This window comes from Thamnophis elegans, chromosome Z (assembly GCF_009769535.1).
Source record: "Thamnophis elegans isolate rThaEle1 chromosome Z, rThaEle1.pri, whole genome shotgun sequence".
Lineage (NCBI taxonomy): Eukaryota > Metazoa > Chordata > Lepidosauria > Squamata > Colubridae > Thamnophis > Thamnophis elegans.
In genome coordinates this window covers 120,302,947-120,375,035 of record NC_045558.1, presented here as the reverse complement: position 1 = coordinate 120,375,035, position 72,089 = coordinate 120,302,947, and the positions used below count along the sequence as shown (strand labels likewise).

The window sequence follows — 72,089 nt, the reverse complement described above, 5'->3', positions numbered from 1 at the left end:
TCGTATCTTCCGTTTTTCCTCCACATGGCTTTCCTGGAGAAGATCACACGGCTTTCTTTCCGGGCTTGTTGTGGCTCATCCTTATTACGTTAAATGAAGCTTTCGCAATGTGAAATTCAGCTGTCATGGAGCACATGAGGCGAAGGGAAATGGACAAGGCATTTCCTGATGAGGGGGGTTTCCTGGGAAGTGTCTTTTAAAGGTAGCAGGAGCTCACACGCAGGGTTCTGCACACGCTTATCTAGCAGACCGCCTCCACAGAATTACATTCCCCAAAGCTCTCAGGCTCCCCCACCCAAGACGCCTGCAATAAACTTCCATTGAGTTTCACAGGCAGGTACAGTGATTTAAGATTTAAGATTTAATTTATTTGTATGCCGCCCTTCTCCGGAGGATAGGTGTAACGTGGGTGTACCGAGGTGCACCCACAATCGCTCACGCGGCTGCATTCTGGACGAGTTGTAGTCTCCGAATACTCTTCAAAGGCTGCCCCATGTAGAGCGCATTGCAGTAGTCCAGTCTTGAGGTCACGAGGGCATGAGTGACTGTTGCGAGTGCCTCCCGGTTCAGGTAGGGGCGCAACTGGTGCACCAGGCGAACCTGGGCAAATGCCCCCCTGGTCACAGCCGACAGGTGATGTTCTAAGGTCAGCTGTGGGTCCAGGAGGACTCCCAAGTTGCGCCCCCTGTTTGAGGGGCGTAAATTTTCACCCCCCAGCCTGAGTGATGGAATACTGGCCAAATTCTTGGGAGGGAAACACAACAGCCACTCGGTCTTGTCTGGATTGAGTACAAGCTTGTTAACTCCCATCCAGACTCTAACAGCCTCCAGGCACTGGCACATCATGTCAACCGCTTCACTGAGTTGGCACGGGGCGGACAGATACAACTGAGTATCGTCCGCATATTGATGGTATTTTATCCCGTGCCGTCAAATGATCTCACCCAGTGGCTTCATGTAGATATTGAACAGAAGGGGGGATAGGACCGAACCCTGAGGAACCCCATATTTCAGGGGCCTAGGGGTCAACCTCTCTCCCCCAACTAACACCGACTGCGACCTGTCCGAGAGGTAGGAGGAGAACCACCAAAAAACGGTGCCGCCCACTCCCACCTCTCGTAACCGTCGCAGAAGGATACCATGGTCGATGGTATCGAAGGCCGCTGAGAGGTCAAGGAGCACTAGGATGGAGGAATAACCTCCATCCCTGGCTCTCCAGAGAGCATCGGTCAGTGCGACCAAAGCGGTTTCCGTGCTGCAGCCAGACCTGAATCCTGACTGAAAGGCGTCCAGATAATCGGCTTCCTCCAAGGACCATCGGAGTTGAGAGGCTACTACTTTCTCAACAACCTTCCCAATGAAAGGGAGGTTGGAGCCTGGCCGGTAGTTGTTCAAACTAGCTGGTTCCAATGATGGCTTCTTCAGGAGGGGTCTCACCACCGCTATCTTCAGTGCCGGTGGGAAGAAGCCCTCCCGAAGAGAAGCACTCACCATCGCCTGGATCCAGCTCCATGTCACCTCCTTGCTGTTCGCGACCAGCCAGGAGGGACATGGGTCCAGTACACAAGTGGCAGTACTCACCGCTCCGATGGCCTTGTCCACTTCATCAGGAGCAACAGGTTGAAAGTCAGTCCAGAGATGTTGTTCAAGACCTTCCCCCGGTACCCCGGCTGGCTCTGCGCAATTGGAGTCCAGGTCCATCCGAAGCCGAGCAACTTTGTCCGCGAGGAACTGGACATATTCCTCTGCTCTACCTCGTAAGGGGCTATCCGCAACCCTCGTATTTAGGAGGGAGCGGGTCACCCCAAACAAGGCGGCAGGGCATGACTCAGCGGATGCTATCAGGGCGGCAATGTGATTGTTCTTAGCTGTCCATATTGCCGATAGATATGCTCCGATGCAGGTCTTCAAAAGTGCTCGGTCTGACTCAGATTTACTGGCCCTCCAGCGGCGCTCTAGGCGTCTCTTTTGGCGCTTCATCTCCCGGAGGTCCTCGGTGAACCAAGGGGCCCTCCTGGATCCACTGCTGCGGATCGGCCGTAAAGGCGCAATCCGGTGGAGAGCCTCAGACGCTACCGAGTTCCAAGTAGCAACTAAGGTCCCCACCGGACTGTGGGCGAGAGTATCAGGCATAACGCCAAGCGCCGTCTGGAAACCCTGAGGATCCATAAGACGCTGGGGTGGAACCACCTAATCGGTTCCTCCTCCCTACAGCGGGGGATTGGTCTCCGAAAGTCAAGCCTCAGTAGGAAGTGGTCTGACCATGACAGGGGCAAGATCTCACTACCCTTCAAACCAAGATCACAACTCCACTGCTCCGAGAGAAATACGAGGTCGAGTGTGTGACCCGCTGAGTGAGTCGGACCCTGGATTACTTGGGTCAAGCCCATGGCTGTCATGGAAGCCATGAACTCCTGTGCTCCATCAGAGTGTTCACAGTGCTCTCAGAGGGAAGCAGGAGGAGATTTACACCCAACGAACCTGGTTTAGAAATAGGCAATGATAATATGCCAGGGAGATTCAGTGCATCTCACTGCCCACCCCCCCATCTCGCCTCTGGAGAAAAGGAACTCATGGAGATAACCATTTGTATAGTTGCAATATTGCTTCCATCTGCCAAGGAGTATTTAATACACAGTGGAAAGGGGGATGGGACTTCCATGCACCAAATGAAATGTCAAACCACCAAGCCTTGCCAGCTCTTCTAATCACCCCATACGTAACAAGGCAAGACGATCCAGACAGATCTCTGCACACCTCCCTAAAGTAGCCTTAAAGCCCGTCTGGGGTAAATACCGAACCTTGGAATCTCTACCGAGAACTTCCAACTCTCCATCATAGTGAGCCATTAAGGTGGAGTTTCTTGTAATATGTTGACAATGTTTTTTCCCAGATTTTTCCCCACCTGGGTTGAGTGAGTTGTCATTTATCAGAGAAGCTGCCAACTGACTCACCTGCTTTCTCTTCCTTTTTCTTCCTAGCCTGTCCTCTGACCATCCTTGCAAAGGGCTGCAACAGAGTGCCACACACATATGTGCAGATCTGATTACACCATGTGAAAGTTTTTGCCCACGGAGGAAAAACCTCAGGCACAGAGCAGTAGCGAAGCAAGGAACCACACAGATTGTCCTCGGTGCAAGAGAAGACTCATACATTCCAGTCTCATGGTTACCCACTCCCCAAAGTCTACCCAGGACAAGTGATGTGCAGCCAACCAAATCCCATGAAAAGCAGCCTACACAACATTATTGAAATCCATAAGCCAGCCGAATTTTTCAGAGCTGCACGAAACATAATGCTGTCCTTTGCATTTTGGCAACCGACAGAAGGGAGAATCGTATCTGCAGTCACTGTGATGGAGTGCTGAATAGATCTGCCCTTGGGTTCCATGGTGCAAAGCAGTCACTCCTTGAATCTGATCAATTTCAATGGTAACTAAATGCAACGAATATAAGTGGAACCCAAAATATGGTATAGAATAGAATAGGATAGAATAGAATATAGAGTATAGAGTAGAGTTGAATTGAATTGAATTCTTTATTGGCCAAGTGTGATTCGGCACACAAGGAATTTGTCTTTGGTGCATAAAAGTGTACGTAAAAGGAAAAATACATTTATCAAGAATCACAACATTTAGGGATAGTCATAGTTACTAAATAAGCAATCATCATACTGGGGAAAAATATAAATCATAGAGATACAAAAAGCAAGGTTATAGTCATAAGTGGGAGGAGGTCGGTAATAGGAAGGCTGAGAAGAATAATAGTAATACAGTCTTACTAAACAGTTTGACAGTGTTGCGGGAATTAGTTGTTTAGCAGAGTGATGGCATTCGGGGAAAAACTGTTCTTGTGACTGATGTGCAGTACTCTATAGCATCGTTTTGAGGGTAGAAGTTAAAACAATTTATGTCCAGAATGTGAGGGGTCTGTAGATATTTTCTCAGCCCTCTTTTTGACTTGTGCAGTATACAAGTCCTTGATGGAAGGATATAGGACACATTTATAGTGTAAATCTTTTATTATGTCCTAATCTATTTGCATGGTTGTAATTGAGATCATGTTAAAATTACAGTATATTGGCCGAGCATTTTGAATGCCTAGAGGACCACGTATTTGGTTTTTTTTTTTTTTAAAGAAAAACATGTACAGCATACTTGTCTGCAAAAGAGCAATATATCTTAAAAGATAATTTTTATATTAAGAACATTTGGTGTTTTTTTTAATGCATTGCCAAATATAAATAATTGTCCAAATAGGAAAACTTTGAATCATTTTCAAAAGAAGCTCAGGCACTGATTTTGCCAAGCCTCAGAGGATAAGGAAAATTACAGCATGGGCTTTTCTATGTTGCAAAGAAGCTATCAGCAAAAGCTGTTGAAGTTTAAGAACCTGCCTTTTGCTATGGTGCTGAAAGCAATAGATGTCGTCTTCCTCTGTGTGATATTTGCACAGTGCTCCCAAGAATCCAGGTTCAATGACCATTCAAAACAATTTTGGGGGTGCCTTTTCTCTTTCTACAATTTTTCTGGCTCAGGAATTCTGGGAGTTGAAGTTCACAAGTCATAAAGGGGCCATAGTTCCCCATCTCTGCTTTAGAAGAACTTTATTTCATCCAAGAGTTGTCACAACATTATATCTATATAATGTCACAACCCCTGGTATGCCCAAATATGGGAGGAAGCATACTGCTTCCTTTCTCTGTCTATCGGCTCATCCCAAGAGACCATCCAGACAGAAAGCCAATATTTTTACTGTTGTCTTTGTTACATTTGTATTGCATTTGTGCTTTATTTATTTATCAGCACAAATGCAACTATATATACATATACTATATATATATATATATAGTTTTATATTTAATTTTTAGTATTTTAATATTTTTATCGGTGCCTTTTCATGAAATTTGAGCTGTTGGTTTGATTTTAATTTGCTTTGTTGACACAGCTGCAGCTGCCTGTATCTTTGATCTCCTTGTTTAATGGAAAGATGAGGGATGAATGAAATAAACCATGTGATGGATAATTAAATAAATTACAATAACTAAGTGTTATTTGTCTTTTTGGTGCATTTTCTCTTTGTGCAATCTCATAAACTCCCCACTTGTAGTACAGAATGAGATTTTCTAAGGAGAGCAATGCCACCACAGTAAAAATTCATCTTTAATTTGCCATGTAGTTCTGGGAACAAGAAGTGATTTAATTTCTCCTTTGTGCTTTTTTATTATCCTTCTTACCAGTTTTTCAGATAGCAAAAGTGGAGCCCCTGCTGATAGGAAAAGCCTTATTATCTTTTACTCACGATATAAAGTTCTTTTTAGCTAACCATACTTATAAAATGTTGAAATCATTTGCCCTGCGAGCTTTGCATCAAAGACAAAAAAGTCAGAAGAATTCGACTCCAGTGCCAATTGCTAGGCAGACAGCAAACAAGCTGACATATCAAAAACAATATTAATACAAAATATTTTATTTTTTTAAAAAAAAATACAATTAATTTCATAGCGCGATACATGAGATTTTGTCTCTTGCCTTAGCATTTTTCAAACAATGTCATGTCCCATGAATTGGATAATATTTATTTATAGCGAGAGAGATGTGGTGATTAAGATGTAAAGAAGGATCAGGGAGATGTGGATTTTAATCCATCCTGTGCCAGCAAAGCTCACTGTGTGACTTTGGACTAATGATTCTCGCTCAACCCAATCTACTTCATCGGGTTGCCATTGTGGGCAAAAAGGAGAGGAAGGGACATTATGTGTTCTCCTCAGAGCCCCTAGAAAAAAAACAGGCGCCTGTGCCAGAACCCACCACTGTTCCAAGCCTCTCACACCATCTCTGTTGCTGTTCTCTGCAGTCTTTTTCAATTCCTAAGAGTCCTTCTTGCATTACACATCACGTCAACATTTTCATTTTACTATTCTTTCGAACAGGTAGTCCTCGGCTTATGGCTAGGCCCTTAGCAACCATTTGACATTACAAAAGAGATGGGTTGCTCTCGGTTCGGCCTGGATTAGGCAAACCAGTAGTAGTGGTGGCCGGAGGCTCCGCCTACAGGCCCGGACGCTTCTGTGCATGAGCAGAAGCGTCGTGCGCTAGCACACCCGAACCGGTAGTAAAAAAATTGGCAACCACCACTGAATTACAACCTACTTGAAAAAGATGTAAATGAAAACTCCTTCATCCAGGCCAAACGTATCTCAAAAGTTTAAATCATGGCAACCGGACCAAAGTTTATTAAAATCGAGACGTTTCATTACTCATTCAAATAACTTCTTCAGTCACAGTTACTTGGATGAGTAATGAAATATCTCAGTTTTAATAAAATCTGGTCCAGTTGCCATGATTTAACCTTTTGACATACCTGAACTAGGGGCCAGATCTGAAGTTCTGACAGTTGTGCTCCCCACATGGTCACATGACTGACTTTGGACACTTGGCAACATGGCTGTATTTAGGGCCATTTGGAGCCTCCTGAGCTCATGGGACCACATTTTTCAACAGTTTTGCCAAAAGCCAGCATTTACTTCCAGTTTTTGGCAAAACCATTCCTAGAAAACAATTGGATCGCTTAATAACCATGGGATATGCTTAATGACCATGGTACTCGCACTTACAATTGCCACGTTCACGTAATGACCACAGCAAAATACATTTAAAAAATAATTTTCTGACCGTTATGACTTACGACCATCGTGGGTAGGCTCCACTGTGATCTGAACTTGAGAACTAGCTGTATAAGGAGGCAAAAAATAGTTGGCCATAAATATTCTTCCTTGTTCCTTGTCAAAAGCTTTCATACAAAATGTTTGAGTTCACACAGACTTTGCGATATACTTGGAGTTGCCAGAGAAATGCACCAGAGGTGGGTTCCAGCAGCCACTACTGCCAGTTGGCTAGTTGATGCACAGTGCACACATGCTTTATGCGCACTGTGCATGCATGCTCAGTACAATAAAAATTGTTATGCGCAGAAGCCAAAAACAAAATGAAGAACCAGTTTGGGGGCATGGCAGGCCTGGATCACTGCCAGTCCCCGTGACCCACTCTGCCAAACCACTACCGGTTGGCCAAACCAATCGGAACTGGTAGGATCCCACCACTGAAATTTACCCACTATGCACAACTCGACACTGTGCACAACTCTATAAACTTTAAAACCACAATTAACAGACCACAAAAGCAATCTTCACATCACAGAGAAAACTAATATTATAGTTTAATGGGATAAGCAGACTCACTAACATTCTAAGACATTGAATGCTGGGTTTGATTTGAAACCAGTCTTGTCTGTAAATCATGGTTTGTGGTTTGAGGGTTATTGTGTGAAACCAGGAGTGTAGATAAGTCATAGGCCTAGTGCTCAGCAGTCAATTAACCTCCTGTATGCACAATTTCTCACCCTTTGTGCATCTTTCTTTTACTGGCTATGAAATAACTCCTAATTGCATTCATTTAAGAAATGAGGAGCAAGATATTAGGAAAGGATACTTTTTAAAAGTGACCTGTCTATATAACAAGCTAGTATTAAAAATGCTAAAGGAAAAATAATTAATTTAGCATTTTTAATACTAGCTTGTTACATATATTCATTTTAATTCCTAAATTGTGGGTTTATTGGGCAGCATAATGATAAACCCTACAACTGAACACAAAAAAAAACACCAGTCACTTCTTACATACATGATTTACACCATTTGCACAATTAAGGGGCAATTCATTTTTTTACCACATTCAGAGCACTGTTTTTGCAAGTGACTCGGGGCAATGCGATGGTGCCACTTTACAAAATCAGATTACGTTTGGTAAATCTGTGGTACTAAGGCAGAAGGGTAAAGGATACCCATTCATATGACCTCTGCCAGGCCCTTTTCTCTGGCTGGGTTTGTTCCCAAGTTCTGGATCCGGGCATCGTATTTCAACATTCCATGAGTTGTGTATAGTTTGAAAAATCTTGATGGGCTGTAACCAAGAGGCAGAGAGGGAAGGTTTCCCCCATCACCTCATGGCCAAATATTTATCTATCCGGCTTATATGTTTTTTGGCACCCATGCGGCTCCTTGATATTTCATCCCAGATTTTGCTATTATATATCATTTACTCATAAGCTGCTCTGAAACCAGCATGCTCTTCAGAAGGCATAAGATGACCTGTGGCATGGCAGTGTTTCTCAACGTGTGGTCTGAGGACCTTTGGAGGTCTCCAAGACCCTTTCAAGGAGATCCACAAAGTCCAAAAAAATAAATATTTTAAAACTTCTCCGTTTTAATTTCTAATACAGTAAATAATGATAGATGTAACCCACATAAGCCAAAACTCTTTGGGAACCTCAATAATTTTTAAGAATGTAAAGGAATCCTGAGATCAAAATATTTGAGAACTGCCACTGTCAACAAAGTTTCAAGATCAGCTTTGTTCTCATAAGGTCTAGATATTTTTCTTTTTTAAAATGAATCCAGGGTTGTTGAGAAGTTGAATTAAATCCCATTCTGTGATTTTTACCCCCCTCATAACCCTAGTTAGAAACAATCCTAACCATGCTTAGGCTATGAAGAAGATGCAATGAATATGTTTGAGAAACAAGTACCGTATATTTTGGAGTATAAGACACACCTTCCCTCCCCCCAAAAAAGAGTGAAAATCTGGGTGTATCTTATACACTGAATACAGCACTTTTGGCCTACCGAAGCCCCCGCCCCCTTTGCAAAAGTGGGCATGCAGAGGCTTTGGGAGGCTTGTGAAGTGCTCCTGGGGACTCTGGAGGGCAAAAATGAGCAAAGGTTGGGCTGTTTTTGCTCATTTTTGTGTCCCCCCCCAAGACCCCAGAAGCACTCTATAAGCCTCCCAAAGCTCTGCATGCCTCCCCCCCCCTTTTTTTGCAAAAAAAAATGAGGCATGGAGAAGGTTTGGGAGGCCTGCAGAGTGCAAAACTTTTTTTAAAAAATTACCTCTTCAAAATCATGGTGCATTTTATACTCCGGTGCGTCTTATAATCCAAAATATGGTAATATGTTCCTGTCAAATTTTGGAAAGATGCAAAGGACCAATAAAAAGGCCTCTGAGCATTAACAGAGTATCCCGTAGCAAGACAAACAATTTACAACCTGAGCCACTTCTCTTTTTTCCCCCGTTTTCTAAAATTATACCACTGAAATTCCATGTCACACCATCAAGAGTGGCTATATTTGATTTCCCATCAGTTGTTTGCAGGAAACAAAATAAAACTATACTCTATGTGAAAAGAGGATTCCCAAACGCTGCAGAATATAGGAGCAGGAATTGGACTAAAAATGCCACCTCCACTTCCTTTGGCATCTTACCGTGCCACTGTATGCATTGGCTATCAACAGTTATGGCTCATGGCCACTGAAAAACTGCCAACTTTTAGTTGCAAGAACATGTGAGCAATCGTTTTCTATTCTTCAGATTCTAAGTTGGGGGTCTAGAATTCTGGATTGGACAGTGTTGTTTTTCAAGCTTGGCACCTTTAAGATGTGTGGACTTTAGCTGGGGAATTCTGGGAGTTGAAGTCCACACATTTTAAAGTTGCCATGTTTGAAAAACAATGCTATACAATCTAGAATTCTGGTCCCATGATTGCTCACATGAGCCAAGTATAACATGCCAGATAGAGATAGAGATAGAGATAGAGATAGAGATTTCAGACAGAGAGATTTGAGAGAGAGAGATTAGAGAGAGGGTGAAAGAAGGAGGAGGGGGAGGGAGAGGAGGGAGAGAGGAGGAAGGCAGAGAGATTTGAGAGGGAGAGAGGAAGGGAGGGAGAGAGATTTCTCAGCTCTGTTATTCAAGGCAAAGGAGATGCAGTGTGCTCCAGGATGTGCTGAAGGTTGAACTGGGACTACTCTGAGCCTCAGATACAGCAGCATATGCTGGGGAAACATTTAGGGCTTCTAAGGATGAAGAAGATTATAGTTTTCCATTTCTGAAGACTGGATGGGTTGTTTTTAAAAAGAGCTCATGGTTGGGGAAAAACTATGATCGTCAAATTTTCATTACCTTGGATGTTTTCTATAATGTAGCTGCTGCTCATTAGATACATCAGAGGTGGGGAACGATGGCTCCTTTATGACTTGCAGACTTCAACTCTTTTATGGGAATTGAAGACCACAAGTCATAAAAGGACCATCGTTCCCCACCCCTAAGATACATGGACAAATGCTACCCTTCTAAAATAGGATCAAAGAGAAACATTATACAGGTAGTCCTCGACTTACAACCATGTGTTTGTTGACCATTTGAAGTTGCAAAGTTACTTACAACTGGTCCTTGCATTTACAACTATCACAGTATCCCCACAGTGACATGATTAAAATTCAGGCACTTGGCAACCAGCGTGTGTTTTTGACAGCTGCAGCATCCCAGAATGATGTGATTTCCTTTTGTGACCTTCCCAGCTGGGCTTCTGACAAGCAAGGTCAAATGAAGAAGCCGGATTCGTTTAATGGCATGTATAACTTAACAACTGTACCAATTTGCTTAACAACCATGGCAAAAGAAAGGTCATAAAATTGGGCACAACTCATTTGAAAGCCGCCTTGCTTAGCGATAGAAATTCTGGTCCCAGTTATGGTCCCAGAATTGGTGATTACCTATAATATGCTAGAAAGGCCCATGTTTTGGCTGACACATCGACTTTGCAGCTGCATCTTACAAATGTGGTTTTATATATTCGTGTTTTTTTTAAAGTCCAGTTTCCTGTCTGTAAATGTGGTTAGGTTCAAAGCATAATTCCTCAGGTCCTGCCCTCTTGATACAAGTTTTATTTTTCCAAAGGCCAAATGGCCAACCGAGGAGCAGACCCTGTTCACTCGCTCTCCCCCATCCTCCCCTATCTTTCCCTGACTTTGCAAAAACCGACCCTATCAGCAATCCAAATCTCAATGCCTTCTAGTTGTTTTCACAATGCCCATAAAAAAAAAAGCCGCCTGCCTTGATTTTTCCCTGCTCACATAAACAGTGTCTTGCTTTCCTAAGCAGCATCCCACAAGTGAAATTGATAATGCCACAACTTTGAAACCCTTTATGTTCAGCAGCGCACAAAGGTTTGAGATTGCCCAGGAGAAGTCATAAAAGCAGGAAAGGGATTATCGAACAGATTCTCGAAGGAAAATAATCTCAGGGAGATGGGCTGAACAGACATGGGTTAAACCACAGACTGGATAAAACCACCATGGAGGTCTGAGTCCCACATCTTTGCATTGGGACTGACAATTTGGCTTGAATCAGGTTTAGTTTCAATTGCTTTTTTTTTTTCATTCCATGGATGCTTTACGAATGTTTATTTACAACGTTATGGAAAAGGACATGCCAAGTATGGGATTTTTTTTTTAAAAAGAGCAGTGCATATTGGGATTGAAGGGTTCAAAAAGACGTTTCTCCATCCCATTCTAATATAAAAGTTGTAGGCAGACCTACAATTTTATCTCAGATGCCCCTAAGCGTGACACTTGCTCAGGTGGGCGGCCCGCTGATGTTAAAGTTCCAATTGCATTCATGTTTACACATATCTTCACAACACCTCCCTGCACACACACCTTGGCCTGGAGCTGTGTTTATGCCTGAGTCACAGTGGGGGAAACTCCATGTCTGGGTCCCGCCCGACTGAAGGACAGAGAGCTTTCCAGTGGATTGACAGATACCGTCTACCTGAGAAATCGGTGGTGCTGGGAAGATTTGAGAAAGGGAGAGCAAAGGTGTTTGTGTTTATTTGCTTCTTTGTGTAAGCATATACACGTCCTTTGATTCAAACATACACATGCCCAGACCATTCGACATAGATGCCAATTCCTCAGCCTCCAAAATGTGACAAATGGGGAAAATTCTGAGTTTCACAGCTTCTTGGCTAATTCTATACAAATGTTTGGCGTCAGTGGTGAAATTTGCCCCCCATTGCAAAGGATTTTTCCCCTATGAGTCTTAAAAGGAACTTCCCAACTCATCTTATCCCCCAAAGAACTATCAGTTTTATTAAAGCGTCATCAGATGACCTTGAAGGGTCTTCTGAAATTAAGGAGCCAGGAATGTTTGCCAGGTCAGGACTCTTGTTCCATTCCCACCAGAAGACACTTAAGAGAAGCTAGTCAGGACTTTCCTGAGCCCCATACCTTGTGGTTACAGTGGAATCAGACAGTACTTCCGTTTACAATGCAGTGCTGACGTGAACTCTGATTTCAATTCCTTGGCCAAGATTCAGGATTTCCAAACTTTTGTTTTGTAAACTGTAGCAAAGCGGTTGGTCACTCCATTGACATTTCCAAGTAACTGAATTTGGGGGCAGCCCTAGAAAAGCCCAGATTGCATCAATTCCTCCCCTCGGTTTTCCTCCAAGAGGCAGTTGGCTGTTCAAAGACATTCTGGCGCTGCAGCTTTCAACTTGGCACTCTTGCAGAAACTTTGGGACTGCACTTTCCAGAATTTACAGCCTCCAGCCATATTAGCTTGGCATTCTGGGAATGGCAGATTCAGCATAGCTGAAAGTAAACAAGTTGGGAGAAGCTGGACTGAGAAACAGAGGTGCCTATCTCTTAGTCCGATCCTGGCAACATTAAGGCCTGTGGACTTTAATTCCCATAAGTCTGGGAGTTGGAAGTCCACTTATCTTAAATTTGTCAAGGTTGGGAGACGCTCCATGTTCACATCCATCTGATTTTCTTCTTCTGGGACTGTGCTCTTCACTGCAGGATTTTACTCTGGAAGCTAATGATTTTATAAGGTGGTTAGGATCCCTTGTTGTAGAGGGGTCAAGTGCCTCTGGCATTCTAAGTACTGTATGTTTCAGTATTTAAAATGATCCAGTAGACCATAGGCAGTAAGGCAGCATAAAACCTTATAAACCCATTGTTCAACCAGGAGGAGGAAGGCCCACATTCCAATACCCCCTGAGATACAGAAGCTCTCAGGTGAATGTTAGATCAGTCACTCCATCAGTCCAAACCTACCGTATAATTTTCTCAAGGTGGTGGAAACTGGAGTTTTTGGCTTTGAATTCTGGTCCTTCACTCAAAACCTTAGTGAATGCAAGTTGCCAGGTTTTGAGAGTGGTGATTCCTGTAGGCCCCGGTGGTGAAGCTATGGGAGGTGTGCCACAGGTGGCATGTGGAGCCCTCTCTGCAGGCACGGAAGCTGTTGCCCAGCTCAGCTCCACCGTGCATATGCGCGTGCCTCCCACTGGCCAGCTGATTTTTGGGTCTCTGCCATGAGATGTGCGCGTATGCAGGGGGGGGAGGGGGGTCACACACAGCCCGTTTTTGGTCCAAGGAAGCTTCAGGGAGGCCTGCTAGGCCCAAAATGGAGCATGGGGGAAACGTGAGTGCATGCGTGGGAGGTGGGGCTGTCAGGAAGACGATTTCGGCACGCGAGGAGGAAAAGGTTAGCCACCACTGCTGTAAGCAGTGTGGATTGGAAGATTCTAAATCAGTGTTTCTCAACCTTGGTGGATTTAAGCTGTGTGGACTTCCAGAATTCCCCAACTTCCTTGCAGAACCAGCCTTCCATTACAAAATATCCAAGGAAGCAAGGCATTCAATATCGCGCAGATTGAATGAAGGTGGTGCCAGAGCTTCTTCTATCTTCTCAATCAATAAGGAGTAGCAGCCAAAAGCATTGGAAATGGGATAGGAGGAAAGGATAAAGAGTCCAATAAAGAAAAGTAGGGAACAAGGTACTGTATCGTTTGAGGAAGGCTTCTTAGAAGGAATCTGTCTTTTTCCCTGACACACCGAACTCTACATCTCATCTTTTTATTCCTCACCAATGCGTATTCTGCCCCACCTTCATGCAAAATGTATGAGGTTTCAGATGTAATGTAGAATTACAGTGGTGGTTCCCTTATGTTCATATTGCTAATTGGTTTTAGTGCAAAAGCTTGGGATGAACATTAAAATGCAATTCAGTACACACCAAGCTTCGGGGTCAGTCCCCACTCAACACAGGTAGGTTATACTCTGTCATCCAAAGCCAAATTCCACCTTGCTATCTGGACACTTTGGGCATTACTCAGCTGCATTGGCAGGAGGGCAAAGCTGGCTGGGGAATTCTAGAAGTTGAAGTCGACAACTCTTCACAACTTGTCTGAGAAATTGGCTGAGAAACACTGATCCATGTGATTGCTAAGCATTAACACCAACTTCATGGCACATCAAGCATCCATCCATCCATCCCCCTCCCTTTCTGCCATAGCCAAACATCCTTTCTTTTGTTCCCCAACTCTTTCTCCTCTTCTCCATGTAGTAATGGACCTTAACCAAAAGGATTCTCCCTTTTTGCACTGATAAGACCTTCTCTCTAAGTTGTGGAGATGGAGATGGTGTGGAGTGATGTGGATACAACATGACAATCCCAGACCAGATCCAACCACATTTCAGCAAGCTGAATGGATGATCTATAACAGGGGTGTCAATCTCGTGACCGGATGCGTTGCACGCTGGCCACGCCTGGTTTAGCAAAGGGGGGAAAATGTCCCGATACATCATGTGACACTGCCATGATGACATGAGTTTGACACCCCTGATCTATAGGGTAAGAAGTCTCTTAGACAGTTCTCTAGGGATATGCAAGGGAAGTGCACTCAGGATGGTAAAGTCAGAAACTATGAAGAATTTTAGAAGTTTTTTATGGTCCCCGGGATTGGTTGTTTGCTTACAGATGTTTCATTACCCAGTTTTAAATGGGTCATGAAATGTCTGCTATGAACAACTCAATTCTCTCAAACCCGAGCAACAGATGTTGAAATTCCCAAAGGATATTTCCAAAATGGACAAATGGTTTTTCAAATGGCAAATGCAGTTCAGTAGAAACTTCCCGTAAAGATTCAAAACTTCCTCTACGTATTAATTTACATATTAATAGGATCTGAGCTGGCAGGAACTGTCTGGAAAAGAAATCTTGGAAAAACTGATCAAATTCCCTTCTTGGAACTGATAAGAAGAGGATTGAAAATACAGTAACGTAATAATGACTGATGCAGAGCAAGGATGACATTGCTTACTTAAGAGTATTGTGTATGCTTCTAGTCACCACTCTTAAAGAAGGATGAGATAGAACTAGATAAGGCAACCAAAATTATTAGGGGGCTGAAATGGCTCCTGGAAAGAAAACTACAAAGCATATGTGGGCTCTTTAGTCTGAAGGATAGAAAAGAAACATGACAGAGGCATAAAAATTCATGCATGGCATCCATAATGAGGAGATTTTTTCTCCCTCTCTCTCTTTTGGAGTTAGAAGTGAAGGACATCAACTGACAAGAAATTTAGGACCAACAGAATGAAATATGTGCTGTATTTATACAGCACATTGTTAGTGTCAAATCCACTGCCAGCAATTGTGATGAAGGCAGCCAATTTGGATGGTTTTCAAAGGGTGCCGGACAGATTCCTGGAGGATCAGGCTATCAGTGACGCCTTTTATCGATGGCTGTTTATTACTTCTTGAATCATAGGCATTCGGCTTTAAATTTGGGTTGCTGGGAAGCAGCAGTAGAAAGAGGTTCTGAGAGAGAAGCTGTAGCTCAGGGTTGAACTGAGGCACTCCTGATGTAAATTTTATTCATAGAATCACACACTTTGGCCAGGGGCAAATACAGATAGAATTAGGGGGGAAATGCCTTTGAACCAGAATAGAAATGTGCCACTTGATTTTCGATATGGAAATATCTTCTTTGCTGGCCTTTTGCTTACCTTTCTAGGTATGTTGGGACCACAGTTCCCAGAATTCCCAGATATTTTGGCCAGTGGGGGAATTCTGGGGGTTGCAATCTCCAGCCCACATGGAGAAGGACAGATTAGGAATGTCTGTCATTGCTTATGACAACAAAGGGTCAGCGAGTTCCTCTCTGAGCTTATGATTCCACTTAAATGCCTCATGTAAGGGTTTTAGCATTAACCTCATTTGGTCCCTTAATTCCCCACTGTTCGGGGGCTCACTTGTGGGGGACTTTCGTCTTTCATCCTGTTGGGCACCTGCCCTTCCCCACCACCTCCCTGGCACAGATATATCTGACCCAAGTTTTCCATTGCTTTCCTGCGTTGTCATAGGGAACGGAGTGTTTATGAAGCCTGGGTTGACACAGGCCCTATTCATGGCCCCGGAGCTATATCCAAAGACCTGGGCTTTTTAATCTCTTTCCTTTGAAGGCTGTTGGGGAGCAGGGGTTGTGGGGGGGGGGAAGGGTTGGTGAGGTTGTGATTGCTTCCAACAGGAGGCATTGCAGCTGGGCTCCCCCCACCCCCATCTTCTCTTGCAAACCTGTGGTTTTAAAAAAGGTATTCAAAATGACCAGATAAGCTTACTTTATTTTTTATTTCATGCGATGCCACGAAGCATCCAGGCTGTTGACAGACCCCCTTCTTGCTGGGTGTTGAGGTGTAAAAATTGCCTGGGGTCATTTTACACATAGAAACACACATGAACACACACATTCTATCTTCTTTTTTTTTCCACCCAGGGTTCAATTTTAAAAACAGGCAGTCATTTCATGGGTGCAGATTATCTTTGTGTTGGATGCTCTAATGAGAAAAGCATCGTTAGACGTAGTCCTCAACTTACAACCCTAGTTTGGGAACTGCATTTCTGCTGCTAAGCAATGCAGTTGTTAGATGTACCCGATTTCACAACCTTTTTTGCCATGGTTAAGCTAATCACTGCAGTTGTTAAATGAATTACACCATTGTTAAGCAAATCTGGCTCCCCCCCCCTCCTTATCAGAAGCTGTCCGTGAAGGTTCAAATGGCAATCACGTGACTCTGGGACGCTGCAACCACTGTGAATATATGCCAATTGCCAAGAACCCAAATTTTGATCACGACTGTGGGTATGCTATGATGGTCATAAGTGCAAGGATTGGTCATCACTTTTTTCAATGCTGTTGAACCTCAGTCACTAAGTGAATGATTATAACTCAAGGATACATGTATTTACATGCTGTTTTCCCAGATCATAACAGGAGTATTTTTCCTGGTTGCTTCAAAAACATTAAGATGCCCACTGTCACAAACTCCACCCCTTTTTAAATATGGCAAGCCTTCAATTGCACTGTTGTGGACATAATTTCTTACTTTTTTTTGTTGCCCTCCTCGCCAACATCTTGCTATGGATATCTAAGCTGAACGGCAACATCAGGCTGCCGTACATAATTTCATGTACTGTATCTTGTTTACACTTATTTATTCCAGCCTTCTTTCAGATATCTGAAGGGGGCAGAGATGATTATCTCCCTAGGTAATCCTTCAACAAAATTGCAAATTAGGAGCTGAAATGCAACAACTGGTGGTTCACGAGAAATTTTTGGTGGTCCGCGGAAAAATTATTTGCATTTTTTACATTGCACTAAATCAGGGTTCCTCAAACTACAGCCCCTGGGCCGGATACGTGCAATGAATGGTTGTGTTGATGCAGAGAGTCTCCCCCTTTGGGTGTTTTTGTGTGGGTCAGAGGTGGGCAGAAATTCTGACTTGGGGTCTGCTTCAGCCTCCTGGTGTGGGGCTTTGGGTGAAGGCTGGAGGGAAGTGACACTGGTGGCGCTGGAGGGCCTCATTCCAGTGGGCTTCATCATGGTCTGGAACTGGCTGACCATCCGCTGAGCTTCCAGGTGCCAATACATGGCCTCGCACTTCCACAGGACTTCCCTCTGCTTGGAAAGCCTATGTTTGTAGTCCTTAGTGAGGTGCTTCTGTTGAGCCTCCATCTCGATCAGATCCAATTTGAACTGAGATGTTTGCCAACTCGTGGTGGCCTCTTAGCTCCAACAACTGCTTCCTCTTGGGGCCCTAAGTAGCCCAGCCGGGCAAGTGAGGAGTGACTGGGAGGGGAGGTGCATGAAGCCACTGAGGTGCCCCTCAACACGAGTGACATCAAGTTGACCATATGACCACCTAGCCATGCCCACCCAGCTGGTCATTAGGCAGATCGTATTAGTGGCTGCGGGATTTAAAATTATGAATTTAGTGATCCCTGAGGTTGAAAAGGTTGGTGACCCCTGTTCTAGTGGACTCCCCAATTTGAATCCGAGTCCACATTCAAGTAATTTTCTTGAGACTGTCTCTCCCACCCACCCCCACCACGCTCCAATGACTCTGTCCTATTGGAAAGAAAACTTCGGATAATGGTTCTCCCTTCCTGATCTGAGTACAAACACAAGCAGAGTTATTCTCAGTATCTATGGATATTCTCAATCACCCAAGTCACGGTTGTCCCAAAGGTTCTTTTTCCAAAAGAAAACTGGACTTCGGTTTTTTTTTTCTTTGAAAACCTATTACTTCTCATTCAAGAAGCTTCATCAGGACAGAGCTGGAAGGGACCTTAAAGGTCTTGTAGCTCAACCTCCTGCTCAACCAGGGGACCCTATACAATTCCACACAGATGGCTATCCAGTCTCTTCTTAAAAACCTCCAGTGATGAAACACCCACAACTTCTGAAGGAAAGCTGTTCCACCAGTTAATTGTCCTGACTGTTAGGAAGTTTCTCCTTAATTCCAGATTGCTTCTCTTCTGGATTAGTTTCCATTCATTGTTTCTTGTCTTGACTTCTGGTGCTTTGTGGCAGGCTGGTAGCCCCTCAAATTACTGGCATGTGTTATCATGCCCACCCCCCTAAAAAGTCCTTCTTTTCTTTAGACTAGCCAAACCTAAATCCTGCACCTTCTCATCCAACAAACTTTTTCAAAGGGGGGGGGGACCCAAGAAAGCCCAGTTGCCTTTTAGAAAAAGCATCTTTGGGACATACTTATCTCCTCCACCCCACCCTTTTTTTCTTGGACGAAAATTACTGCAGGCGAGATTCTGCAAGAGCCGTTTTTAAGGGAAAGCGAGATCCTGGAACAAGCCAGAGCATTTTGGGAAGAGGCACGCTTTCCCCGGGCTGCGATGACCGCACGCTTTTCGCGCGTAGTTTGTGTCACCGTGGCTCCCAAATATCATCCTCCCTTCCCGCTTCCTCGCCCCCAGGCCCTCCCCGCCTGACAGCTAGCCAGCCAGCCAACCCGGCTCCCTCCCCGCAGCCTCTCATCACTGCCAGGCACACAGGAAGCGAAGAGGCACCTGCAACTCTGTCGCCTCAGCCCCGGGAAAATTCCCAGAAGCCCCTAGGAAGCCTCGTGGCATTTCAACTCCCTGGGGCGAGTCATCACGCCCTCTTCCCAGCCACGGAGGGCAACTCCTCCCGCCCGACCTCGGCAAATTACGTCCCAGCAGCCTGAGGTGGTCCGGGAGAGGGAAGAGAATGGGTGGGCGTCGTTTTTCTGACGCTGCCTTTGGCGGTCTCCGACTTGCGTGCGCGCACGAGTGTGCACCTTCGCAGAGGAGTCAGGGGTGGCAGCCCCGCTTCGTGCGAGTGCGAACTGGTGGCCCAGCCTTGACTCAGCTGGATACGGGGAGGAGGAGGGGGGGGTGGTCTTGTGCAACCACCTTCCCGTGTGGAGTCAGAGTTGCACATTCAAAGTCTCCGCAAACTTTCATTTGCTGCCCTCAAAACCACGCCGCGGCCAGGGAAAGGTGACTGAGCCAGCTACCTCGTCTTCTTTCAGGGACTCTCCTGGTGTGACTCAGGGACAGGATGGCACCCGGAGCAGTTTGGGGGGGATTCCTTTATCTCTTTCTCCCTCCCCCTGGGAATTGAGAGGAGCACCATACCCCCCTAGCCAAATTTGGGGGTTTCATCTTCAGCAGTCGTGAGCTGCATCTGCATTTTTTAAAGCTTTCTTCTTAAAAGCCATTTGGGGGTTTGTGTGTGCGTGTGTGTATGTTCAGTGCACAGAAGCATGCTTCATTTGAAGGAATGGCACTCGTGCATGTACAGAGTGCAAACTCATCAATCAAGGTCGGTCCCATAAAATTATCCTGAATTTTGGGTTGAGATTCCAAGTCAGGGAGATTTAAGAGTGGGATACATATATGAAGGGCAAATTAAATGCCTCACATGACTCCACATAACTCTTTGCCGGGCCTTGTGCTTTTCCACCCCAAGTTTTCTTTTCAAGTGTCAGTTCAAGGATTTTGGCAATCCCAAACAGCATTCTTTTAATATATATATCCCCTCCCCAATTTAATCTGGAAGAATCTGGATATGAAAACAGACATTCTCTCATAAGGCTTTGGAATGACGGGAGTGGGGAGGTGGGGGGGATATTTTACATAAACATTCAAATCTGGACAACAAAAAAAAGTAAATGATGCTGGAATTTGAAGCAAAAAGCAGCAGCTGCTGCTGCTGCTACTGATAACTTCACCCCACCCACCATAACTCATTTCCCACTCCCAGAATCTTCCTTTTTTCAGTTGGTTATTTGCAACTCGATCTTATATACTTATTTATCTGTATATTCAGGGTACCCTTGAGGATAATAAGGCTTGTATGATGGTGGCTATCATCTTCAACTTTTTTTAACACACACATACCCTTCCCTGCTCCGCAGACAGTTCCAAGTGTGTTGGACTTCAGCTCCCATAATGCCAGGCTTGCGTGGTTAAATCTCACTTCATAAATACCTTGTTTATTTTTAAATATTCCCAGGGACTCCTCTTAAATACAATTCAATCTACATAGCATTCTGGTTCTTCTCTTGAGATACGGTTTCCTCATAGCCCAACGCCTCACATGTTTCTTTAAAGTAGGCCCCACTCCATCCCCTGGGATTTTCAAGTAAATATGCATAAAATGCATGCATTTGATGGCAGCTATTATCTAAAGACTTACATTGCTCTTCCAACAGTAATAAGCCCCTTTAATATCTCCACTCAGAAGGGAACTGAAATATGTCTTTGCTAGTGCTTTTCCGTTTCAGGTTAGAAGTAAGTTATGTATTAATATAGATCCCCAAAATATGACATTAGAATCGCCAGGCAGTTCCATATTAGTTCTAATGTCAGATCCACTAAACAAGGGAATGGTAGGATTCTGAGCTAGATCTATTGCCAATTTTCTGGCAATATGAGCTGTTAACTGAAATGGGATCTTTAAGGGCACTGAATTCGGCAACTATTAACACTCGTTATTCTTCTGCTAATCTTCCTATATGTGGGTCATTCCCAGAATTCCACATCCAGTGTAGCCACTGCTAAGAATTCTGGGAGTCTGCCCACCCAATTTGGAAAAAAACTGTTCTAAACCTAAAGCTTAACCTTTAGCTAGTCCAAGAATTCTAGCTTTGTACTTAAGAACATATTTTATATGTGTCACGTTCGCTTCCTGCCCTCTGAATCTCACAATGTAGTCTGATCCATGTCGGCTCTTGCTTCAAGGGAACTAAATATCTGAGTGTTACCTAGAAACATCCAGCAGCAAGAAATGGGAAATACCTTACAATCCTGGTGAGATGCAACCAGAATACTCAGCAATGAACAAGCAAAGAATCAGTGGACTGGCTTGGTATAATGGAAAGATTACAAGAACTATAATAAGAGTTCGATCCCTCTGAACATGTCAAGTACTGGTCTCTTAGGAAGGACTGAATGCTGCCAGTCCGCATGTAACTGGAGCAAAACTGCCAAAAGGAGGAGCAAAGAGATCCATTCTGTTTTATTTCCTGGAAGAATAAATTACTATCTTACTACTCAGCTTTCTGCTACCTGGACCTCTTCATCCTGTCTAACCAAGGATTATGGGGTGTCATAATCCAACACGGAGATCAGGTTGGGAGAAAGTGAGCTGGCATTTTTGACGATCGCTTAGCAGCGTATTTTCAAGCCCAGTGGGAAAGCTTGGTGCTTGGAAGTGGATGACTTGGAGAGCTATCACTTCAAGATTTATCAAGGCCAAAATTAGGACCTGTTGTATACTTATCCATACAACCAGTCTGTATGGGAGAAGGGCCTTTTTAGTGGTGGCTAAGAACTTCTTTCTGGCTTATCTCTCTTGTTGGTCCCACCTGGATTGATTAATTCCTAGTGTGCTCAATATACTCAAACCTATACAGTGTACATGCTCCTACTGTATGCACTGTTTTGGAGGGACTAGAAAGCAGTTTATAAATGGGTTAAATACACGTGCAACAACTCACCCTTTTCTTTTCTTTGCATGCCCTACACAGGAACAAAGATAGGCCTGCACTGTCTTCTTTAGATGCTGCTTTCTGGTGCTGGCCACACACAACCGGCCCTAATCTGGCGCTCAGGCTTGAACGAGAGGTGCTATATAAGCAGCTCCCCCCCCCCCACCCTAAACTCAGCTGCTGCAGCTCAGGTTCAGGAGAGGGATGCTGTCTGCGTAAACAGCTGCTGCAGCCCAGAGGGACTCCCACTCTTCCCCTAGAGATGAATCCTCCTCTGGAATACGCCTGCTGGTGGGCAGGTGGTTTGGAAATCGGGAGAGGGATGGATGTGACCCCCCTGACCCAGAACCACATCCTGTTCTAACAGCCTGGCTGGGACCCTGTCTGTCGAGTTTGGTCTTACGTGAGAGAAGCGGGTGGCAGGGCCCAGCTCTCACTCTCGCTCCAGGCAATGTGAACAAGGAAGCATCTTTCCCCTTCAAAATTCTTTGCGCCAAAAATGGAGTTGCTCAGGTCACAAGAGCTTCGGATCACCATACAGGGTGCTGCTTGAAGTGAGACCTTTCGCTCACACTCATGATGTGGGATTTGCTGTGGGGCTTTTATGACTCTAAGCTTTGCCTCAACTTGTAGTTGAGTAAGGTCTCTTTCCTGACTGCATTCTTCCTTCCCCTCTTCTGATTGTGATGTGGTATAATAAAATGAACCACTTAGTTTACTCAGTACCCGGATTTGAACACCCAGAGTGACAGACTTATACAATAAATTATATTTGTTTCCTGTTCTTCATACAGGGGATGTTTTTATTTTTTATTTTTGCAAGCTGCCCAGAGTTGGAATGATTCACCGGCATACAAATTTAACAAGAACCGCGCAAGAGCCTTACAGACAGATTGGATCACAAACCCCATCATTCGCAGTCAGTATGTGGTGATGGGAATTGTAGCCAGAGTGGAAACACTTGTAATATATTCACATTAGGAAAAGTGTGCTTATGTCACAGGTTTGGCAGGGAGGATTAGTTCCTTTAATCTGAGAACCAAAGGAAGGAATTCGTGCCAGCTCATTAAAGTTTATCCCTTTTAATAAAATTTGTAGTCAGAAAAGGTCTGCCAGATTTCTGATGTTTTGCCACTGTAGACTAACATGTCCTCCCTCTTAAAGTTCCTGCTTCTGTTGCCTTTCATATTTTACACTGGATAGCAGTCAACCTACAAAGGCAAGATTGGAATGAGTGAGTGTGTGTGTGAGTGTGTGAGAGAGAGAGGGGGGGAGAGAGAGAGGGAGAGAGAGGGAGAGAGAGAGTACAGTTGCAGTGTCCCCGCGTTATGTGTCCCTTTTGTGACCTTCTGACAAGCAAAGTCAATGGAGAAGCCAGATTCACTTAACAACCGTGTTACTAATTTAAAAACTGCAGTGATTCCTTTAACAAATGTGACAAGAAAGTGTCATAAAATGGGGCAAAACCCACTTAACATCTGTCTCACTTAGCTCAATTGTGGTCACAAGTCAACGGCTACCTGTATGTCACTGCTGTGCAGCATCATTCATTTCCTTAAAATGGAGTTGTATTTAGTCAATGAGGCCTAATCCATGCGGCATACAAAGTGATCTGAATTGATTCAGCAACGGTTTTCAGAGACACTTAAAAGGGAAAATTATCTGGCAGTGTTAAACTTCAGAAAACCCAATGTGACACGTATTTTTGGAGAATCTGCGAAGTGAGCATGTGGGTAGTCCTAATTTAACAACCGTGGTTCTGATCAGCAACTTTGTTGTTATGTGAAGCAGTTGCTAAGTGAAACTGTGGTCATGCCTATGTTCTTACTTCAGCTTTCAGACCTACAAAGGTCATAATTGTAAGATTTGGTTTTGAAGTTATTGTTTCATTACTGAAACGTGACTGTGATCAATTACTAAAAACAGCAGTTGCTAAACAAGCACTACCTGTAGCCCAAATAAATCCTTTACTGGGAATTCTTTTTTAAAATGTAATATCTTAGTTTCAATGTGGTTTTCTGAGGGGAAAATTGGTTTTCATGAACTAACCTTCAGTTCCTTTAGAAAAAAATGAAATATAAATCCAATAAATACCACCATCGTTGTCATCACCGGCAAATACAAGAACAAAAACAGTTACTACCTTTGGCATTATTTAACGATGCTAGGAAAATTTTGAGTGTGCCTTTCAGTTAAAAGAAGGTTAAAACATTCTGAAGCCTCACTGACTAAGTGGAATGATTTAAGGAGATTGTTAATTTTCCCATTATATCAGAATAATAGAAAAACAGAGTTGAAAGGGGCCTTGGAGGTCTTCTAGCCCAACCCCCTGATCAAGCAGAAAACCCTATACCATTTCAGACAAATCTCTTCTTTAAAAACTCAATTGTTGGAGCACCCACAACTTCTGGTGGCAAGCCGTTCCACTGATTAATTATTCTGTCAGGAAATATCTCCTTAGTTCTAGGTTTCCCTGCCTCCTTGATTAATTTCCATCCATTGCTTAAAATCAATGGGACAACGGTATCATTTTGTAAATAATTGTGCCAATTAAGCCCCAAACAAGGACCATATAATAAAAATAGCATTTGGGTTAAAAAGCATTTCGCTTTTGCCGAAATCTAGCTTCTGTGAAAATAGTGACACCTTGGCCAATCGATCGATCAATCAATTTATTATATGAGTACAAACCATTACAGAGGGGGCAAACCCAGAATGGCATACTGTTGGGGCTGACGCAGGATTAAAATGTGGGTATGGCTGCCTCTGGAGGTGGCAAGTGGGATCAGCTACTTGGAAGGAGATGAGAAATCCATGCTCCCCAGTGGCTGCATGTGAGACAATTTCTGACATTCAGGGATGATTCTGCGGTACCAATTGGACACTGTTCTAGAGACAAAGTGCCTGGGTGGACTAACATAGTGATTTGATGTCACATTTGGGGCATTTTGTACATCCAGAGCCGGGGGGTTCAAAGCCACTTATCTTTGATTGTGATGGCTTTTCAAGTTTACTATTTTATATCTTTTTCTTTTCTCTGTTAAACCCCAGGGTTTCCCCCCCCCTCCCCATCTTCCACCTTACTTTTTTCCCACTGAAATTCTCCAGCTTTTTTTTTTTTTTTTTTGCCTGTCAAGGTGTCTCGGTGTGCTTTTTAAAAAAAACTCGAATTCAGAAACAATGGACACTATTAAATTTTGGAAGTATAGCAATTACAACATGACCTATTTCCTTTCCCACTCTTTCTTTCTTTCTTTCTTTCTTTCTTTCTTTCCCTTTCTTTCCTTTCTCTTTCTTTCTCCTTCCCCCCTCCCACATACTCTCTCTCTTACACAAACACACACACACACACACATATATATAAACCTTAAAAATTCATCTTAAAGGGACAGTACCACATTACAAAGCATATGTGTCATCCAGGGCCATGAGGAGCAGCATTTGCTTATGACCTATCCTTTCTTTTTTTCTTTCTTTTTTTTTTTTGAATGGAAAAGTGTATGAGTCAAGATGTGTCACCGTTTGAAAAAAAAATAAAAAACACTCGCCTAGACAAGACCTGTGTATATATAAAGACCAATTTGTAAGTGATGTAAAACACACACTTGCACATATACAAATCTGAACAGTTCAAGACTGCTCTGAAGTTAATTCTTTTTTTTTTTTAAATAATTTTTGGTTCTTCCACTACTTATTTTTTTTCAAAGAGAGGGAGAAAGAGAAAATTTTAAACTGAACAAAGGAAAAGCTGAGAGATTGCAGATTTTTTTAAAAAAAACAAACAAACAAACAACAAGAACAAAAGAAAATTGGCTGCGCCTGGTGCTTTTTAAAATTATTTATTTATTTATTTATTTGGCTATTTATTTATTTATCAATTGGAGAATATTGTCGTTTTGTTTGGGGAGGGCTGTCTGAGGATTTTTTTTTCCTGAGTGTGTATATGTACAAGTTCATCTACCTCAAATACCAAGCCTCCTGAGAAACCAAGAACAGGTGTGGTTTGGAAGAAGTTTACAACCCAAAGAAAACTTTTTAAGGGAAAAAAAAATCAACCCCCTTCCCCAACCAAACCAATTTCGTATTAAGTTCCCATACCCCTCACTCCCCCCCCCACCCCGAAAAAAATACTCCACAAACAATATAAGCAAAAGAAGACATTTTTGTTTGCTTGCTTTTTGTTTTCAAGAAGAGGGAATTTTAACTCAGGAAAAAGTAACCCTCAAATCTTCTCCAAAACATGAAAAGTAAGTTTTACTCTTTTTTTTAAAAAAAAAAATACTTTTGGTATGATAGATATTGCTTAATTTGACATGTTGAAAGTTCCTTTCTTGGTAGCACTGCTCTATCTCAAAATGTACATATTGACAGATAATGGCTGTATCTCATTCCCTTTGCATGAATTACAGGGTCGTAAATCCAGGTTTATTGCCTTTGGTGGGATGCTTGATTTTTGTTTTAGATAGGCAGATGTTTTCGTTATCCTTTGCTTATAGAAAGGACTGAATCTTTATTACTTAGGATGAGAAGAGATCTGTCTTTGGAACTTAAGTGGAGGATTGGATGGGGAGCAAGGAATGTGATTGCGAGCAGAGGCAGGGGGCTGGCTTTGCTTATGAATTCACCTATATTTTGCAGAACTAAATACTCGCATATCTTAAGCTGCCTGGGTGGGCAGGCAGGAAGAAAACATAAGAGTCTTCTGCTTTGGCTCAGGGATTCCGTTCTGATTAAATGTGTGGCTTCTTAAGCATCCTTTGTGGACTTTGTGTGATCAAAAGGACATTCTTTCCAATTGCATTTGTGTGAGTGTGACAGTGGGACTATGGGGAGAGAGGAGAGTTAAATCTCTTACTGCTAAATATTAAGTTATCTTAATTTTGATTGGGTTTGCACTAATTCTTTTCCTGTCTAGATTCCATCCACTACCCTAGCCTGCTCCAATTTGAAATCTTCCAAATAGGTGGGAACAGAGTTCCCATCATTCTCAACTAGCATTTACCACTGGTTAGGGATGGCAGAAGCTCGGTCCCACACATCTGGGGGATACCAGCTTGGGTTACATTGCACTACTACTGTTAGTTTTTTATTTTCTTTGGAGTAGTTCTGTTGGATGGAAAGGGAAGACGGGAGAGAATTGGGATCTTTTCATTCCTTCTCTCTGTTTCTCTCGGAGATGGGCTCTTATGGTTGAGCAAGTGGGTTGCCTCTTCCTTGAGGACACGAGATTGCATATCATAATGCTTTTTCCATTCAGAATTCATAAATAAGGCCAGGGTCCATGGGTACATTGGAGGGCTACATTGAACCAAGCATTTTGCGTGGGAAATGGCTCACTGTTTTTAGACAGTAATGCAACTTGAGGTGGTGACCAATCAAATTGCTAGGGGAAAGCTTGTATTTTAATATGCATCTGGAGAAAAGAACTGCAAAAGGTTGAACTCTATTACACACTAGTCTTAATGCTGTTATTACAATTTCTGTATGAAGTAAGCAAGGACACAAAATCTTCAATATTGCCCTGTGATTGGTTCCTTCCTTCCTTCCTTCCTTCCTTCCTTCCTTCCTTCCTTCCTTCCTTCCTTCCTTCCTTCCTTTCTTCCCTCCCTCCCTCCCTCCCTCCCCTATTTCTGATATACAGAAACCCTCAAGCAGAAAAATGGATTTCCGTAGACGTTCTTTAAGTGCATGGTTATATTCATTTTAGAGTTTGCTAATTTCACACTAAGTTCTGTTATCTAGCTAAGCAAGAACAGGGTCCAATTCCTGACTTTTAGGTTTAAAGTTTGGGTTATTGTCTCAGCTCCATGTAACCTTGCTGACTGTAAGACTAAACAAGCAGATATGTCGACATAATTCCTATAGAGAGAATGTAAAGATAATTTTGCACTATTGATAACCCTGCTTTGTCAACCCATCACCTCTTAACTATACATTTCCACATTTGCTCAAGAGCCAATTTGCTTACATCTGCCTTCAGGTTGAGTCACACAACAATAGGCTTAATTCCTCAGCCCAACGCCTTTCAGCATGGGGGAATGAACCTGGTGCCCATAAAACTCCCCCTCACCAAAAGTGGGTATTGTAGTCCAACATGTCTGGAGAACATCTGACTCAAGAAAAGTGCTTTACAGATTAGGAATGTAAAAGTGTTCATCTTTGGGGGACTAAGAGAGTTTTCAAAAGACATGGTTATTCCTTATACCTTTGATTTCCTTTTTAAGGAGTTATCCTCTGAGCTTATACCAAATGTTTACACCTTATTTTGGAATATTTCCACTATGCCTTGATCTATGCATATCTGATCTCCAATGGAAGAGAATATATGCTCAGGGTTAAACTGTGGAATTTTTGGTGCTCTGAGCTTGGTTGTTTGCTCACAAACGTTTCATTACCTAATTAGATAACATCATTAGTAGTAGTGAATGTGAGGTTTGGTCTGTTTATATACAATAGCTTGCCCTGTTTTGGTGGACATGTGGTTTTCTCTTTGATAGGTCCTTGATTATGGTATTGTTTTCTGCTTGATTATTTGTTATTAATCCTTGCTGCTGGAGAGACAATTAAAAAAAAAACTAAGACAGGAATAAAAAGATCAGAAAACAACCCCTCTATTAGAAAACAGATAAGCATGTATTGACACCAGACGAACTATAAGCTAGAAAAACAATACCCTAATCAAGGAACTGTCAGGAAGAATACCCTAATCAAGGAACTCCTTTCATATAAACCAGCAGCAAAGCTCACACTCACTCACACTGATGTTACCTAGTGAGGTAGGTCTACAAGTAAACTTCCAAACTCAGGGAACACAAAGACTCCATAGTTAGCTACTCTAAATATCTTATTAGATTAATTCAAATATGCATACTTATCATACTTTGCTACTTGAATGTCTGAACCAGCTTCATCAAAAATGCTCTATCAAGGAGATGAAAATGTTGTCTCTGAATAAGCAGACACTTTGCTAAAAAGATGGAAAGGATCCCATCAAAACATAAGCCTTTTCGCCTCCATCAGTGTTGGTGGGGCAGATTTACAAAAGCACCCTAACCAACTAAGTTTATTTGAGGAAAATATTTGAAGTGGCAAAGAATGTGGGAGACCTTTCTCCAACCTTGTACTCTCATACGGCCTGGATTTCTGGAGGCCGAAGACAGCACCAAGTTGGAGAAGACGGATTCACCCTGCCAAAAATATTTGGGTTAAATCTCCCAAATTCTTTTAATTGCTGAAGGGGGGAACGTGGAGGGGGGGGGAACTGCAAGAACCTTTTCTTCTGAGGATAAAGTGGAGAACGGCAGCTGGAATTCCTCTCGTCAGGAAAACAAAAAAGGACAGTAGTTTACTTCTTCTGTTAACAAAGGAGAAAATTGCTGAGGTTTCAGAAAAATACATGCAAATAAACCTTTGACTTTCTTCCAGGGTTTTTCTGGTCTTCCCCTATCTCCTTTTTAGGTTTGTGGGTGAGGTACACCCTAACCTCTTTGACTCAAGGTGCAGTTAATGTTAGAAAAATGTGTATTAATGACATGTCAGACAATTTGACATAGTGGTTAAGGCACCAGACCAGAAATTAGGAGACCTTTAGTTCTAATTTCACCTTTCACACAAAGCCAGCTGGGTAACACTGAGCCAGACACATTTGCTCAGCCCTAAGAAAGAGGCAAAGGCAAACTATGTTTGAAAAACCTGGCCAAGAAAACTGCAGGGACTCATCCAGGCAGTTGCCAGAAATCAACACTGACTTGAAGGTACACACCTGTCCCAATGACATCTCTAACATATTAGGCTCTTAAACCCATTGAAATCCAGAGATTCTTGCTGTTTTTTCAGCAAACAGACAAAAATAATTTCCTCCCCACCCCCGCCTCTTCCCTCTTGTCCCTTTTGCCATTGGTGATCATCCGTATATCTTTACTCAGAGAGGGAGAAACTTCGTATAGATCGAGCCAACAATTCCAAATATGCTTATTTGTTCTCCCTCAGCAATAGAAACTAGGCCCTATTGACAGAAAGGACTACCTGAGACTGCACCCTTGCTACATGTTGGCTAGGTTCAGGGAGGTAAACCTTGCTTTCCTTAACAGGAGTTTGTGGAAGGAACCACAATTGGGTGGTTCATACAACAGGCTAACCCCTTAACCACTGCTAAGCAGCTTTCCTCCACAGTGTTAAGAAAGTCATAAACATAAATCACAATGAGGCTATGCATGACATCTAAAGATAGCTATTCTCATTTTCCTTGGGTTTTTTTTCCCCCTGTACTTTTTCTCAAAAACTGTGTGAGTTTTCAGACTACAGGTAGTCCTCAACCTATGACCACAATTAAGTCCAAAATTTCTGTTGCTAAACGAGATCATTGTTTGCCTCATTTTATGACTTTTCTTGCCAGTTGTTAAGTGAATAACTGCAGCGGGGATGTTGCAACGATTCTATGTGTGAAAATGAACATAAATCACTTTTTTCAGTGCCACTACAATTTCAAACATTCACTAATGAATGATTTTGTAAGTCAAGAACTACCTGTATGTAGAAGTTTGATTGAACAATAGTCATGTCAGTAATGACGCTTAGTGAGCCCAGTAAAGATTTTTTCCAGGGGGAACTATCCTAACATTGGCGTTTAGACCTTCCAACAATGCACCCATCATTTATTTAACTGAGACCATCCACCTTGCAGCTGGTCATCCTTTTCTTCTCCTTCTCTCTTTCTATCTTTCTCAGTGTCAGATTTTCTCCAGAGAGTTAGGTCCTCATATAAGGTCCCCAAAGTAAGATAATTTGAGAAGGGTCATTTCAATTAGAATAGAACTGGAAGTCCTGTTGAAGGTGATGAAGCACCCACAACCTTTGAAGGGAAGCTGTACCATTGATGGATTGTCTAACTGTTGGGAAGTTTCTCCTTAAGTCCAGGTTGCTTCTTTCCTTGCTTAGTTTCCACCCATTGTTTCTTGTCCTGCCCTCTGGGATCTTTGGAAAATAAGTTAACTCCCTCTTACTAAGGATTTATAAACTGGTACTAATACTTCATGTGATTTTGATTTTATGCCTGTTTATACAACCAAAGATTGTATTAGCTTTTTTTTTGGCTGCTGCTATCCACTGCTGGTTCATATTTAATTATCACTAGGACTCCAAGGTCCCTCTCACAGTTACTGTTTTTGAGCCAGTTCTCGCCTAATTTGTACCTTTGGGGTTTCCTGCCTAAGCGTAAAACCTTGCTTTTCCCCACACTAAATTTCATTTTGTTGGATAGGGCCCATTGTGCAAGTTTGTCAATATCTTTTTGGATACTGAGCTTGTGCCAGAATCTGTGCCTAAAGTGAGAACTCTGGATGGATTTGTTGATTTGTTCTGTAATCTGTTTGTTTTCTTGGATGTTCACGCTATTCTCAGGAGCTTTTTCCAACACCAAAGTTCATAAAGCATCACTGCTCGATATTTCTTCTTTTCTGTTTCTTTGGAGTCCACTAAATCAAGTTATAGAATGCTATGTAGGGAAAAGCTTATAAACTTGTAAGCTTTGACACCAAACTATACACCACCAGCTTCAAAAAATGTGATAAAACTTACCTAATCTATTTTTCTCTATCTTTTTTTGTGTGCTGGCACCAGCTGTCTGAATCCAGCCATGTTTATTGAGTATTTATGGACATTTTAATGGCTTGGCATTTTTACAATCCTTATCTCATTTACTAGCTCACAACAACCCTGGGAGGTAGGTAGACTGATGACTTCCTAGCAGACAATTGGTTTTAAATGAATGAGTTAAGGATCATTAAGCAGTTTGGGAATTAAAAGTGCCAGGTTAACATTAAGTAATATTCTGAGAGAAAAGTTGCTTTGATTAGAAAGTGCAGCTTCTGTTTTATACAGGGAAAACAAGAATTAAGCTGCAGCAAAAAATAACAAATAATATTCTCCCTTTAAAAGGTAGCCAAAAGGAAATGTAAAGATTTAGTTATTATTTTATTTAACACCCAGCATATCATAGTACATGGACTAATAATATAAATTAGCATTTCAGCTAGATTAGCAGACACTTTAAAAGATGTTTGCTCCTGGGGAGGAAAGCTAAGGCAAATCTAGACAGCATACTAAAAAGCAGAGACATCACCCTGCCAACAAAAGTGCACATAGTAAAGACTGTGGTTTTTTCCAGTTGCAATGTATGGCTGTGAAAGTTGGACCATAAGGAAGGCCAAGCGCCAAAGAATTTAGGTCTTTGAACTCTGGTCCTGGAGAAGACTCTTGTGAGTCCCTGCAGGCGATCAAACCAGTCAGTCCTAGAGGAGATTAACACTGATTGCTCTTCAGAAGGCCAAAGATCTTCTTCCTGAAGATCAAACTCAAATACTTTGGCCACTTAATGAGAAAGAAGGACTCACTGGAGAAGAGCCTAATGCTGGGAACGATTGAGGGCAAAAGAAGAAGGGGACGACAGAGAATGAGGTGGCTGGATGGAGTCACTGAAGCAGGAGGCATGAGCTTAAACGGACTCCAAAGAACAGGAAGGCTAGAGGGACATTGTCCATGGGGTCGGGATGGTTCAGACATGACTTCGCAGCTAACAATAACCATAAAATATAAATATCAAAAAGATCAGTGTACAAATATCAATGTCTAGGCCATCTAACCATTGAAGCGCAGGGTCACTTATATTAAAAAAAAAAAATCAAATACTGGATCAGTATATGCCCTCAGGTCATGAAGCAATCTACAGTTTGACGTATATCCTCCCCACAGTCACACTGAGAGGAGGATGCTATGCCCCATTTATAGAGAGAGTCCCAGCAGACTGCATGTGAGGTGTCGTGGTATTTCAAAGCCTGGCACCCTTTTTAGTGGGGTCATTTATAGGTCTTCCTATAACTGGGCGTTACAGGCAACTTAAAGATTAAAATGCCCCTTTAGTCTTCTAAGATACTAGTAAATACTTAGATGGGAGACTAGCAGAAATTCCAGGGGTGTTGAGGAGACTTAAGTCAAACAACAAACAAAAACCATATCTGAACAAAACTATGGGAAATTATTGACACCCCCCCCCCCAAAAAAAAAATCCTATAAAGATCTCTGTTCAAGGGAATATTTACTTCCTTTTATGAATGGAATGAAACATCAGTTTCAGTCAACTGGGTGAGAATACAAAACTGCCTTTGGGTAGGTGAAGATCCTAGAGACGGACCTCACGATAACAAGCTGAATTAAGAATGTGCCTTGTCATTTGTGTGCACCTTCAGTCTTCGTGTTGTTTGCTGGTAGATCAACAATGTGTTGGATGGTGAGTACAGAAGGCCCTTGATTTATGGCCACAATTAAGACCAACATTTGTGTTGCAAAGTGGGACAGTTGTTAAGTGTTGAGTTTTGCCCCATTCTTGGCACCACCATTCAAAGGGCATCATGCAGGACTCTATCACGCTGTGCGCCATTTTGCAATTAGAGACCCAGGTAGGAACTTTGACAGACTTTCAGAGAAGGGTAATATTATCTGGCCCCTTGTAAACATCTGAGTCTAGCAAGTGCCTAATAAAAACTGCACCAACTCATTCCTCCCCTTTCACACACCCACACAACCATAGGGGCATGTTGCCGAGTTTTCCAGAAGAAGAGAGCATACGAAGTTTGCACGCTTCAGTTAGAGCCTGATTTCCATTAGTTCAGTCCCTGAAATTTGTCTATCTTGTTTTAATAGTAAGGGCAACATAAAATGATTTCTCTGTTTCTGAAACATGGAATTGTATTATAACTTGCCTTGTTGATTGTTCTGATTTTACTGATCTCAGTCTATGCAGTAAAGCAATAAGAACCTGGTTTTTTTGGGGGGGGGTTGTAGAATCATGTCTCTCTAGAAATAATACTAATATTATTAAATTACTACTGGTAACAACATCCTAGATCTTTAATTGTCAAAAATTCCAAATCCAGTTAGAACTATCTGGTGAACTATGTGTAAATGGTGATGACTATGATGAGAAAGGGCAGAGGGGGGAGAAGGAGGAATGCCAAATCCAGTCTAAATGTGTGACTGACCATATAATTCAGATAGTCCTCAACTTACTATCATTTGTTTAGTAACTATTCAATGTTACAACGGCAATGAAAAAAAGTAACTTATGGCCAGTCATCACACTTACGATCATCACAGAGTTCCCAAGGTAACATGATTAAAATTCAGGCATTTGGCAACCGGCGCACAATTATAATATTTGTGGTGTGCCAAGGTCATGTGATCACTACTTGTGACCTTGTCAGCCAACTTCAAACAAGCAAAGTCAATGGGAGAAGCTGGACTTGCTTAACAACCGTGTGATTCACTTAACAATTGAAGTGATTTGCTTAACAACTATGGTTAAAAAAAAGTCATAAAATTGGGCGCAACTCACTTAACAGTCGCCTTGCTTTAGCAATGGGAAATCTTGTCCTAGTTGCAGTCATAAATCAAGGACTACTTGCAATTGGGAAAAACTCAATAGGTGGACAAAAATGCCAAATCCAGTCTAAGCATCTGGCTGACTGTGTGACCAACAATATAATAATAATAATAATAATAATAATAATAATAATAATAATAATAATAATAGTAGTAGTAGTAGTAGTAGTAGTAGTAGTAGTAGTAGTAATCCTTTATTTCTCCTGAACTGGTAGAAAAGATCAAGTAGGAGTTGGTCTCCTTGATATTTCTGAGATATTATTCTTAGAACATGGATTAGATTAGATTTACACAGCAGAAAAATCCTCAATCCTCAATTCACCCTCATTTTAGCCTAGCCTAACACTGTGTAAACATAGTAATCAAAAACAAACTAGGTTAGGAAGCTATCAAAACTCTGAGATAATAAAACATACCATTCTTACGTGCACTTTCTTATAAAGCTTTGCAACTATAAAACTAAACTTCAGAACAAAATCTTTCTGTCTGCATTTTAGTATCCAAGTACCATAGAAAAGTGAAATTCCCTGTGTGCAACCCATTCAATCGTTTCTTCAATCTTCATTCACCTGGTGCCTTTTAGATGAATTGGATTCCCACAACCCCTCTGCTAGTTTTGCAAAATGGGTTCCCATTTATTTCTCTGATAAGTATTTACAAGCAAAGAGGTTGGGGGCAGGGAGAAGATATCCGTAGGTTACCTGGAGGCCTAAGGCTCTAAGATGTAACTTCACACCATGACTAAGGTTTCTGTAGTGCCTTCCCCAGGGTGACCTTATCTGTCCAAGATGGAGTTGCCATCGGAATTTTTATTAGCTCAAAACCTGTAGAGCCTGAACTTACTCTTCAGTCCTCAGTTTTCCCCATCACCCTCAATCAGGAAATTAGAAGCAAAAGATAACATCTTCTAAAGGTAAAGGTAAAGGCTCCACTCGCATATATGTGCTAGTCGTTCCCGACTCTAGGGGGCGGTGCTCATCTCCATTTCAAAGCCGAAGAGCTAGCGCTGTCCGAAGATGTCTCCATGGTCATGTGGCCAGCATGACTAAACGCCGAAGGCACACGGAACGCTGTTACCTTCCCACCAAAGGTGGTTCCTATTTTTCTACTTGCATTTGTACATGTTTTCGAACTGCTAGGTTGGCAGAAGCTGGGACAAGCTCACTCCGTTACACACCGTCAGGGATTCGAACCACCAAACTGCCAACATTTCTGATCAATAAGCTCAGCGTCTTAGCCACTGAACCAATGTGTCCCTAACATCTTCTACTTTCCTTTAAACAAAGCTCAGTAAGAAAAAAAAAACCTTGGATTTCACTTGCCTCTCAAACCATTTTCTGTTTGCATTTCTGGTGCGTAGTTGCATAAAGAAATGCAAAAAATGCCTTTGAATTCAGCAACATGAAGAGGCCTAACTGTGTTTAGGGATTTTTTTGGCTGGTTGTTAGCCTAGACTCTAGAAATAGATTTTTAAAATGTCATCCTTCTCAGTGGCTCACCTCTCTCTCCCTGGTTGCCTTCCCAACTGACTAATAGCTTTAGGATCTGTCCTTTCCCCTCTGATGGTTGGCAACTGCTACAGTCTTTAAACTATGTTGACTTGACTTAAATTGTGTTGCCTGCTGCTTCTGTGTAAAGAAGAGCTCAGTTCTCAATGAACATGCTTGATAGACATATTGGAGTTTTTTTAAAAAAAAGTGTTTTGCAAGGTGTGGTCAAAAAGGTAGAACCCTACCCCCCCCCCATAAAAAACCCCTCAAGGTAGCAGCTGTGACATTGCAATTATCGCTCAGTCACCCACATGACAAACGGATGAAGCTTCAATGGTAACATCAGAGTTGCTATCTTTCTCTTTTTTTAAACCCTCCCTGCAGACGTTAAAACATAGTCCAAGAACATTTAAATAGCCCTACCATTGTTGCAAAAAAAAAACAAAAACACATATGGTGAGGGGCTTTGGGTGGGTGTGCTAGGTATGCACATGTTAGATTTTTAAAAATAAAGATGGTTGCTTCCACCCAGAGCTAGGACAGATCAATAGCTGTAAAATAGCAACTCAATTACCGTGGTGTGGTGAAGATTTCAGAACTGCTAGGAAACTCTCTTTCAAACTGAATTCCTCTATCTCTGCAGATTTATTTCTTCCGTTGAAGGTATAGCTAGCCTTTGACTTGCAACCATTCATTTAGCAACCATTTGAAGTTACAGTGGCACTGCAAAAAAAGGGACTTAACAACCAGTCCTCACACTTAAAATCATTGTAGCAGCCCCACAGATAACGTAACCAAATTTTGGCCACCTGGAATGTAATTTACAAGGGTTGTGGATCATCCCAGCATGAAATGATTGCCATTTACAACCTTCCCAACCAGATATTGCCAAGCCAAGTTTGGGGTGTGGGGAACAGATTCACTAAACGATCACATGGTTCATTTAACAACCGCAATGATTCACCTAACATCCATGATAAGAAAAAGGTTATAAAGTCAGGCACAACTCGCTAAATCGACCTTCCTTAGCAATGGAAATTCTGGTTCCAATTGTGGTCATAAGTTGAGGACCACCTGTGTTGAGGGGAGGGGGAAACAGTTTAAATAGTGGCCAGACCCCTATAATCATTGTCCAATCCACCCTGTTTTATGTGCGTTGGCACATGTCAAAGAAGGGCAAGGTTATGATGTAAATCTTGATTTATTTTTTATTCCCCCCTTCATATCATCCCTGGGTACCGAAAGGTGCTAATTGTGCAATGACGGCGTGTGGAGGTAGCGTATCGTTTGCAAGGAAAGATGCCAGGTCAGCTATACAGGTAGTCCTTGACTTATGACCACAACTGAGACCAGAATTTCTGTTAGTAAGCAACGCAGTTGTTCAGTGAGTCACGTCTAATTTTACGATCTTTTTGCCTTGGTTGTTAAGCAAATCACTGCAGTTAAGTGTATCATGCAGTCGTTAAGCAAATCCGGCTTCCCCATCGATTTTGCTTGTCAAAAGTTGGCTGGGAAGGTCACAGATGAGGATCATGTGGTCCTGGGATATATGCCAGATGCCAAATGTGTGAAGCTTGAATACATGACCATGGGCACACTATGTGGGGTGCAAGGGTGAGGACAAGTTGTAAGTCTCTTATTTTTTAGTGCCATTGTAATTTTAAGTGGTGACTAAATGAGTGGTTTTAGGCCAAGGACTACCTGTAATTTGCATATATATCTTAGGAGCTGGTTTGGGGTATGTGTGCTTTTGGCTTTGTGCCTTTCTCTGTGGCTCCTTCTGTGCACGTCTGTCTGTCTCCATTAAAGAAAAAGGAAGGCATCCAGAAACACATGCACTCTTGAGCCTTGTACACATGGCTGTTGCGGGGAGGGGTTGTGCCCACCCAGCTGGAGTTGCTCGTGCGGCCATCTGCTGCATCAGCTCAAGGCCTCTGACGCCTTCCCTCACTCCTTCGATCCTCTTTACGAGACTTCATCCAGCTAAGCCAGGCCTATAAATCCCAATGCTGGGAAAAAATCACCCTCCCTTCCTTCCTTGAGGTCTCAGAGCTGCACCACATGATGCCAGCTTCTTCTGTCCCATGCTGCTAGGTCTTTGTCTCTTGGCCTGGGGAGAGTGGAAAACAAAATTTTGGGTTTATCTTGGCGTGGTGTGAACCTCTTTGTCTGTGTCTTCTGAAGGAGAGCAACCAGGGGCTTCAGGCTGTTTGGGACTGTACTTCAGCCAATACCTAGTTCTTAACCATTGACCAACTCTGGGCAGACTTGAAGTCCAGAACATCTGTTTAGCCACCCACTGTCCAGGCCCAGTCTGCTCATTTACTGATCTCTCATAGCAGCCACAAAATGTGTTAATCCATTAGTGCCAGCAACTCTTTGTTATGTTTCCAACCTTACGTTGCTTAGAGAGCCACCCAAATTTAAAGAGTTTTAAGGTGAACACCTACAGAGTTTCACATGCCCATGTTGCACCAAACAGGAATATCTTAGCAACTGTATTTCTACATGTTTTGCTCCAGGGAGTTGCAATTGGCTCTCTCTGTAAATAAGATCGGGTGAAAAGACTATATTTGCCATCCTGTCAGATATAATCCTGAGATTAATCTGGCCTTAATACTTAACAGAATATCAGATTTGGAGGGGATCTTGGTGGTCTTCTAGTCCAACCCCCTGCTCAGGCAGGAAACCTCTGGAGACAAATTGTTGTCCAATCTCTTTTTTTTTTAAGTTCCAGTGTTGGAGCACCCACAATTTCTGAAGGCAAGTTGTTCCATTGATTAATTGTTGTAATGGTCAGGAAATTTTTCTTTAGTTCTAGGTTGGTTCTCTGCTTAATTAGTTTCCATTCATTGCTTCTTGTCCTGCCTTCAGGTGCTTTGGAGAATAAGTTGACCCCTCTCTTCTTTGTGGCAGCCTGTTAGATATTGGAATACTGCTATCCTAGTCATTCTTTTCATTAAACTAGACATATTCTATACTTCTCAACCCTTCTTTTAACTGCTTCTTTGACCATAGCTACCCAGTTTGGCTAAGTCTATTTTATTTCTCTCAGTCCAAACACCCTTCTCCCTGTACGTTTAATCTTATGCATCCCATCTATTAATTTCTAAATGCAAACACAACCATATTTATGGGTGGGTTCTTCTCCCTGATGAGCAAAGGGGCATAATGCAATCTTTTAACACCCATTAAAGTTTTGACTCAAGCAGCAATTGTTTGGAAGTCAGTGGCTTTAATGGTGCTCAAGAAAGCCATTTAGCTGAGTCCTGCAGCCGGATTGAGGCCCATTCTGGTCTGCTCATTCCTAAATTTGTAAGGTAAACACTAACTGGTCAGGTCCTTGGATGAATTTACTGTTACCCTCAAGTATCTATTTGTTTTGAAGCGTCTTCGCCTTGCCTTTCTTAACTATTCTATCCGAGCAGATTACAATAAAGCTCAGCAATTTGGCCTCCTGCCAATCCAATGGCCAGCAAAACTGTAAAACAGGGACCCAAAAGCCTTCACTAGGACATAGTGTAAAGACAATCACGTCAGAAACCACGATGCCGTAAGTGGAACTGCTTTTCTGGGATTAGCCCAAGGTCTGATTTTACCCCAGAAAGGTAGGTGGGAGGGAGAGGAGATATCGAGAAGATCAACATGGCATGTGTGGAAAGAGAATCCCTTTTGAGCAAAATTTCTCTAGGATCTAAGGTGTCGAAACACTTCAGAAGGACTAAGGCCATCGTGTTTTTATTCCATCTGTTGGGGATCCCAGTTTAATTAGTACTATTGGCTGGGTTGGAGAACCTGGGTAAGATGTTGTCTGAAGCCCTTCCAACCTGTGCCAACCCTCATCCCTTCTCCATCCTTTCCCCCTGGATTGTCTTCTTTGTACCTGGTTTCTTTTATTAACTGGCAGGCTGACAGTGCTACTCATATCTACCTAAACATATTATGGAAGGGAGGCTGATTCTCCTGTTGCATAATAGGAGGGAGAATGAAGAGGGAAAGATTTTTGAGGCATAAGAAATTTCATTCTGCGTTCAAGTGTACAGATAGTCCACAACAGAGGTGGGTTCCTACCAGTTCGCACCTATTCGGTAGAACAGGTTCGTCAAATCGACCGAACCGGTTAGAAGAGGTTCCACCAGTGGACCTGGAAAGCAGGCCACACCCACAGAAGAGGTTCCAAACTTTTTTGAAACCCACCACTGGTCCTTGGATATGATTATTCTACACTATCATGCTCATATTTATAAAACTCAGTGCCTCTGTGAAAGTTAAGGATGACTACTGCGTTTGTGGTGCAATCAGAACATTGCGTGTGTTGAAGTTGTTTTAATGCAAACCAAAGATGCCTTTTAAAAAACAAGTTTATATCATATTCTTATGCATGCCAATGCTGTGTGAGGTAATTTAAGGTGGTTCTGACAAGTGTCGTTGGTATCTTCATATCCGGTCACATGGGTGGCAAGCCCCTCCCACAAAGGAGGCCACACCCACAGAGTAGGTTCGAACAATTTTTGAAACCCACCACTGGTCCACAATTATCAATTGTTTAAAAACCTTTCAGAGTTGCAATGTCACTGAAAAAAGTCAACCCTTTCTCTTATGACTGCCACAGCATTTCTACGGTCACGTGATCAAATTTGGGCACTGGACAACCGGCTTTTTTAAAAAAGATAAATAATATTTGGTGCAATATAAAAATGCGAATAATTTTTCTGCGGGCCACCAATACTTCCTCGTGGACCACTAGTTGGTGACTGCTTGTTTATACTGTTACTGTAAGTTGAGGATTACCTGTACTTGCAAACAAGGGTACTTGCAAAATAGATCAACCACACATATCTCTCCAGACTTCTAAAACTCTTTTATTCACATGTGTGTTGATTCAGAATATATTTTTTAAAAAAATTTAAGTTAACCCTGCTCCTTCTCCTTCTACCAGCCACTTGGTCAGGGCTGCAGACCCAACTGCCCTTAAAAAGTGCAGTGGAACAAAATCAAACCTTTGGCCTTATCATGCCCATTTCTGGAAGGCTGGCTTCAGCAAAAAGCTTCAGCAATGAAGGACCCAGGGTTACAAATCCACAGGCCTCCCCGATAGGCCTCTTTGGCTCCCCCCTCCCAACACACACACCAGTGGTGAGTTTCAAATTTTTTTAGAACCTCTTCTGTAGATGTGGCCAGCTTTGTGGGAATGGCTTGCTGGCCATGTGACTGGGTGGGAGTGGCTTTCCAGCCATGTGACTGGGTGGGAGTGGCCAACTTGTGAAATGTGGTGAAACTCACTTAACATCGCTCTTGCTTAGCAACCAAAATGTTGGCTCAGAAACTCTGGCATTTGAAGCACACAAGTCTTAAAGCTATAAAATTACAAGAGCCTTGCACCCTTAACCCTTTAGAAAAAAAAACCCCAGGGGTGTTCAAACTTGACAGCTTTAAGACTTGTGGACTTCAACTCCCAGAATTCCTCCTCTCACTCTTCATCTTGATGATGTATGCAGATGGGCGGGGGGGGGAGGGAGATGGAACCGGTTCTAAGTGGCACTGTAGATTTGTGGAACCTCTTCTATAGAAGAGGTTAGAACTGGCAGGAACCCACCCCTGACACACACACACACAAATACACAAAAATTGCCAAAGCGTTTCAGCTCCAGGGGTGGGCGGAGAAAAAGGCACGAAAAACCCCAACCACCTTTGAAATCGAGGCCTATGCCTTCGCTCCTGGCAAGGGGGAAAATATGCAGTTTTCTCTCTAACACAACACCGGATAGCTTTTCCATGAAAACACCTTGACTCACCCCCTCCTTCACCCTCCCTCCTGACCCAGCATCACTGTTTCCGAATACCAAGAGAACTTTTTTTTCCTTACCTCATGGCAAAGGCGCCGGGATGACTCTCTTGCAGCAAAGGAATTCCCTAATCCAACAATCCTTCTCTCTCTGTGCCCTGCCTGCCCAGCGGAATATGTTCAGAAGCGCTGCCAGATGTTTTGGAGGGGCACCTCTAGGCCATCCCTGAGTTCCCTCCACATCCCCCTCCAGGCAGGCCTTTTTCCACACCTAGCCTAACCTTCAGAAAGCCCCCTGAAGCCCCCACCCACCTCCATAAACTGAACATAGACACTCTTAGTCTTAAAATGCTCGCTCTCTGTCTTGGCAGATGGGCTTCCAGTGAAATGCACCTCAGAGAGAAGCAGGATTTGGGGTGAGGGATGGGTTGTTGTTTTTTTGCTTAAATAAAGCAAGGTTTAGAAAACTATGTAAGGCCATCAAATGCTTCAGTTTCACTGCAGTAGAGGTAGTCCTCGGCTTACAACTATTTGTTTAAAATTACAATGGCACTGAAAAGGCTCACGCTTCTGACCATCATCACATCTCCACAATCACAGGAATCAAAATTTGGGTACTTGGCATCGGGCATGTATTTATGACAATTGCAGCACCCCAGGGTCATATCTGAGGCCTTCCCAGCTGGCTTCAGACAAGCAAAGTCAGTAAGAGAAGCTAGATTTGCTTAATGACCGCATGATTCACTTGACGACTGCAGTGACTTGCTTATCAAAGAAAATGTTATAAAATCATGCATGACTCAGTTAACAACTTTACTTAGCAACAGGAATTCTGAACCCGATTCTGGTGGTAAATCAAGGCCTTTCTGTATGGTACTACCTTTTGAAAGGATGATATAACAGACTTTCTTCTTCCATTTTCTTTTCACATTTCTTTACCTCATTTGCAATCAACCAACCTGACTGTTACTGTGACCCATCTGTAAAACGACATTAATAGCCAGCATTAACTTGGCTATTGTATTAAACCACAGTCTAGGTTTGCATTCTAAACTCACCAAAATGATCTGGGTTCACCCAGAGGGCAAAGCGACACGCAACTATATAGGCTAACTCTATTAAGATGTTGTGTGAATGGACCTGCTAACTCTATTAAGATGTTGTGTGAATGGACCTGCTAACTCTATTAAGATGTTGTGTGAATGGACCTGCTAAGGCTGTTTTGATTTGGTGAAGGGTGTGGGTGAACATATCCATAGAATACAGCAGTATCACAGGATTTATTTTGAGTAAATTGGGAGTTAATTAGGAGCTTAAAGAATTTTGAACCTGGAACTGGTTGCAGGGATTAGATCACCTCAAGGCCTCAGACAAACACACACACACGTACACAAATATTTTAAAATATTCCTTGACACTTCTCTCTCACCAAGTGGAAGAAAGAGGTCTTTTGAAGAAGGAATGTCGGTGCAGAGGTGGGGGTTAGATTCCAGGAGAAAAAATGTGTATAAACTAACATCAAATTCTGCAGGCACTACCTTAATCCATCAAAGTGTCAGAGAAAAGGACATGACTAGGAAACAGTTTCATTTGACAAAAGCATACGGAGATGGGCCTTGAACCCTCAGCCTCAGAAGGTGAAAGGGGCCTTAGATAAGTTGAGAAGTACACATGCAGGTCTTTGCATTAAACCTACTTTGCAGATCCATTTTTAAGCCTAGGGGTGTCATTTGGATAACATACTCACCTTAGTTCATTATTTGTGATTTACAAATAGTCCTCCACTTAATTGAGACTGGAGAATTCAATGTTAAGCGATGCTACCATTAAGTGAGACATCACATGACTGCAATCTTTTTTCCACATGGTCATTAAGTGAGACATCGTGTGACTGACTCAAAGCCTTGTGCTGGTTTCCACGTTGCTTGTTGGAAGCCAGCTGAGAAGGTTGCAATAAAGACCCTGGGACTTTGCAACCATCATAAATACCGAACCACAATAAGATGACCACAGGGTGCCACGATGGTCATAAGTGCAAGAACCGGTTGCAAGTCACTTTTTCAATGCCCTTGTAACTTTAAGCGGTCGCTAAAGGAATAGTCGTAAGTTGAGAACTACCTGTATTTTGTTTCACAAACTCACCCCTCAATGTAGCATGTGAAATCAGAGCGGATTCACTCATGTTCATTCAGAATAAGCATCTCTGGAGCAAATGTAGCCAACGAACCCAGAGCTGCAGAAGTGGGAGCATTGAAAGCGAATGTCCACAGTCTTACCTCTATGAAGATTCTCAGTTATCCAGGTCACGGCTGTCTCAAAAGTGCTTTTTCAAAAGGCCACTGGACTTTCTTTATTTTTGCTTGAAGACGTTTCGCTTCTCATCCATGGAGCTTGTTCAGTTCTTCAGAACTGAGGAAGTTTCTTGGATGAGAAGTAAAACGGTTTCAAGCAAAAACAAAGAAAAAGCTCCTTCGATGACAGGCAAAATGGCTTCAAGCAAAAATAAAGGAAGTCCAGTTGCCTTTTGAAAAAGCAACTTTGGGTCAATAATCTTAGAAATCTGCCCCCAGCCTCAAGCTGCCCCCAGCCTCAATCTCTCCCTAAGTTTCTGGATAGCTCCTTATTTGTGAAGTCTCTGGCTTTAAGGGTTCATGTTATGCCTAGAGAACCAGCCAAAAGTGAGTTAGTAGAGTCCAGAATAGTAAAATAAATAAATGAATGGAATATCTTCAAGGTACTAATCAGGATAGAGTTTTAAAATGTTTTCCAACTTTTAAAAGGAAGGGATAACCGTCACAGAGGTAGACATTCCTTCATTCTTTTTCTCACACACTTCAAAGTCTAACTCTCAGGGAAACAGGAGGCTGCCCCTTGTTCCCTGCTGAATCAGAAAAACAGATTTCCCTATAAAAGAAATGAGCAAGAATTTACAAGTAAATTTCACACTCTCAAGAATTCAGAAATGGAAGTTTCCCATCACTCTACAAATGTTAATCAGCTTACCAGTACAAGAAAGTCTGCGTCACACCCAACAATAGCTTCATGAATAGTCCAAATCTATGAGTCATTACCACTGACTGTCTCTCCTGTGGTTTATACAGAGATGGTAGTCCCATATATACAGGTGATGTTTTGGAAAAGTTGGTTTCCAGCCACTGGCTTTCTAACAGCCATCCTTGGCCTCTCTCTCTCTCTCTCTCTCTCTTTTTCTTTGCAGACGGTGTGTGTCAGATTGTAGTGATGCTACTGAGTCTGTATGAAGGACTCTGGGCTGCACCAAACCCCAGACTAAAGCCCACAGACCCCCGGATGGAGTTTGATTCTATTATTGCCTTGACCAGAAACCTGCTAACTGATACCAAGACCCTCTCCAATCACTTTGTAAGTCCAGAAGCCTTCCCTATTAGAGTCCATTGGATATGATGATGATGATGATGATGATGATGCAAAGAAGCAGAAAAAAAACCCCAGTAGATCTTGTACTCAAGTCATGCAAGATTCCATAAATTGATTATAAACCAACACAGTGGCCAAAATGATTCACTGGAACATCTCTAAAATGTACCAATTATGAAAAATTGATGGGAACATACATTTGAAAAAGTAGTAAAAATGAACAGGTTAAAATATTGTGGATCTCCTGATATAGACTGATAATCTTGGGTCATAACACACCAGATTAAATATAACTGGTTCAGAAGAAGAAAGCATGGCTAATTGATGTGGCAGTTCCAGGGAATATTAGAATAGAAGACAAAGAAGACTGGAAAGTATCAAGATCTCAAAATGGAAACTGAAAGAATATGGTATAAACTGGCTGTGATGGTCCCAGTGGTTATCAGCGCACTGGATGCCATATCAAATAAATCTTGAATGGTGCTTAGACAATATGCAGGTTGACAAAATGTCCACCTGTCAATTGCAAAAAGGCCACACAGCTTGGATCTGCATACATACTATGCTGATACATTATGTACATCCTAAATTCTGGGGAAGAATTCAATGTGTATGAAGGCCAACACCAGTAAAGAAGTGGCAGTTGTGACTTCGCATTGTTGTGGAGAGATAACAATAATAACAATGGAAGAAGCCTTTATAAATATATAAAAATCAAGATAGTGGGCATTGCCATACCGGGAGACAGCAGAAGAGAAGAGAAAGAACTTGAGGCAATCACGAAATACAAATCCTGAAAATGGGAGCACAGTAGAACAACCATGACAAAAGAAAGCAAAAGTAGTACCAATACAAAAGGCACCTTTTGCAATCCCAAAACATCTGGCGCACCACTTGAACACCATCGGCATTGATAAATTCACCATCAGCCAATTTGCAAATGGCGGCATTGCGTGGAACAGCTTCCATCCTGCGATGATTCTGCAAACACCACCAAATAACATCTGCCAATCCCAGCTCTTTGGGAAGGCCTCAATAGGTAGATGAAAATACCAAATTCAGTGTAAACATCTGGCTGATTGCCCAACCAAGCATAAGAAAGAATGTTGCCTTCTATAAAGGCAGGAAATTGTTCACAGAGCAATAGAAAGGTAGACAGTTTGTTAAGACATGGTAGTTTTTCCTCAATCTTAGCAACTTAAAGGGTTGAGAAATCCTGAGGTATAGAAAGACCGCAGAGAGTTTGTCTTTCCATATTTGCTTCGGTGTGACAAACACCCTGTGCCTACGTGTGTGCTTGTGCGTGCACACAACGAAACCCAGAGCAGGCTGCGTAATTCTTGGGTCACATGATCAGGGAGAGGAATGGCTTAGAATGAAGCAGTTGGCAGCATTCTGAGCCACTGCCCAGCTGCCTCTTATACAGAAATATTTTTTGATTGTTTTTCTCCACTGCCTGCAGTCTTATTCAGCCCATTTTTTAGCTCAATCTTTCTTTTGCTGGCTTTTCCCATCATTCCAAATTTGGTGACATTCTCTTCATTTTCCAGAGACTTGTTCTACTGATGGACCAGCAGGCAGATGTGTTGGGAAGAATAAGCAGAAAACACCTCTTAGCCTCTAATAAAAATCAGTTATCTTAGATTTGGAGGATATTTAGGTTATTGTTTAGATTATGCTAAGTTAGTCCTCCTTTTAAAAGTAGGGCCTGCTTGTCTTGCCTTCATTGGTTTCATAGTTTTTTCTCTTTGTGTTCCCTATACAGAAGAAACATTTCCCAGCCGATGGTGAACACAAGCTTGAAACGTTACCAGTTTTATCCATGAATGCTGTAGAACTTGCCAACATCCAGGTAAAAACAGCTACCTTTTTTTTCTTGGTGCCCGTTTAAGATTCTTCATGGCATAATAGTTTATTTCCAGAAGCTGGTCTTTCCCAGTTTGATGCCCTCTGAGTGTACTGGATGGAGTAATGTAGTCCAAAATATCTAGAAAGCATCAGTTTGGGAAAGGGTCATCTTGTGTCTGATTGGAATATAAGAATTTCAATGAGAATACTGACTTTCTCACTATGCTCCCCTCCAGATAGGCCGAATAATCGTTCTGGTTATGTTCCAAGTTGGTGGGAATTGTATTCCAACATAATTTGGAGGACAACAAGCTCTGGAAAGCACTTGTAGGAAATCCAGCTAGTGGTGATTTCAGATGTTTCACAGCAGCCTTCTCTAACTATACCAGAGGTGTCAAACTGAAAGCCTGCAGGCCAGATCTGTCCCGCGGGATGCTTAGATCTGGCATGCAGGGCCGCCCGCCTGGAAATAGTGAAGGATTGGCCTGCAATGCTTCTGCCAGTGAAAATGGAGCTCCATGTGGGGCCCTCCCAAGCTCTGTTTTTGCTGGCAGAAGGTTGCAGGAGGCCATGGCCGCAGAAAATTGAACTTGGGAGCCCATTTTCGCTGGAAGATCACTCGGGCCACCACAGACGTCCCTGACATGAGTGACTTCGAGCTGGCCACACCTACCCTAGCCATGCCTACACTCCCCCCTCCAAGGTTAAACACAACCTTGATGAGGCCCTCCATGAAATAGAGTTTAACACCCCTGAACTAGACACTGTTCAGATATATGAACTTCCAGACTTCCTCAAACAGCATAGCTATTGCTGAGAATTTTGGGAGTTGAACCAGGCTGGGAGAGGCTGCTTCATGATCATTCCATTTTTCTTTTTCTTTTGGTGACTTTTCCTTAAGAGAACTTGCCTGTTTTCTCTGGAGATTCAAATCAAACCAGTTGCTGTCTCATGTCCCTAACATCTCAGTTTCTCTGTTGCGAGGCAAAAATGGGGCAGCATCATCATTCTCCTTCATAACTTCTGTATGGTTTTATCTTCCTCCAGGTTTCTGCAGGTCTAACCCGGTTTGCCTCCGATTTTCAAAGCTACCAACGGCATTTTGAGTGGCTGAAGAAGGCAGGGACATGGCTGCGGCCCATGGAACATGATATTGGCACAGTGCATACTCGGCTTGAACGTCTCCTTAAAAGACTGGAACATATGGTAAAGTTGGAATGAGTGGGCTCAGTACAATAATATCTGTGCTGCAAACCTTGAGGCAGTCACCAGGTGGCAGCAAAGTATTCTGATTTTTCTCTGTCTCTTTGCTGCCATCCAGTGATTTCCTGAATCTTTGCACTCCAGATGTAGTAGCTCTAAATTAGCAGATCATACAGCTGTATGATGATGATTGGGACAGTTGTCTAAATTGAGTTCGTTATTCCTCCTGCGGACAATTTATCTCACACTTGTTCTTTTCCTCTCCAGATGACGAAGCTCAATATCACACGACCCAATGATGCTTTCCCAACCCTCCCGACCCATGGGACCCACTGGTCTGTTGTCCAGGCTGGACATGCCATTGTCCATTCATTTCACCTTTATTTAGACTGGGCAGCACGAGTGCTGGTCTTGATCCGGAACAAGTTGTGAAAAACCAAGAAACAAAACTGTCCAGGATGTTTTGGAGATGTTCTTCGTAGACCAGGAACTCTTATCTGCGTATCCCCTATGGAGGAGGGCTCAAAGAAGGAAGGAAAAGCAATGAGACTAGATTCCTCTTTTAGTAGGTGCAGTGGAGTGGGAAGAGAGAAGATTTGCCTACCCACTCATAACTTTTCCACATTGTGGGGATGTTGTGGAACAAGAGTCAGCTTTTTCGATTCCCTCAGAATGATCATCTTATCTTCTCCCTGCAGGCCTGGAAAAATAATTGGGGAAAGCATGCTACTCCTTCTTTCAAGGAAAATTTTAAACCCTCCTGCTCTCCATTGATAGAATATAACTCATTCGGACATGTGCATCGAACTGTGTCGAGTAGAGGGGAACCCATCTTGGAGGATATCCTTTATGAATCCTTGCAGTATTATCCATACTGGTGATGGAATCCCTGTTTCAGACACAACTTTGGGGCCCTTATTGATCTCGCCTGCAGGGACACAATCTATGTTTCCCTCCCAGTTTATGCTGCAGAGAGTGAGGTGGGGAGGTGCCGTATGTGTAGGCTGATCTGTACTCTGGTCCCCTTCTGATGTGCAGGCCCATGTTGGTTGGGATTTGTGGAAGTTCTAAACTCAACATAAGCGGAGGGCATGAGGTTAGGGGTAGTTTGCCCATGGAAACTTACTGCTATCCTGCTAATTGAGAATAGCAGTAGCACTTAGCTCTATATACCGTTTATTAGGGCTTTACAGCACACTCTAAGCCAGAGTCTCCAACCTTTCTGGCAGTGGGGTACAGGGGATATAGTTTCATGTGAGCTATCAGCAAGCACATCCATTTGCATGAACGGTGGGCACATATCCTCACCGCTTGTGCAAATGAAGCATGCACGCACACTCACCTGCTGCTTGCCCAAGTGGGGATGCGTATGGCTCACACTCTCGTCCACCATGTCCATGGTCCAGTTCTGTATGGCTCACAGCCCAGTAGTATGTCACGGCCAGGGGATTGGGGACCTCTGTTCTGAGTGCAGAGCTTACAGAGTTAGCATGTTGCCCCCAACAATCTGGTTCCTCATTTTACCAACCTTGGAAGCCTGAGTCAACTTTGAACCAGTCAGGATCGAACTCCAGACAGTGGACAGAATCAGCCTGCAATACTGCATTCTAACCACTGCACCACCATGGCATAAAGGCATATTGGGTGCCTCAAAAGAGATTCAGAAACATAAAGGAAAGAAAGGTATATCTTGGAGTGGGGAAGCACACCCTTTTGGGGGAGGCTGGACCTTCTCAACCTTTCACTCTCATTTCAGTAACAAATTCCCTACTGATTTGTATGTATCCATTGATACAGGATATCCAATGCAGGTCAAAACCTGCAGCCATAATCAACAGAGAATTAATAACTTCAGCCTGTTGTTAGTTAGCATTTTGATCCTATTAACCTTAAAATAATGCTCCTCGCACAAAATTAATAGAGCAGCTGCAAGGTTGTTGGCAAGCTATTTTTTGAGAGGGGAGGACTAATTTACAAATGTAAATCCATTAAGGAAAAGCACAAGATTGAGAGACAGAGCACAACAGATTGCTCTGTTTCTCTCAAACATGTATTTACCAAAAGAAAATATATATTTTTTTCCTTTAGAAAAGCAACTATACCATTACTCATATGCACATTTATGGGGATTCAATTAACCGGACAAGCAATTAAAGTTGAAAGAGTTCAGCAGATCAGGAAAAAAAAAACTTTTTTTAGGCATTTGGGTCATTTTTTCTCCTAATGAGATATTTGCTTAGAAGTATATAAAATTCAATCTCAGAGTTTTCTCTTTTTGTTCTAAAAATACCCTGTACACATAAATATGCAGTTCTTCTTTTGTTACTTCAAAGGAATTTACCTGAGAATGAGGAATGTGAAGTTGAGGTTATAGGAAATTATGTTCCAGTTTCCCAATAAAAAACCTGGATAAATAAGAGAATTCCTGCTTTCCTTTAGCAGCAGCGCACCCTGCTGGATGAATTGTGTTTCTGTTAGGCTAGTCAGCATCAGAAAGTTAACTGGGCAAAAAGTCTAAATAAGACTGCTTCAAATTCGGAAGAGTTTTAAAAATCGCAATAATATATCACACTACACAGTTGAATTCAAACAGGATCATGCAACCCAGAAATAAGAACAGACGTCTAATCCTTCCTTCCAGAATAATAATATTTTTTAAATAGGGTTTTCTTGTTAAATATTCTTTAATGCAAGAATAGGCACCTGTGGCCTCCAAATATTGCTGGATTCCAACTGCCATCATTTCCTGGACAGTATGGCCACTGATCAGGTATAATAGTAGTTGTTCTCCATCAACATTTGGCTCCCTATTTCTGTATGAAATTGTTATTAACCCTTCTCTTTTTCCAATAACCCTCTACTTCATAATCCCTAATATTTATAAAGCCGTTAGAATTCATCCTTGTAAGTTATTATTTTTTATTTATCAGTTCCAAGCCTGGGTCATTTTATTAATTATTGTTTTTGTCATTGTGGTAATTATTATATTAATATTATTAATAATGTTATTTTATTTTGAGTATTTTCCAAGTATTTATTGACCTGCCTCTCTCTCTTTTTTTCCCTCCAAATTTTCCTTTTTGTAATTAAAAAAATGATTCTTTTTCAAACGATGGGGAAAATTGCATTTGAAATAAAACTTCACAAAGGTCTAAATGAATGAGTCTTGTCTTTACTGTATGTGGAAGGAGTGAGCAAGTTTCAGTTATTAGAAATGTAATTGATTTGTTTAAAATAATGGATGTACAGGCAGCCTTTGACTTCAATCAGGGACCATTTCAATGGCACTGGAAAAAGTGACCTATGACCATCATTCACACTTAGAAGTATTGCTTAGAAGTATTTTGGTTGTGCTGATGACAGTTTCTCCAAGCTCTTTAGCACAAAGGAAATCAGCTTTAGACATCACTGGCCTATCTGCCCTCCGCCCCCTCAATCCTTCTAGCCTCCTTTTCTTTAACAACCCAGGTTTATTCAGATGGTGTCAGACTCAAGATACGCATGGGTGCTGGGAATTTTTTTAAAAAAAATCTATGAATGAGGAAAGATGGACAGACAGATGGACAGGCAATCTTTGTCACTGCTGTGTTGGTCACTAAAAAGCTATTGAAGTATGTTTCAAGTAATACTTTAGGATTTAATTCTAAAAAGGAAGGAAGGAAGGAAAGAAAGAGAAAAGAAAGAGAAAAAGAAAGAGGAATTACACACCAAGTTAATTTTTCTCTTTTCATCCTGTTTGATCCACATGGAAAAAACATCAGCAGCCAAGAAATATCTCCCTTTCTATATTTTCAAATTAATCATTTTTCATTCAGATATATAGGTGTTTCATCCAGATATAAAGGTGTTTTTTTCAGCAAAGTAAAGTTATATTCCTAACAGTAACTGCACAAAGGCAGAGGTATATTTCAGTAGACATGATCACAGTTACTGTATACAGATAGCCCTCGACTTAAAAGTTCACTTAGTGACCATTTGAAGCTACAATGGCACTGAAAACAATAACCTATGACCATTTTTCACACTTATAACCATTGCAGCATCCCAATGATAACATGATCAAAATTCAGACACTTGGCAAACCGGCATATATTTATGACAGTTACAGTATCTCAGGGCCATGTGATCTCCTTTTGCGACCCCCCTGAATCAAGATCACGTGAAGTGTTAATACCACTTTATAATTCCTTGGTAAGACCACCCTTGGAATACTGTATCCAGTTTTGGTCTCCATGATGTAAAAAAGTTGTTGAGACTCTGGAAAGAATGCAGAGAAAAGCAACGAAGATTATTAAGGGACGGTTGCTGGAACTGGATATATCTAGCTTATGAAAAGAAGGACTAAGGGTGACATGATAGCAGTGTTCCAATATCTCAGGGAAGAAGAGGGAGTCAAACTATTCTCCAAAGCACCTGAGGATAGGATAAGAAGCAATGGGTGGAAACTAATCAAGGAGAGAAGCAATTTAGAATTGAGAAATTTCCTGACCTTTAGAACAATTAATCAGTGGAACAGCTTGCCTCCAGAAGTTGTGAATACTCCAACACTGGAAGTTTTAAAGAAGAGATTAGATAACCATTTGTCTGAAGTGGTATAGGGTTTCCTGCCTAAGAGGGGGTTGGACTAGAAGACCTCCAAGATCCCTTCCAACTCTGTTATTCTATTCTATTCTAAGCAAATCCAATGGGGAGGTCAGATTCACTTAGCCACCATGACACTAACTTAACAACTGCAGTGATACACTTAACAACATACATTTTGGGCTCAATTTGTGATCATAAGTTGAGCCTCCCTGCAGACAATGGATAGAATAGCAGCAAGTTCATGACCAAGATATCTGGGTCAGGGGTGGGTTCCTGTCAGCATTACTGCTGGTCCGGTGCGCAAAATGTTTTGCATGTGCACAATGTTAGAAAAGGGGGGGGGTTAAATGTTTGCAATGAAGATAGTTCTGCATATGCGCAGAACCGAAAATCAAGATGGCAGCCTTGCTGATAGAACCGGTTTGGGTGCGTGGCAGGCCGAGTTACTATCTACTCAGTGAACTGGTCTGAACTGGTAGGAACCCACCTCTGATCTGGGTCACTTCCAATGCTTACAGCCTTTTTCTACTTGCTTTAACATGGGCCTCCCCCCCCCCCCCGCCACTCCCCATATCCCTGTGATGTCCCTTCATCTTCTCTCTAGCCTGGGGAGACAGGCTAATTCATCCTTAACTAGAACACAGTTAAAAGTAGCACTTTCCCCTCTTATTTTGATTTTTCTTGACTGAAACTTGGAAGTGAGTAACATCTGTTAGGCATTCCCATCCATTATCTTGAAGTTGAGATTGCAATGAAAGGGACAGAGGCAACAGAGGATGAAGCGAGATGGTCCAGGTACAATAGTGGCCAAAATTGTGGAAACCTTTCGGGAAAAGTGTATTTTTGATGTTTGATGGCTATTAACACCACTTTTCTTTGGAGTAGTACCATAAAATGATACATCAATGGAAAGATAATTCAATCAAGAATTTAATGCAGCAAGGTTTGTTCAGTTATCTGTATTCTATGAAACGTTATAGCCAAATAACCAGAAAAAAGAAGCACAACTTTTGCTTAGGATGATATCCGGTAGCTTTCCTTCATCTGATTGTAGCCAATGAGCATGAGTGTTTAGAGAGCCAATCAGGTATCTTTTTGTTTTGGCAATGAGCCAATCAGATCACAGTAGAATTCAGTTATTGATGTCATGTATTGAAGCTGAGAGGAGGACATTTGTCAGTGTGTTATGTGTGATCGCGCTCTTAGAGAACTGGATGAATACAAACACTGCCTATACCCATTATACTCCAGCTGCTTGCAGGTAGCCCTCGCCTGACAAGATTTCATTTAGTGACCATTCAAAGTTACACCAGCACTGAAAAAAGTGACTTACGATCATTTTTCACACTTGCAACCACTGCATCATCCTGATGGCCATGTGATCAAAATTCAGATGTTTGGCAACTGACTCATATTTATGTAATTGACAAGCAAAGTCAATGACGAAACCAGATTCACTTAACAGTCATACTAACTTAACAACTGCGAAGATTCACTTAACAACTATGGCAAGAAAGGTTGTAAAAAGGTTCAAAACTCACTTCACAAATGTCTCAGTTAGCAACAGGAATTTTGGGCACAATTTGTGGTCGTAAGTCAAAGACTACCTGTATATGGGGTGTTATCTAAAGTGGAGGACAACCGGGTTTGACCAGATCCTGGTTTATTATGATCGGATAATAAAGATCAGGCTCAGTTCTGGCATCCCTTGCCAGCCGCTTCCCCTATGTGCCCTGTCCTTGATCCTTCATCATTTATTGTGGCAACCTCGATGGACAGGCCATTCTCTTGGCTTGAGTGAGAAACTTCAGAAAGTATTTTGCAGGAACATTGCTGGGACACTGATGGGTCTAACTTGTATTTTTCCAAATGGAATGGCAGAGAAACATCTCCATTTGGTTCCTCCTAAGTAGTTAGCGCATCCTTGGCAGCCATGGTAGGGGAAGCAGGAGGCGCATGGATTTTCAATTTGCAAAGGCAAGACAGGCAATCAATCTGCCATACAATGAAAGACCTTTGATCTGGAGAAACCTCAATCAAATGGACCCATTCCTAAATTAAATGCCGACTATGAACTATTTACTACAATTTTAGCAAAGTGCGTTTCTGAAATAATACATACAAACTGAATTAGTTACATTCCTAAGAGGAAAATGAAGGGCAACAGTAGATTTATATAATAAATGGACTACAGTAGAATATGTCAACAATAAAAAATAGAAGGAGCAGCAATATTTTTCAGTGCAGAAAACTTGGAGTTACTTTTCTTATTAGCATTTTTAAACAACATGCATCCAGGAATAGGATTTCAAATTTGGGTGGAGGGAATATGAACTGCAAACAGCAAAGAGGACACTAAATGGAACACTTTGCACAATTTTTTCAAGATGTAAAAACATCAGGCAAACGTGTCCTCTTTCTCCCTCTATTTCTAATTACTTTAGATGTTTTGATGGATATGATTTAGTGAAATAGATAAATATTTGGGATTAAAATTCAGGGAAAGCAACATGTTGAAGTAATGTACTACTGACCATTATGCACTATCAGGGAGCTGATATAATGGTATGTGAGAATGACCTGATATTCTGATATTGTAACTTACAAGAAAGTTAGTATTAATGCTAATGGTTGGAGCTTCTTGACTGCACTACCTCAAAGGGTTGGCATCTGAAGAGATCAAAGACTTACATGAATTCTCTGGATTTAAATGCAGTGAAAATAAAACAAAAATAGTAATAAGAATGTAACCTCAGAAGAAGATGGTGGAAAAAGAATCCCAATTATTTTGTGAAAAGTTGTAAAAGGACAAAAAAAAATCCAGTGAAGTATTTGGATCTTTATTTGACAAGATGTAATATATATATATATATATATATATATATATATATATATATATATATATATATATATATATATATATATATATATATATATATATATATATATATATATCAGAATAATTATAATAAATCGTGGAAAGAGATTTTAAAGAAAGAGCTAGTAAGATTTAAAAAAACCTAAAACATGGTCATCTAATACTTAAAAAATTGCAAGCTTCAAAAGATAGGGGTGGTTAAATTATATTGTTATGCCAGCATAACAATATAATGTATCTATCATGGATAAGATAATGGATTAAATTGTAGATTGTCAAATATAGAAGGAGCTAGCTTAACTCATGGACTTCAAAGATACTTGTGGTATAAAGAAATAAAAGAAAATAATTGAAAGCACATACTAAAAAACAAGATTTGATTTTAAAAAATACAGAATCTATTAAAATGAGAATAAGTCTGCCAACTTCGCTTTTAGCTTCACCATCAAATGTCTTTTACTTCAGGGACGAATATTTAATTTAATACTTGATTTTTTAAGATTTAATCACATACAGCAATATGGTACATCCAGTTTCTAGAAATAGTCTAAAACACATCAAGAACTGCTTAATGAAGGTAGGAATTTATTATGGCTGAAATACTTACAAATTGTTAGAAGATTATAAGTGATTTCAAAAAAGGAAGAACTTTGAGAATGACAGAGTTTGAAAGACTTACACAAAATCAAGATTACCTATAAGACACTTATATAAATTGTTATTGAAATATGACATGAAGATACAACAAATAAAACGTTTACGATAAAGTTAATGCACAACAGCAAAGAAATAATCACAGTACAACAATTAGAAGAGTCATGGGATGGGGATTAATACAATTTACTCCAAGTTATAATTTAAGGAAAGATCAGTATAAAATATTTTACAGATGGTACATAACCCTGTCAATACCAAGATAGGCAAATCATATAACAATAAATGTTGGAAATGCCATAACAAAGAAGGATCACATGTGATGGCTATCTACGAAATAATCCCACAAAACTATTAAGAGTGAAATACATCAACATATTCAGAAAATCCTAAAACAAAATTTGCGCTGAAGCCACATTTATTCTTATTAAGCATAATTCCTGAAAACATAAATGAAAAATATCACAATTTACTAAGATACCTGCTGACAGCTAGGAGAACGAATCTGGCGCAACATCAGAAAAGGTGAACTTTGCTGATGATATCAGACTGAGAAACCAAGATTGGAAAAAATGAAGGCATCGCAAAACTGATAATACACCGTATATCTATAAAGCAGGGCAAATTTGGGCATTTAGAATATGTATTTTAGGAAAAAAGATGAGACCAATCAAAACTAATAGACGAAAGGATTTCAACAGATACCAGCAGCGATCTTTAATATTTAATGTACAGTTTAAATATCTAGATGGTGGTCAGCAGTTGAGGAAATAAGTGGCTGAAAAGGAAAGAACATGTAACTAGAAAGTTTTCTCATAATATTTTGTTTGTGTTTTATTTATGCTTAGAAGTTGCTGCTTTTTAATGTTATTCAACTTTTAGTATTCAATATAGATCCCTTTTCCCTTTGTATTTCATTAAATAATATAGTAAAAGTACTTTACCTTTTTTTTAAAAAAAAAAAGACATATTTTTTATCCAATCCCTGCTAGCATCCTTTTGCGGGTCTGGGCCCTTTCCTTGTTATGGGATGGGCTGTTTAGGAGATATCACAGAAACCCTTCACCAATTTTGTTTTGACCTCTCCCATTGATCCTCTATGGGTGCATCTGCCCTTATAGGTTGTATATGCCTCCCTAGAAGCAAAGAATGGTCTATTTGGGGTTAAACACCTGTTTTTTTTAAATCCATCTACTTGTTGAATGGCTGTTCCTTGAATCCCAGAATTTGGTGTCCTACAGAGGAACACTGCTAAAATCAGAAAGGGGCTGTAAAACCATTGGGAGCAAGTAAATCTTAAAGAAAAGGGAAGATTTTGGGCACACTCTAGCCCAAGAATCCATAAAAATGAACTTTCGATATTCATTCCTATGGCTTCTTGGGCTAGAGTGTGCCCCAAATCTTCCTTTTTTTAATTTAAGATTTACTTGCCCCCAATGGTTGTACTAAGAGCCAGTTAAGGACACAGGCTAGAAAATGGGAGAATGTGAGGTCTAGTCCCATCTTAGATACAAATTCAACTGAATGACTTTGAGCCAGTCACTCTTGCTCAGACCTACCCTGTTTCCCTGAAAATAAGACCTCCCCAGATAATAAGCCCAATCGGGCTTTTGAGCACATGTACTAAATGATCCGTCCCCAAAAAATAAGTCCTCCCCAAAAATATTGCAACACAGCAGCAGCCGTGAGGTGACCATGTTCGCTGCCTCCTGCACCTTAAAAATAATAAGACCTCCCCGAAAATAAAGCCAAGCGCTTATTTCGAGTGTCAAAAGAAAATAAGACCCTGTCTTATTTTCGGGAAAACATGGTAGGTTTGGTCAGGTGGTTAAGTCATCAGGCTAGAAACCAGGAGGCTGTGAGTTCTAGTTCCACCTAAGTGTGAAAGCCAGCTGGATGACTTTGTGCCACTCACTCTCTCGGACAGTGATGTCAGGCTTGGGTGACAAGCCAATTGGTCAATTCCTGTACCAATCATGGACTGACACTTGGTTGGTTTCCCACCCCCCAAAAAAAGTGGACCCTTCATCTGAAGGGGGAGGAAACCCACTTGCTCAGTCCTAGGAAGACGTCAAGAGCAAACACTTCCAAAAATCTTGCCAAGAAAGTTGCACAGGTTAGTCCAGAAGTCAGCACTGACTTGAAGGTTAAATAAAGAAATGCTTCCTGAAGATCACAGGACGTGAACACCAAACAATCTGGTGAGGGCTTCATTCATTTGGCTGGAACACACAATTTCAGATAAGTTGTTCCTGTCGGGATGCAATATACTGTGCCATTATTCTCATATATTGCTATTATTCATATATAATATATACAATCATAGTATACAATTTGTTATAATATGCTGTTATTCATATATATTCTTCAATATAGCAGCCTTCCAGGAACTGACCATAGCCCAATGTCTCTCTAGTAATAGCTCTGCAAGGCTGAAGGTGAGATTCTTTCCTCCAAACTTTTAAAGGTAATGCTTGAATTAAGCGTGAACTAGACCCATTCTGGAATTGGGACATCTCTCTTCTAAACCAAATTGTTAGGGTTCAGAATAAGGAATCTCTGCCCTCCCCCACCTCCAGTTAAATTCTCAGGGAAGGACAGACTTCTGGAATTGACTCTGTTTTGATGGATTATTTAGGCGCACCAATTACAACTCAAAATTACAACTGGACGAGAAATAAAGGATTTAGTTTCTTGAGATCAGGATTAGAATTAGAGCCAAATTCTCTGTTCCTAGGAACAGAAGCTCCATTCCTAGATTCTGCTCCAGGGTTCTTTCTCAGCAGTCTAATTTATGAAGAGGAAGACAAAGATTTCTAAATAGTTTCTATTAAGACAATTGGAAATCACTCCTACTTGCCCACCTATGAGATCACATAAGGTTCTCTCAGGGGATCCTAAACTGCTGTGGTGGGCTTCGTACTTCAGATCCCCCTGTTTGATTTTTATTTTCTCTTAAGCAGAAATGAGGAGCAGCTGGAAACTTCCTCCTCCCACCCCCACTTATGAAATGAAGCAGACTGACACTGATTAATTCCTTAATTTCTTTAATCAACCAGAAATTAATGACTCTTGCTCTTCCTTCATTCCCTACAGATGAGAAAATTGCATGATGCTAAAGCAGATGAGATTAACCAGACAGCTACAAATGGGTTTGGGGAGGGGAGGGATATTGGGGGGGGAGGGAGGGAGGCCAGGCGAAGGGAGCAGAAGCAATGCTGCATGACAAAACAATAGGAGGGGAGGGTGAAATTGCAGGGCAGAATTTCTGATCCAAATGGCTAAGTCATTACTTGGAATAGCTGGGGGAAGCTATACCTACTCTATTACTCAAACAACCATAGTATGTACACACCATGTCACAAAAAATACTTGAGCATCTTTTGATAGCAGAGATTCACGTCCCACGGGAGTAATTCTACAACAGTGAAAGCTGAATTTTGGCACACACGTTCTCCAAAGTGCTCTTACCAAACACTCCACAAACCAGTTGGGGTGGATGACAGAGCAAGATATGGGAGTCCCGTCCCATCCCGTCCTCCCTTTGTGCTACTGAGCCAACCTCCAAATAGGAGAAAGCAGAAGGCAGGGGGGTGTGTGGTGGTATAAATGAGCGTAAAAACTAAGCAATGACTTTTCACACTCATCTGAACTACTACTGCGTTATTGGAGAGGATCTCGAAAATATATACGTATACTAGCCATCATACAGGCCAACTCATCCTGGATAGATGAGGGTTTGTTCCATAAGAAGTTGAAATAGACCAAATGGAAAGAGGTCAATTCAAGATCTACTTCCTCTAAGGTCTACTGTATCTATCAATGTAAGTGAATGCCCCAATATCTAAGTAAGATGAACAAAAGAAAGCCATTGGAATGACTTTCAGGGGACTTTGACCAAATTGGTCCTAGGAAGACACAAGAAAAATGAAGACTCTAAGAAGTCTACAGCAGCCCTGATCTTTGATGATCTAACAGAACACTGCATTGTACAGTTGGGAGGCAGTTATGGGGAGAGATAGCTCATGATCCATTTTTATTTGGTAGGATATTTTTTCAATGATCTCCCTACATCCGTAGAAAGATCTCCCCGGAAAAATATGTATGACTTGATGACGTTTCTAAGAGAACATTTAGAAATGAGAGTGGGAATGATAATAATATGGGTGTTTTGATTCCAATCAATGCTTGGATGATGTCTTAAACTTTCCTTTACAGGTAGTTGTTGGTGAGATTAATGACATAATTAATGGTTACAGTGTAATGAGCTGTTCCATTAGTAATTTTCCATCATTTCTTGATGACTTGAAAATCTTTTGGCCAACATGCAAAGAGGTAATATTATAGAGGATACGAACAGACCTTCTGATATCTGGAGCAGAAACGTTTAGTGGCACTTGTCCAAATGAGCCACCAGCTTTCAGGAATCAGGCAACAGTTCTGCCAAAACTTAACTGGTGGGTAAGACACGTCTCTTTTATTTTGGCAAAGCTTCCTGTAATTCAGTGCCCAAGATCAGTCACGAAGGTCGATCTTCAAAATCCATTTGTTAAGGGGTCTTTGCAGCTCAATTGCCTTGACCTGAGACATACAACAACACCCATCACATCCCAAATCAATAAAGCTTCCTATCTTGTCTGCTATTGTTCTGACAGGGAGATTAGAACCCTGGATCTGGTAATCTTGTCTTTTTAAATCTTCAGAACTACCTCAAAAAAAAAGGTGAGTTTTAGACCCATGAAAGTTTACCCATGAAAACCAGCTGAGTGATTTTAGCCCAATTACCAGGAGATGGTGAATTCTAGTCCCACCTTAGGTATGAATGCCATCTGGGTGACTTTGGGTCAATCACCAGGCGATGGTGAGTTCTAGTCCCGCTTTAGGTATGAATGCCATCTGGGTGGCCTTGGGTTAATCACTAGGTGACAGTGAGTTCTAGTCCCGCCTTAGGCATGAACAGAGTGTGGATGATTTTGGGCCAATCACCAGATGAGTTCTAATCCCACCTTAAACATGTAAAACCAGCTGGGTGATTTTGGGCCAGTGTCTTTCTCGGCTAACTCACCCCACATGGTTGTTCTTCTGGGGAAAATAGTAAAGAATATTGTTATGTTTGCCAGCTTGAGTTGCACTATATATGAAAAAAAACATAGGGTAAAAACCTTCTTTAAAACAGGTCCTCGATGATCAGCTGTGAAAGTTACTGAGAGGTTCAACAGGAGAGAGAGGAAAACATCATTAAAACTAGATGTGCAAGGGAGTGAATGCAAGAGGGAGAAGAGAAATGACGGACAAGGCTCTCTTTTTCTACACAACCTCCTCTCCTCAGCAAGGTTCCCCATCATCCTCATCCTTGTTATCTCCACTGTGACTCCTTGGGAGGCCAGAATATCCTCCTGAACACTCCTTTCGGCCCCCACTGAGAGCCAAGCGGCCGGGTGGGCTTGCAGAGAAGTCTAGGGATTCACTGACACTGAAGATGTACTTCTCCCATAGGAAACGCTCCAGGTCGGGGTCCAGCGCCGGCGAGTTGGAACCCCGGATGCTCCCCGTTGCCGCCGTGTATTTCTCAAAAATCTGCCGACGGTACTTGAACTCCAGAATAGTCTTGGTGTAAGTGTTGAGGGTCAGCACCGAGGCTGACATGCAGAGAGTGAAAGAGAGCCAGGCCAAGCTGTGGGGAGAACATCAGAAGAGAGTAAGCAAAGGAGGAGAGTTAAAAGATTTGAATCCTTCGGCCATTGGTACCTTGAGGTCTTCCTCAATTGCCCATCAACATTCCCAAACATTTATCCACCCACTCAGACGCACCGCTTCATTCATCCACAAAGTTTCCTCATCTCCAGAATCTCAATATTAAGGCCAAGGTCAATGTCTCCTCTATTATAAATAAAAACAGGAGCTTCGGTCCATGAATTTTAAACATGCACAGTTGCCGAGGTGTCTGAGACAGTCACGACAGCAGTTGTGATTGGGCAATTAAAGCCCCACCCCTTTCTTGGCCCACGTAAAAAGAACAAGGATTCAGTCATTCTACCATGGCTACCCTCTTGACTTTTTTCAACCCTTTGCCCGTGGACACTTATCTCCCAGTGTTTTAGAATCATTCTTCTTTTTCACGGTCGTCTTTTGCCAGTTTTACAAGTAAGAAAACCAGGCTCCTTGAGTTATTAGACAGCTTCCTCTAAAATATCTCTGGAGATTCGGGATTGTTATATTTTGTTGTTCTTGCGCATTCAGATTTACGCTCTTTGTGTAAATCCACTGTGCTATTGTCATCAAAAATGAGCAGACTATACATTTTGGTAGATCTGGATCTTGTGCTGTTTATCACAGGAATTTACAATCAGCTACCTCTTAGGTCGTATAACTATTCTTGGACACTTCTGAATCTCTTCCTTCCCCCATTTCTAGTTCAATCAGTTCCTTTCTTTTCTACCATCCTGACTTGGTCCAAAAAATTACAAAACAAGGTGGCAAACGCTAAAAGGGAAAAAATCCTCCTCAAAGCTGGCTACTCACCCAAAGGACCATCCATAATACCATGTCTGGGGCCTCCAATCTTTTGGCCCCAGGTTTACAGCTACCTGAAAGACAGTCATGTACATCATGTGGGCCACCATGCCCAGGAGACCTGTGGAGAAGAAGAGGCCCATAAGCCACAATTCAGCCACAAGAAGAGGCCCATAAGCCCATTCAGCCTCAATTCTTCTGCACCCTGGAAATGTTGCAGGTAGCAATCAACAGCCCAAGTGGGCAAGCAGACATGCCCATATACATATACATATACATACACGTGCAAGTTGTGGGTTCATTCAACAAAATCTAAGAGTAAGGCTCTCCCCAGTGCATTCTCTATAAAAAAATGGATGTGTAGAGTGGGGAAAGGAATGATGGAAATATACAGGTAGTCTTAAACTTACTACCACAATTGGGACCAGAATTTCCATTGCTAAGTAAGGTAATAGCAATAGTAATAGCATTTAGACTTCACAGCAACTCTAAACGAGCATATTGCCCTCAACAATTTGGGTCCTTATTTTACCAACCTCGGAAAAATGGAATGCTGAGTCAACCTTGAATCGGCGAGAATCAAACTTCTGGCAGTCGGCAGAGTTAGCCTGCAATAAGCATTCTAACCACCACGCCACCATGGCTCATGTTACAACAAGGCAATTATTAAGTGAATTGCACCCAGTTTTATAATCCCTTAAGCATACGTGTGTGTGCGTGCACGCGTGCGCCGCACGTGCATGTGTGTGCGCGCACACACACACAGGGCATTTAATTAGGATTCCCTAATCATTTTGGCCACTTTTCTAAGAATTCTGGGAGTTGAAATCTACCCCTCTGAAAGTGGCCAAATTGGGTAATCTACACCAGCACTACTTTCGAGACATGTCTGTCTACGCAGAATAAAAGGATGGACAGGAGGGCAAGTGGCAATACCTGACAAAACAGTGATTACAGCTGCGAAAGCGTTGATCTTGAGACCATCAATGAAGTTGGCATAGTAAATAGCATCTAAACACATCAGCAAGAATCCAATACTCAACAGGATGATATAAAGAAATTCGGAAGCAACAGAGAGCCACAGCACTCCTGCAGGAAAAAGAAAGGGGTTATGGGGGAAGAAAGAGGTTAAGCTGCTTTGCTACCTGGCAATGACTACATTATTCTGTTACCCCAGAGACTGACTGGAGCTTTCCTACTGGCTCTGCTTACAAGAGCCCAGCTGGGATGGGATGGAAAAAAAAAACGACAACAAAAATGGCATTTGGAATGACTGAGTGCAGGGTGGGAGACGGCAAGGTTTTTCTATCTCTTTGGGAAGGCAATACTTGACTAGTTAAATCTTAAACTCAGAAAAAATAAGCTTTGCAGTACTTACAGAGTTGCTTCCCACTCATTTTGCACCTACGTGAGCTGGCCTATTTTGCCATCCAAATTCTCACCTTGTTCTGACTCTGGAGGCAGCTCGATGAAACTCCGACACTTCTCCTCTGGCGGGAGGGGAACAGTGAGAGAAGACAATGACAGGTTAGCCACAGCTGCTGCTGTACGTGACAATGAATGCCGACATTTTGTGATGCCCTCTCCCCCCCCCCCCTGCCCCCAGGAAAAGGGGATCGTTCGGTTTCTGCTGCTGACTAGGTAGATCTCAGCAAGAAAGGGGCACAAGTTTTAAAAGACAAAGAGATATAGCAAGGGACCAAAGAAAGAGTGCTATAGTCTAAATACCATTTTTCCTCATCTACAGTAACTTTCCCTAATCAAAAACACTCTAAATCAGGGGTGTCCAAACTTGGGAACTTTTAAGACTTGTGAACTTTAACTCCCAGAATTCCCCAGCACGGCAAACAAAGGCCGTCTTTTCCAAAATGTACAGTTATTTTGTGTAAATTAAACAAAATTAGAGAGAGTCTGCAGTACTTTAGGGAAGTTGTTTCTGTACTGTCTGGGAGTTCCAAAAATTGTACTTCAACAATAAATAAATGGGAGCACTATTTTCGCATTTCTACTTCAAAATGATTTCGATCAAGGCAAGGATTGCCCTAGATTTGGAGGAAGTGAAAGAGGATGATTCTTTGGACAGAGCCTTTCATGTATGTCGTGCATCAAACTGCAAGCTACACAATCTCTTCTTTTGGTTGTGTCCTCATATGAGATGGTGTAATGCAGCGGTCCCCAACCTTTCTGGCTTGGCCGCCCAGGCCAACAGGGGAGGAGAAGATGGTTCTGTGAGAGTTGCAGTTGTGCACATGCAAGTACACACAGCTCCATTTGCACACCTGTGCAAGGGCCAGCCATTCATAAGAGGGGAGCTTTTGTTCACAAGAGCAAGTGCCCATCGCTTGGTCGAAGGGAGCTTCATGCGCACACACATTCACCTGCTGCTTCTGCAGCCCGATTCCGAATGGGTCCCAGCCAGGTAATGGGCTGTGGTCCAAGGATTGGTGTAATGGACTGTGAGAATAACCTTGAGGAACAGGAGGAAGAGCTGCAGCCAAAGCAACAGTCAAATAAAATAAATTTGAGTCCAAATCAAGAATGTAATTTGAGAAAGCATTTTAGACTTGATCCTCCCTAGAATAATGGCAGGGAGAGAAGAGGCTCATCCAGAGTTGCAATATTCAGTTATTGTACCTATAACAAAAGTAGCTTTTATATTCATGTCTTTAGTATTCAAGTCTGGTCCATCTCAAAGGCCTTGGACTCTTCCCTTAACATAGGGGTCGGCAACCCATGGCTGTGGAGCCACATGTGGCTCTTTCATACCTCTGCTGCGGCTCCCTGTCACTTCACAATAGATATGGCTTTCAGCTAGGACAGGTAGAGGAAAAAGGACGCCATGCTAGGAGGAGACTCTGGTAGGTGAGCCAGACCTTCAGTCGGCTCCAGAATTGAAAGGGGAGCTTCCAGTTTAGACCTTTGTGGCTCTTTGAGTGTTTAAAGTTGTTGACCCCTGCCTTAACACAACATACGTTTTGCCGTGGATCCAACCTTATATATATATCACTAACCATACTGTTCAAAGTACAGGTAGTCCTCAATAAATGACCAGTTGCTAAACAACTATTCAAAGTAATGACGGACTTCCCCGGAGCTACTTATGACCCTTTTTCAAAGTTCTGACGCCTGCACTCATATACCTTGTATTCACACAACCACATTTTGATGCTTGGCAATGAGCTCACCTTTACAGTCTCCCATAGTAACTGCGATTTTCAGCTGGTTTTAAGCAGTTTCTGGCATGTACTTTTTAGTTTCTGGCAAAAGAAGCCCATTGGGGAAAACAAATCTACTTAACAACTGCCATACTCACTTAATGACTATGGTGTTCGTTTAACAACCACCGTAAATAAGATGGTAAAATTGGGCATGGTTACTTAATGACCGACATGGCCGTAATTCCAAGCTTGATTTGTAAGTTAAGGACTGCTTGCACAAGCAGGTGATCGCTAAGGGTTGTAATCAGCTCAGCGCCTCAGTACAGAGAGGTCACCTTGTCTCCGGTGCATAAACACTGTGTTCCAAAATCTTTCTAATTTAGACAATAGCAGCATCTGGTTCTTTCCACTTGGAAAGTTGGACCAGCCCGAATCGCCACCATCCAGAACTGGCGGCCAGGGTGTATCCACTAATCACTGACTTTAACTCGCCCCACATTAAAACAATGAGGACAAGCCCACCCCCCTCCCCTTAAGGTCTCTTTAGTGAGTCAGAATAGGGGTTGGCAATGAAGAGAACCCTATTTACGCAGCATACATTTCTCCAGGGCTCACAGATCTGCAGAAAGCACTTTAACACAGCTGTCTGGCTAGATACGGGAGGGAGAGAGCAGGTGCCAAGATTTGCAAAAGTACAAAAAAATCTTGGATGGGGACAAAAAAAAAATCTACCTCCAATTTTCACACAGAGGGCTGAGTATACCAAGGGCTTTGGTGACATATTTCCCTGCTTTGTTCAAGAGAAGAAACCATAGTGCTAGTAGTACCCTCATCCTAACAATTCATTGGGGGGGAAAAATCCTCTGTGTAACCAAATAGTTTTTTTCTAATTATCTGTTGTATTTATCTTGTCCTTTCTCCCAAAAGCTCAGGTGGGCTCTTACAAGCCTCTCCCTTCCCACTTCCTGTTTTATATTCCAACAATACTCCAAAGTTATCAGATTAAGAAAGAATAACTGTGTAAAATAAAGTCGGCCCCAGGGCATCGCCTGGGTTTCTAAGGATATGAATACTAAGATTTCACTTTCTACGGTGCCATTTGTTATTATAACTGTTGTTAGTTATACTGCATCACACAGACTAGGACAAGTTTCTGTCACTAGTAATTTAGAAAGAGGATCACAGAACAAAAGTAAAGGAGAAAGAAGTAAGAAGATCTGGATGGGGTGGGGGACTCTATGCTCTTACGTATAGGTTGGCCATATACATTGGGCCCTACTTATTAAGGTCCTTTGGGGCTCCTTGAGGTTCTCCTACAACATTATTTACATTGTTTATCTAGCAAATTCTCCCCCTCCCCCCCCCGTTTCCTTCTTAGAAGCTCACCCCATGAAAACATGAATGTTTAACTACAAATAGTGTCATGGAATCAATTGCCCAGGGATGTGACCGTTTTTAATACCTCCATGATGTTCTTCACACGACAGCCAGAAACCGGTGTGGAAATACTGAAAAGCATACTTGTCTTCACCCGTCTCCCAGATGTACTGGACTTTGTGAGGATCCACCGTCTCATTCGTATCCAGAGTCTCGTTGCTGTTGCTTGGTACGCAGTTCCCTTTCTTGACCACTGAAAGGCAGGGTGATTTCACCACTTTGTGGGTCCCTTCACACCAATAGCTGGTGCTGAAAGCAGACACAGAAAAGCAGAGGGCAAGACAGTTGAGGCCCAAAGAAAGCATTGAGCGAACTCTTCGGCTTAATCGAATCATCGTTACAATGTCCCCAGAGCTACAGGAAGAGACAAGGGCTGGTCCTTGAGATCAAACCCAATTGTTCAAAGTCCTTCTAAGTGGCGGATCGATCAGACGTCTTCTGGGTTTAATGGATAATTCTGCACAAGAGTCCGGTGGCAAATTGCTTCTCCCATTTCCATCATTCCCTCATCTTTATAAGCAAAGAGTGGGCTGCATCCAACAAAGCAATCACCCTAAAGAAAAAGAAGCATGTCAGAATTTGGAGTTAGATCTGGTTACTTGAGGATATAAGGATATAGGGTAGGAACCAAAGTTTTCCAAGGAACAAATGGGATCCAAGATCAGAAGGAAAAACACGATTGGGGCTTACATTCCAAGGGTTGTGTGCCAATGAGATTGAATGGGCAAATAAAGAGATGGGTGCCATCAATCCTAGATGCTGCCTGATGACAGCTCCTCATGTGACTGAGCAAAAGATACCATGCAGCTAATCCTTCACGCCTTAATAGATTTCAGGGTCTGTATGTGTTTGTGGTAAAAAAGATGGGAAAGGTAATAGGGGGAAAATGGGTTATAAATGGAAGGTGACAGAATTCTGCGCTCCCCCCCCCCCCCAAAAAAAATCTGATATAGCTTCTCTATATTATCACTCAAGGTTTGTGTATATTATCAGCAAGATAAATGGCTTGGGCTGAATTAAAAAGATCTTTTTTTTAAAAAAAATCTTCCTTTTGACCAGCCTTTTCTTTTTCTTTTTTACTCCCCTGTTAGTAAGAACAAAACCTTTCAATCTGAATAAAAAGCAGAGACAATCCTAAACCCTTGCTAACGTTGAAAGACCATCAATGAATTTAAAGCAAATGCTGAAAGTCCTTTGGCATGCCACAGAATCTACACATCATTTAGGATGCTTTTCATCTCTTTTCTGTAACTAGCAAACCCTCTTTTGAAGAGCTGAGGAAGCTTCCCCAATTATGGACATCTTTTTCCAACCTTCCACCATTACCATCAGCCACCCATATAGTTACGAGGAGTTGATATAGGTTTCAGGGAATGAAAAATCTCCCCCTTAGGCTGCAGAAATTAGCTTACTGGATGGGGGCACTGTCTTACCCTCCACACTACTAAATTTACATACTAAAATTTATCTTTATTACAAAAAGTCCTAGAAACTTCCAGAGGCCTTACCTAACTCTAAAATGCTACCTTGGAGACCCCTGATCAGAAGCCAATACTCTTCAAGGTGAACAACTAGCTATTCTGCCATGTCAATGAATCTCCCACCGCATTTTCCTTTTCTCTCTAGAGCAACAGTATGGGAACTAGGCAAAACATTAAGGTGGCCCCAGTTTTGGGAGGAACCCAAGACTCCAAAAAAAAGCCAACCCATAAGATTTAGCATCCTAAGCCCTCCACAATTTATTGTACCTTACAGTGGAAAAGCCAAACCTGGAATTCCTAATTATTTCAAATGCCTCCCCCCAACTTTCTTAAATCTCCTTAGTTTACTTCCCAGCAGCTCTATTGGGCCCATCAGGCTCTTTAAATCTATTTAAAGTTGGATCTTTGGGTTCAGCCTGTCCAAAGCAAGTGACTTGCTTGGCCCCTGCACCCACAACGCTGCCTCTCTCCTTGGAATGAAACAGCTCACAAGATGCCTTGTGGATCCTGCTTTAAGAATTATTTCTCAGTCCTCTTCCTCTCCTGACAATTCTTTAGAATTGTCTTTCTGAAATCCATGGCAGCTCCTTTACAGCTCTCTCCCACAAGGTTGCAAACTCTTCTTCTTCTTCTTTTAATTATTCATCACAATTACAAGCCACAAGCATGCAGCGGGCTGTGTCAAATCTTTGGAGTTCTGCCAGTTCAAACTGTTGCCCAGAAGGAACGTCAAAAATCCAGTGTTCGTGCTGAAGAATAATGGAAACAAATGCAGGAAGAGAGGAAATCTGTATCTGGAGGAGTGGCACTCTGTCAGAATAGTCCAGCAGTTCACAACCCCCAAAAAAGAAGCAATTTGAATCAAGTGAATCAGGCTCTTTATTGCTTGGAGGGAGCTGAAAAACTGGATTGCAAAGAGTCCAAAATATCGCCCATAAACAACAGCTCACAATGCCCCTTAAACTATATCAGCCACAAATATCCCCATTTGAAGAAAATATTGGATGTTCAAATTCCAGGAAATGTTGATTCCCCTTCTTTAACAGATCCAAAACAAGATTGCTCAAGAAGTGATCCCAAACACAAGTATCATGGGTGTGATTCGAGATCCCTCGGTTGATGGATGGAGACTAATCCTGGAACATTTGACCAAATCGCTCCTAGACCATCACGCCAACAGAGGAATGAAGGTCTATCCTCTTAAAAAAAGAAAAAAAGAAAGGAAGGAAAAGATATTTAGCTGGTGCTAATAGACAAGATGCAAGGATCTTCAGCAGAGAGACAGATTCAAAGAGCAACTCCCAGGAGTTCACCCTGCACCTTGTAAAAAACGCTTCTCAGTCGCTGCTCAGTAGGAAGAATCTCTCTACACCGGCTGGGCTGACTGGAGAGGTGGCATAAGCAGGGTGATAAATGAGCAGGCAGTGAAGAGCTTCGGCACCCTCTAGTGCGACACACTCCCTGGGGGATAGGAATCAGCAGAGAAGTGGAGCAGCAGCTGATTAAAAAAAAACAAAAAACCACATACACACAACTTCATTAGTGCCAAGGGGGTACTAGTGCCAAGTTTGAGGGATTAGCATCTAATAAAGGAGAGAGGAGAGGAAGACAGAGCATTACAGAGCCCGCTTTTTAATTCTGCGTTCAATCAGCTGGCTCCTTGAAAAGGATGAAAAATTGGATGCCGAGATGAGGGAGCAGCCGGGTCAAAGGTGACAGAGTAGACTGGAAGAGGGAGAGAAGGGAAAGAGAGAGGGACAGAGGAGAAGGATAGAGACTGGCAGACCAGGTCATGGTCAAGGAAGACCGATCAGTAGAAGGGTGGGCTGGTGAACTGGGCTCATCAGCGACACAGAGGGATTATTATAATACAAGTGAAAGATTTCCACCAAACAGCATTTGGGGAGGTTGAAAACATTATTACGGTCTGATGTTTAGAGAACAAAGGATTACAGCAAATGTACACAAGCATTATTGCCTTTTGTATTTTTCCTTTTGGCTGTCCTTGTTCCCCATTTAAAACGTCAGCTCTTGTTTAGCAAGCATGAATACATAGGAAGGCCGGTCAATATAGAGAACGAATACTGAGATAAATAAGGGAATATTCATCCCACAGCTCAGAGCAGGGAGGGATCAATCCATACATAAGCAAGAGTGAATAGAATGGACAATATGTCAGTCCAAAAACTGATATGTATCATATTTTGTGTGTATTTCACTGCTCAGCCAATTCTGCGTCTCACTTATGAGATATTTAATCTTTATCTTTGGATCTTGGGTCTCTCGGGATTATCATCTGGCTGGCTATAAAGAGATTGTTTTTGTGTGTCCCATTTTCAATACGATCAACATGTTAGGAAATCAAAGCTGGTATAGACTTAAACACAGCAAAGTAATTAGAGCAGAGACCTAATCGGGTGGGCTGGCAGCCAGAATGCTGGACTTCTAAAGAAGAAGAAGAAATAACAGTCATGCAAGCTAAATGGAGGACAGTTGGGAAACGGGAAATGTATGAGCATTGCAGGGTACAATGGGAATGGTCCATCTTAGGACAACCCCATCTTAGAGCCAAGGTGGCGCAGTGGTTAGGGTGCAGTACTGCAGGCCACTTTAGCTGACTGTGATCTGCAATTCAGCGGTTCAAATCTCACCGGCTCAAGGTTGACTCAGCCTTCCATCCTTCCGAGGTGGGTGAAATGAGGACCCAGACTGTGGGGGCAAGTTGCTGACTCAATTTGCTAAAAAAAATTGTAAACCGCTTAGAGAGGGCTGAAAGCCCTATGAAGCGGTATATAAGTCTAATTAATAAGTCTAATAATAATACCCCCCCCTCAAACTTCCGGTTGGTCTGTTGGGCCTGTTTTTTGCCCTTTCTAGGCTCCAGAGGCTTTCCTGAAGCTTGGGGAGGGCAAAAAACGGCCTCCCCGCCGCTCCAAAAGGCCAAAAATCAGCTGGCCAGCACACAAATGTGCGCCGGAGCTGAGGATTGCTGAGGGCTGCCGTGCCTGAAAATATGGCTCTGTGTGCCACTTGGGAAATATGCATACAAAAATAAGATAAGCTGCAAAATAGACTTAACACGATGCAGAAAACAAAGACAACCTACCACTCCCCAAATTCCCTTCCAAAATCCAAGTAAAAGCGAAAGAGGACTTGGTTTGCCTTTGGTACTCCACAAAATATTATTCCACATCTTTTATCAAAAAAATCTCCCATTCCCAAATTCAG

General features: G+C 42.1%; 2 protein-coding genes across 2 annotated transcripts; one reads left to right on the top strand and one right to left on the bottom strand.

Annotated features, from left to right (window-relative positions):
• The first annotated feature begins 43,318 nt into the window (after positions 1–43,318).
• IL11 (interleukin 11) lies at positions 43,319–48,588 on the top strand. Its single transcript, XM_032236263.1, has 5 exons — positions 43,319–43,346; positions 44,927–45,090; positions 46,871–46,957; positions 48,001–48,159; positions 48,424–48,588. The coding sequence occupies exons 1-5, from the start codon at positions 43,319–43,321 to the stop codon at positions 48,586–48,588; spliced, it is 603 nt and encodes a 200-aa protein (XP_032092154.1).
• Positions 48,589–61,418: 12,830 nt separating this feature from the next.
• Positions 61,419–67,715, bottom strand: LOC116522893 (germ cell-specific gene 1-like protein). The gene is made up of 5 exons (XM_032237987.1): positions 67,406–67,715; positions 64,228–64,275; positions 63,722–63,874; positions 62,795–62,906; positions 61,419–61,946 (listed from the first exon to the last, which is right to left on the bottom strand). The coding sequence occupies exons 1-5, from the start codon at positions 67,713–67,715 to the stop codon at positions 61,598–61,600; spliced, it is 972 nt and encodes a 323-aa protein (XP_032093878.1). The 3' UTR covers positions 61,419–61,597.
• Between the last annotated feature and the right edge of the window lie 4,374 nt (positions 67,716–72,089).

Coding starts and splice junctions, on each gene's coding strand:
- IL11 (XM_032236263.1), top strand. CDS start 43,319: ATGGGCCTTGAACCCTCAGCCTCAGAAG. Junction 43,347..44,926: donor TGAACCCTCAGCCTCAGAAG/GTGAAAGGGGCC, acceptor TTTTCTTTGCAG/ACGGTGTGTGTCAGATTGTA. Junction 46,958..48,000: donor TAGAACTTGCCAACATCCAG/GTAAAAACAGCT, acceptor ATCTTCCTCCAG/GTTTCTGCAGGTCTAACCCG.
- LOC116522893 (XM_032237987.1), bottom strand. CDS start 67,715: ATGATTCGATTAAGCCGAAGAGTTCGCTCAATGCTTTCTTTGGGCCTC. Junction 64,276..67,405: donor GTGTGAAGAACATCATGGAG/GTATTAAAAACG, acceptor CCCTCCCGCCAG/AGGAGAAGTGTCGGAGTTTC. Junction 63,875..64,227: donor GCCTCCAGAGTCAGAACAAG/GTGAGAATTTGG, acceptor TTTTTCCTGCAG/GAGTGCTGTGGCTCTCTGTT.